Consider the following 52,500-nt stretch of genomic DNA (forward strand, 5'->3'; position numbering starts at 1 on the left):
CCTCCATTGAACGGAAAGTCCTATCTATTCCATTCAAAGTTTTTTAGCCTTCCCCCTTTCCACTGGTAATAAGGAATTGGCAAGAATAGATCGATATAAATAGATCAACATAATGCAGCACTATCATGCACAGATCAGCCTTAAAACATGTAACGTTAGATATATAACGGAGCGATGTATTTCTACGGAAAGGCTGACTGGCGCGGGGCTCATACAATCTCCGCGTTTGTTATAGATACGAGTGCTCCGGTGTCTTGCTGGTAGTCAAATATATTTATTTATATATACAGCATATGGATGTTATGTGCCTGTTACCTGCCGCTTTCAGTTCTAGTAGTTTAGATCTCGCAACCAGGGAAACGCCGACATGTGTTAAAGGGAGCAAGACGCGAATCTACCGGCATTTGACTCATGAGTGAACGGCGAAAATGGCTGGACGGCACAGCTTAGGATTCCATTGAAGTTACAGGGAACTATGTGTGAAAGAGGCTTAAATGATTTCAACATTTGAAGAGTCAGAAGTGTTCTCTTTGTTGTGTTAACAATAGTGATGTAAGTTAGATTTGGTGAGATCACTATGGAATATTAAATCATCAATCTTTGCTCACTACATAGCCTTTCTTACCTTCAGGTGTGCATGAACTACAGGTTATCAACTGTGAAATTATATCTGTTATCATTAGGGTTGGGTACCGAAAATCGGTACCGGTAGGTACCGGTTACTTTACATTCGGTATGTACCCGTACCGAATCGCAAAGGAGATTTCGGTGCCTCATTTCGGTACTTTTCTATCTCGCTCCGGTGTCAACTGGTGACTCGTGACGTCACATCGCCTGTTAAATTTCCACTCAGTGAAAGCAGCGAGTACGGAAGGATAACGAGAAGGTTGCTAATAGCAACTTCCGCTAGCGGGTTGGCATAACGCGACGCTCGACTTATGGGTGCGTTCCGTAAACTCGTTCTGGAATTCTGATCACCACTCGTGGAATGCCTTCTGTCCAATCAAATGACTTGCTCCCCTTATGACGTCGGGCCCAGTGTGCGCTGCGACGCTCTCAGAGCGAGTTTAGAACGATAGGGTTTAGAACGATAGGCACCCCAAAGCTCAGGAGTTTTATTTTCATTTATTTTAATTTGAGTGTATATTTAACTAATATATATTGTGCCTCAGCAATAAAAAAGTGAAAAGCTGTTTAATGTTGTCGACCGTGTTATTATTATAATATATATATATATATATATATATATATATATGTCATTTAAAAAAATCAAAAGTACCGAATTAAGTACCGTTTTGGTACCGGTACCGTTTTTAAAGTATCGGTTAGGTACCGGTACCGGATAAAACCCAAACGGTACCCAACCCTAGTTATCATATCGGTTATCATATCGGTTATCGGCCACGATAACATCGGTTATCGGTATCGGTTGGAAAAAATGCATATCGTGCATCCCTAATGTAAATAGATGGATAGAGATATGTAGATATGTAAATAGATGGATAGAGATATGTAGATATGTAAATGGGTGGATAGAGATATGTAGATATGTAAATAGATGGATAGATAGGCAAGCAGATAGATAGATAGATACTAACTATCTAGACCAGGGGTCGGCAATAGGCGGCCCGTGGGCCATTGCTGGCCCGTCACCAATAATATTTGGCCCAGCAGATTATTTTGAGAATCCACTTTTTATTTTTTTATAATAATATCGGACCGACAGTCCCACATATAGCGCCTATAATGTCCGAATAGAGAATCGAACTCCACCTGAATAATGCTTATTGTACTTTTATCCATGTTGAGAGTGAATGACACAGGGACAGACAATCAGGCAGCAAGGTGCACCGAAGCGCACTGACGCTGAACCCCTCAGAGCGAATCATAAGCAGGTGGACAACGCGTCACGGTGCTGAAATAGCCGACATACCGTGTGTGGTTTGAACAAAATAACACGAGCTCAGTAAGCCATTCAAACGTAATGTTTACGTATATGTGACTGCAACACACATATGAACAGTAACAACGCAAATTCTGTTTAATTTTCTGAAAAACATTGAAAACAAAATCGGCGCAAACAAAAAGCATCTCCCATCGGTCAGTATTTGCTTGATATCTGGTGATATTGACGTCACTTTAATCCACAGGCAGTTCTCAAGGTTTTTATGCATCCATCGATTCCTCTCGTGCGTCTTTATCGCATTCATTGACGAAAAGGACGACTCGCGTATAGAAAGGGAACATTGTGAGCACGGAAAATGTCTCTCACAACGGCTTTGCATTGATGAAACCAGGTAGGATGAACGTATAGTTCGCTGTCCATTCCTCTTTAAATGCCCTGTTTCCACCGTCAACTTTCCTCTTTAGACCTTTGGAGAGTGACATTATGTTTCTCTTGCTAGCAGGTTAAATGTTTGGCTCACTTCACCCGGCACGCAAACAACCAATCCAATAATAATAATGTGACCTTGTCTGGGAGGAGGGGGGAATAATTATCAGAATGAAACTATGTTACATAATTATTAGAATAAGTTAGGCTACGCTACATCGTCAGTCCACACATTTATTATTCAAAAATATGGAAAAGTGTGAAACTACGTTTCAACGTTGTTGAGAATCACAACACAAACTCGCTAATCAAGCCAAAATACTGCAACATAATGGATTGGACAGCTACCTAGTTAACTAGAACACTACTTTACATTGTTAGCAGGTTCACAAAACAAGCTGTGTTAGTTGACTAGCGATGTGTACAGTCGAAAGAAAAGTCAAAGCATTAGAACGTGTCACATTTTTAAACAATCAATTACTTAAATTAGCCTTTGATTATGTTCGGGCCCGCCATCTAGTGGCTCAAAAAAAAATTGGCCCGAGGCCAAACCTAATTGCCGACCCCTGATCTAGACCATCGTTTCTCAACGGGGGCGTTCAGACAACATCGGGGGGCGCTGGAACAGATAGTTTTGTTCTTGGGGGGCGTTCGCGCATTAAGTATTTTTCTCATGAAAAACAGCTGTGTTATTACGGGCACATTCGTAAATGCACGATAGCTGAATGTCGATACACGATGAACGGTCAGTTCGCTCGGACAAACCGTGTTTCGGTCGACTGTTCGACCCTGCTGGCTGCCTGTCCCGCCCTAATGCGAGCCACGGCCGCTGCTATTGGTTGATAGAACGACATGTAGAAATGTGATTGGCTGAGCGGGAAGCCTTTTCTAAAAAGCTGCTAGTTTGGTTGCAGTGCGCCGTAGAGCTTTAATTAAAATAGAATTAAAAGTAGAGCTTTAATGAAGTTGCTTGGAGTGTTTTTGCCAGAAACTCCGAAACGGTTAAACAAAATCAGTCTTGCAGTTGTGTTGTGTTGCTGTGACTGCTGCTGTGTCACGGTGCCGCCGTAGAGAGAGAAACTGCCGCGTTGCAGATTCAAAGGAATGAGAGAGAGAGAGGGAGAGAGGGAGAGGGAGAGGGAGGGAGAATTAGAGGTGGGGAGAAAAAAAAACACGAAGGGGGTAGGATTGAACCTGCGCTCGACGTTTGCTTCGTCTCATCTGAGTTTCGTGATGCATTGCGATGTGTTTGCAAACTAAAATACGATCGCTTTTTTGTGATATGTTGCTCCTCTTGTGATGTCCTGGAAACGAACGCATCAGCTGCAGCGTCTTTTGTATTGATCAGCTGTCAGCAGTGTTATTACGGGTACGTTCGTAAATGCACAAACGGTCAGTTCGCTCGGACAAAACCATGTTTTCAGTCAAAGGGCCCATCTCTGAGCGCTCCCAGAGCGCAGAGCTCTGAACTTTGGAACTTTGTTATGTTTTGATATGTGTTGATATGAGAAATTCGAAGTGGTCAGTTTATGAAAATAATACCATAGAATACTAAATAAAATATTAAAATAATAGCCCCCTAGCGTTTGCCGCCATATTGTGACACTACCCCCCCCCCCCCCCAAGTCCAATCAAAAATGAATAAATATTAGCATCATAAAACAGCAATTTGGAGAAATGCAACACCAGCACACAAAAACGAACAATGTTAGTTGTAATGTACAGTTCTGCAGCCTACTGTTTGTTCTGCATCGGACATGTGTGAAATTGCTGCTGTTCCGTAGCAGTCTGTTTGTATTCTCTGATGTTGTCTGAGTTTGTTTAACACTCAGAAACAGCATTTTTATTCACATTCACATGGCTTTTCTGCTCTCTGGTAAACTAATGATAATGATATTCCAACTGCCCAGTTAAATCCAATCTATTATTTGGCATTCAGTGACATGCTTTTTAAATTATATAACACAGAATATTAGTCAACATTAATATTTAGGGAAGAAAATAAGCCTACTTTTTTTGATGGGGGGCGGTAAGAGGCCTGGATAATGGACAGGGGGGCGCTGGCCCAAAAAAGGTTGAGAACCACTGATCTAGACAGATAGATAGATAGAAAGATATGTAGATAGATAGATAGAAAGATAGAAAGATATGTAGAGACAGACAGACAGATAATGATGTTCCTCTCCCCCCCCCCCCCTCCCCCCCAGACGGCCATTGTGAGGATCATGAAGATGAGGAAGGTCCTGAAGCACCAGCAGCTCCTAGCCGAGGTCCTCAACCAGCTGTCCTCCCGCTTCAAACCCCGCGTCCCCGTCATCAAGGTACTGTCCTCCCTCACACCCCCCCGCGTCCCCGTCATCAAGGTACTGTCCTCCCTCACACCCCCCCGCGTCCCCGTCATCAAGGTACTGTCCTCCCTCACACCCCCCCGCGTCCCCGTCATCAAGGTACTGTCCTCCCTCACACCCCCCCGCGTCCCCGTCATCAAGGTACTGTCCTCCCTCACACCCCCCCGCGTCCCCGTCATCAAGGTACTGTCCTCCCTCACACCCCCCCGCGTCCCCGTCATCAAGGTACTGCCCCCCCTCACACCCCCCCGCGTCCCCGTCATCAAGGTACTGTCCCCCCTCACACCCCCCCGCGTCCCCGTCACCAAGGTACTGTCCTCCCTCACACCCCCCCGCGTCCCCGTCATCAAGGTACTGTCCTCCCTCACACCCCCCCGCGTCCCCGTCATCAAGGTACTGTCCCCCCTCACACCCCCCCGCGTCCCCGTCATCAAGGTACCTGCAGGGCCGCCCTCCCTACAGGATAAAATACTAAAATAACAATGCATCTGGAGCAGCTTCATACATACATCATTTCAGTTCTAAAACTATCAACTATCGGGAGGCTGGCGGAGGTAGGATTCGGAGGACGGGCTTGTTGTAATGCATGTAATGGTACGAGGAACAGTGTTTGATAGCATTCACTATTCCGTGCCATGCATTACAATGAGCCTGTCCTCCGATTTCTACCTCCACCAGCCTCCCTTCTCAGAGCGCATTGGAGTAGGAGATCTGAGGCTCCACCCCCTTGGGTGTTCTCCTCCAATGCCTTTAGAGAAGGAAGCGAGGGAAGAGGATTGGGAGGAGCTAGAGTTACTTCCTGTTCCTCTGTCACGGGTTGTTTCATCTTTGTTTTGTTTGTTCTTCCAGAAATGTATCGACATCCTGATCGATAAGGAGTACCTGGAGCGCGTGGACGGAGAGAAGGACACGTACAGCTACCTGGCTTAACAACAACAACAACAACAACAAACAAACGTTTCCATTCTTCTCCTCCACCTTCCCCCTCTTTTTCTTTCTTCTTCATCATCAGTTCTCAATCAGTTCATCATCAGTTCTCGAGTAATAAACAAAACAAAAACAGAAACACACAGTTCGTTTCTCCGCCTGACACCCTGCTGGAGAGGAGAGGAGAGGAGAGGAGAGGAGAGGAGAGGAGAGGTGGAGACCTGTACATAACACACACAGACCTTTGACCTTTATCTGACTACGTTAATAACATCACCCAACCCCCCCCCTCCTCCCTGTCCCCTGGCTCCCCCAATCAGAAAACAAACCAACCCCCCCTCCCTCCCCCTCTCCCCAAAACATAAATAAATCAGAAAACCAACCCCCCTTCCTCCTAGGAGCTCAGGCTGCATGCTGCTGTCTCTCTCTCTCTCTCTCTCTCTCTCTCTCTCTCTCTCTCTCTCTCTCTCTCTCTCTCTCTCTCTCTCTGCATTTAAAAAGCAAAAACAAACAACGTCGGAGATATCAGAGGGGGGCTGTCTGTGTGTTTGGACCGGGCCTGTTAGACCTGTAATCAGCCTCCCTACCCCCCTCCTCCCCCCCACCCCCCCCCGCCACCAGTACCAGAACAACCATTTGTATAGTGTGGTTCACTTTTTTAAAATGTGTGTTAAATAAAAATTAAAGGTTTCTGTATGCCCTCGGATCAGCTTCATTACTGATGATGATGATGATGGGGGGAGGAGGAGGAGATGAAGAAGTAGCAGCTAAGAGGAGTTTTGAGATGTTCTAAGGTGATTGATTGGTCTAGGCTGACTGGTGGGTGGGGCTAGATAGGAGGGCAGTGATTGGTCTAGGCTGACTGGTGGGTTGGGCTAGGTAGGAGGGCAGTGATTGGTCTAGGCTGACTGGTGGGTGGGGCTAGGTAGGATGTGGTCAACCTGGATTAAACATCCTGATAAACTCCTGAGTCCTATCTCTGTCACGATCTACTACAGTATGTGACATACATGCTCCTATCATTTTATTATTATCATCATGCCCTTGAAGTTGTAATCAATCTTGATTATTAATAATTTTTTTAATGATAAATGTGACATGACAAAAGAAAACATTGATGACTGCCAGGTGATTGAACTCGAGGTTATGTTCCTGGTCTAACCTGCCTCTGAAACACTCTTTACCTCAGAAACAACTCATTGACTGCGAAAGACGCCAATTGGCGTCTTATAGAATAGTAACGTAGACTGCCAAAGACGCCAATTGGCGTCTTATAGAAAGAAAAAAAAAATCGCGGGGATCGCGTTATTGACATGTTCTACACCTGGTGTGTGAATTTCAGACTTGGGTGTAATGTATTTCGGTCCCAGATGAGGGCAGTAGTTCGATTTAGCTCAGCTATAAAAAGCCTGGACAAGGAAGTGGCTTGTTGTGGGTTGTAGTAATGGCGAAGAGGAGAGCGAAGACGAGAGGTTCAGGCGACAAGCATTATAAGCAGTTGACACTGGCACAGAGCTTGTCTGGCAGTGGATCTGCAAGGAGTGTGGTGCAGATCAGGTCAAGCAGATCTGGTATAGGAGATGTGCCAAACGCGGCGAGATCTGGTATAGGAGATGTGCCAAACGCGGCGCAGAGCAGCGCAGCCATCGCGCGACTCTTCAAACAGTTCAGAGTCGGACGATTCTGAACCAGACCCCGATTCAGACGAGTGGTTGCCTTCCCGATCGGATAGTAGCAGGGGCTCCTCTCCAGATCAGCGCGGATCCCCGCGGGTGGAGAGCAAAAACTGTAAAACTGTTGAATGAATGAATGAATGAATGAATTTGTTTTTCTTTTTGTATTCTTTACAGACCGTGTGTGTGTATGTGTGAGTGTGTGTGTGTGTGTGTGTGTGTGTGTGTGTGTGTGTGCCTGTGTGTGTGTGTGTGTGTGTGTGTGCCTGTATGCCTGTATGTGTGTGTGTGTGTGTGTGTGTGTGTGTGTGTGTGTGTGTGTGTGCCTGTATGTGTGAGTGTGTGTGAGTGTGTGTGTGTGTGTGTGTGCAGATATGAGGGAGATGAAGAGGGGATGTTTATGGGTAATGTGATGTAAGGCTCATATTAGTTATGAGGTAGTTATGGGTAACCTTGGGTCTACATGTATGTGCTACACAAATAAATTTGCCTTGCCTCAGGTCAGAGAGGCTCTGTTTCACGCGCGTGTGTGTGTGTGTGTGTGCGTGCGATGTCTACCTGTGTTGATGTCTACCTCTGTGTTGATGTTTACCTGTGTCTTTGAAGTATACCTCTGTGTGTTGATGTGTGTGTTGATGACCTGTGTGTGACCTGTGTCTTTGAAGTCTCCCTCTGTGTGTTGATGTCTGTGTTGATGACCTGTGTGTGACCTGTGTCTTTGAAGTCTCCCTCTGTGTGTTGATGTGTGTGTTGATGACCTGTGTGTGACCTCTCTGTGTTGATGTCTACCTGTGTGTGTTGTGCTGAAACTTTAACCATCACTAGAGCAGTATAACACTATTACTATTACTATTACACTATTACACTACATCATTACAAAGCAATAAAACATGCCTTTTGTATATATATATTTTGTATAAAATGGTATATATTTCAATATTTTACAGTTCCTGAATCGAGCAGAGGACGTGCCTCAACCAGTGGGTTTGCTGCAAGGAGACGGCTGTCTTCAGAGAAAGCTGCTGGTTGGGGTGACGGTGACTGGCAACCCACAAAGGTTCCATTCACGGCAACCCCTGGACCCCAGAATGCTGCTGCAGAGCTGAAATCTGACCGGCCGGTTGATTTCCTGGAGCTGCTCATTCCTGATGAGCTGGTGCAGCACATTGCAGATCAAACCAACCTGTATGCCAAGCAGTTTTTACAGGCACATCCCGACACATCCCGACACTCCAGAGGGAGGTCATGGAAACCGGTGACAGTCCCAGAACTGAAACGATTCTTTGGACTCACTTTCATCACCGGTTACATAAAAAAGCCAAAAATAGAAATGTATTGGAGTGTGGATCCACAGGACGCCACTCCATACTTCAATAAAACCATGTCCAGGAACAGGTATCAGCTCATCTGGAAGTTCCTCCACTACAACAATAATGCATCACAGGACGCCACAGATAAAATGTATAAAGTGCGTCCTATTTTAGATCATGTTGTAGCCAAATTCAAAGAGCTGTATCAGCCCTTTGAAAGTATCTGCATTGATGAAGGAATGATGCAGTGGCGTGGCCGCCTATCATTCAAAGTGTATAACCCTCAGAAGCCGGTGAAGTATGGAATTAAATCCTACATACTGTGTGACTCTTATACTGGGTATTGTTTTAACATTAAGCCTTATGTTGGCCAGCATAACACACTCCCAGACACAGTGTTCTCCCTCCTTGACCGTCTCACAGGACACGGATACACACTTTACATGGACAACTTCTACAACTCTGTTCAACTTTGTGAGCAGTTGATCAAAGCCAACACCAACGTCTGCGGAACACTGCGAAAAAACAGGGGGGAACCGCAGATCATAAGGGAGCCGACAAAGAACGACTTGGGTGTGGAGGGGAGGGTGGTGCGGCACAATGGCAGGGTGCTGGTTATGGCATGGCAGGACAAGCGTCTGGTGAGGATGGTGACAACCTGCCACCATGACAGCATGCAGAGGGTGGAGGTGTGGCAGAAAGGGAAGAAGGAGAAGGTGGGTCAGCTCAAACCGCAGTGTGTTGTGGCATACAATGCCTGCATGAATGGGGTGGACAAACTTGACCAGAACATTGCATATTACCCATTCATACGGAAAACACTCAACTGGTCAAAGAAGTTTGTGGCATACTTATTTCAGCTGTGTGTGTTCAATGCATATGTGCTGTACAAGGCCAGGAACCCGGGGAAGTGCAAAACACACTTGGAGTTCATGAGGAGGGTGGCGAGGTCGTGGACTGAAAAAACCTATGTAGAGGAGGAGGAGGAGGAGGAGAGAGGAGGAGGAGGGGGAGGAGAGAGGAGGAGGAGGGGGAGGAAGAGGAGGAGAGAGGAGGAGGGGGAGAGAGGAGGAGGGGGGGGAGGAGGAGGAGGAAGAGGAGGAAGAGGAGGTCCGACAAACCAGGGCCGCAAGACAGAGAGACCCAGACAGCAGGCTGGATGGCCGGATGGCCAGGCATGAGTTGGAAAAATTAAGGCCCACCAGCAATAACACAAAGCCAGCAAGAAAATGTAGGGTCTGCGTTCAAAGGGGTAAAAGGAGAGAGACCAGAATGTGGTGCAGGTCCTGCCATGTACCCCTGCACTCAGGAGAGTGCTTCACAGCCTACCACACAGAAAAAAAATATGATTGTGTGCATAGAGACACACACACACACACACACACACACACATATCTGTAAATAAGTTTACACACACACACACACACATCTGTAAATACGTTTACACACACACATACACACACATCTGTAAATAAGTTTACACACACGTACACACCTGTAAATAGTTCACACACATGTAAATAGATTATTTTGTTATGTTTTGTATTATGTTCTAAATGTTCTAAATCTGTGAATAAATGTAGTTATTTTGTCATCAAAAGCCTTTTTTCCTGTGTTGTTTTTATTGTTTCATAGAAGTAAACAACTTTTCAGATGTTTGAGGTGTCACTAAAACTAAAATATGTGGACGTCAGTCACCGTTTTGCTTGAATTTGCTTCTCTGCAGAAGAAAACAAAAAAAAAAAAAGTTCTGCAGAAAAAGCTCGTTTTCTCTGTTTATTGGTCAAAATCAGGTGTTTTTGCTGAAACCACCCTATGTTCTACGGCCGATTTCTAAACACTCAAAGAGGCTAGAAACAAACTTTCTTTTTCTGATGAAAGAAGAGAGTCTAAAGTTTTGGTAGATATGTTCAATGTTTATGTAGTCCGAAAAGTCAATATTTGGTGGGTCTTCAAAGTTCAGCGAAAATGCCCCAAAAGTCTGGCAGTGTGGAGCTCTCCGCTCTGAACATGGCTGGCAGTCAAAGAGTTAATATGAATTCATCACACTGCAAACACTCCTTTCATCAGGCACTGGGTTTGAGTTTAGAACCTGCGATGTCTGCCAGTCTTCCACTAAAATAAAGACGTTTGTGCCACACAAATGAGGCCATTATATGAAATACACATTATATTTAGGTATTATATGAAGGAATGACATTATATGGAGAGGCTTCACGTTTCATACTCTGGAATATGGGCGGAGTCAGGTGCCAATCAGCCTAGTGGGTCACACCTGAGCTCATCAGGACACTCAGGTCAGTCTGGTCCACAGCTTCTCAGGTCAGTTTGGTCCAGAGCTGCTGTACCGTCTGTGGTTCCACCGTTACCCTTACCGTCTGAATGGATCCTGCTACCGAGACCGGCGCCGGGGGAGTGACCGTGAAGGATGAGCTGTCGGAAAAATGTCAGAAGTTGTTTCTGGAGTTCCTGGAGGAGTGAGTGGGTTTGGTTGTTCCTGGAGGAGTGAGTAGGTTTGGTTGTTCCTGGAGGAGTGAGTGGGTTTGGTTGTTCCTGGAGGAGTGAGTAGGTTTGGTTGTTCCTGGAGGAGTGAGTAGGTTTGGTTGTTCCTGGAGGAGTGAGTAGGTTTGGTTGTTCCTGGAGGAGTGAGTAGGTTTGGTTGTTCCTGGAGGAGTGAGTAGGTTTGGTTGTTCCTGGAGGAGTGAGTAGGTTTGGTTGTTCCTGGAGGAGTGAGTGGGTTTGGTTGTTCCTGGAGGAGTGAGTAGGTTTGGTTGTTCCTGGAGGAGTGAGTAGGTTTGGTTGTTCCTGGAGGAGTGAGTAGGTTTGGTTGTTCCTGGAGGAGTGAGTAGGTTTGGTTGTTCCTGGAGGAGTGAGTAGGTTTGGTTGCTTCTGGACCGAAAGCGAACGGTGATCCCAGATCATCTCTGGACAGAGGGAGTCGGAGACTTTCAACAGGGTGGTTTGTTCCCTTTTGACGGCCGTCAAACTTGTCGAATTTCTCTCGCAAAGTCATTTAACAGCAAGTTAAAAGGGAGTTAGGTCAACTTAGCACAAAGCCAACTTTGACCAAATCACGAGTTGGAGGTCAAATGAGCTCTCTTATCTCCCTTCGTAGTTCACCTCTTCACTGCGTCCTGGAAAGTGCGTTTGTGTATATTATTGTTGAAGGTGACAGCTTTCTACCCGCCAGACAGAGGGACAGAGAAGGAAGGGTTGTGTTAGGCTCCAAACTGGCTTGGCGAGGTCATGTTTTATTTCTATAGGATACATGACGTCATTTGTCCATATGACTACAGCCTCGTCTACTGAATCCCCTAATTGACTAATTAATTACCGCCTAAAACCCCCAAACTAAACGCCTTCTAACATCCCAGGATCAGATGCAGAAGCAGGATGCTGTTTGATAGGTTGTGACGTTAGAATTAGAAGGTTCTATCTCCATTTTTGTCAAAATTGAGTTTTTTATTTTTTACATAATCTGATCCATTAGGTGTTTATTAATGCCTGTGTGGTGTTATTTTTAAAATTGAGTTAGTAATTCATAAAATACAAAGGTTCCATCACACAAAACATAATGGAATGTAAAAACGTTGACGCTCAATATCTCTGAACTGCCTTAAACGGAGATAGAACCTTCTCATTCTGTACGGAGATAGAACCTTATCATTCTGTACGGAGATAGAACCTTATCATTCTAAACGGAGATAGAACCTTATCATTCTAAACGGAGATAGAACCTTATCATTCTAAACGGAGATAGAACCTTATCATTCTGTACGGAGATAGAACCTTATCATTCTATACAGAGATAGAACCTTATCATTCTAAACGGAGATAGAACCTTATCATTCTAAACGGAGATAGAACCTTATCATTCTAAACGGAGATGGAACTTTATCATTCTAAGCTCACGAGGTAACACCTTGTTTTAGTGTGTGGAGGTTTTGTCTGGATAAACTCGGGATATAGTTCAGAATAACAGCCTAGGACCGGATGAGCAGATGAATTCATCACTAATCAGATTAAAGCACAATCTGGGACCAATTAAGAGGGTAGAGGATGATGAAAAATAGCTAAATAGACCTGATCACAACGTGGGTCATCCCTATGTTCCCACATTTCTAAGTTATCATACTATCAAGGCAGGAATCTCTGTAGGGCTAGGGTTGAACTGAGGGAACATAGGGCTGAGGGAACATGGGACACCTGACGCTAAAGGATAAAGTAGAAGCCGCACACTCCTTCCAGATGCAAGAAGTGTATATTTATTGACAAGTTTCGGCCAGAAGCCTTTGTCAAGTCTTACAAACAAACTAGTGCATGTCAGACAGGTGTAGGCTAGATTGAATTGGCAACACCTACGTGAGATTACACATTACGTCATACACAGTCGGTGTTACATATAAGTTATCAAAAGGCAAAAAAAGACTGTGGCCTCAGTATTCTGGTCCGTCACCAGCACCTCGCCCAAGTTCTCTGCGGTGTGCGTTCTCTTCTTTTTCAATGAAACTAGACACGCTCCCATGACAGCTCCATGCGCATCACGCATTCTCACCTCAGCTTCACGGTCAGGTTCCAGAACCCAGAGGGGGGGCTGCTGTACCTGCACCTCACCTGTACACCCTCACCCCAGGTTCCAGAACCCAGAGGGGGGGCTGCTGTACCTGCCTGATGCAGAGGAGCTGATCCGGCCGGAGAGGAACACCCTGACCGTCAGCTTCACCAACATAGAGCACTTCAACCAGCAGCTGGCCACCGCCATCCAGGAGGACTTCTACAGGTAGATACCGCTGGTTTAATCTGTAGCCTAGTCTGGTTTAATATGTAGCCTAGTCTGGTTTAATCTGTAGCCTAGTCTGGTTTAATCTGTAGCCTAGTCTGGTTTAATCTGTAGTCTAGTCTGGTTTAATCTGTGGCCTAGTCTGGTTTAATCTGTGGCCTAGTCTGGTTTAATCTGTAGCCTAGTCTGGTTTAATATGTAGCCTAGTCTGGTTTAATCTGTAGCCTAGTCTGGTTTAATCTGTGGCCTAGTCTGGTTTAATCTGTAGCCTAGTCTGGTTTAATCTGTAGCCTAGTCTGGTTTAATCTGTAGCCTAGTCTGGTTTAATCTGTAGCCTAGTCTGGTTTAATCTGTAGCCTAGTCTGGTTTAATCTGTAGCCTAGTCTGGTTTAATCTGTAGCCTAGTCTGGTTTAATCTGTAGCCTAGTCTGGTTTAATCTGTAGCCTAGTCTGGTTTAATCTGTGGCCTAGTCTGGTTTAATCTGTGGCCTAGTCTGGTTTAATCTGTAGCCTAGTCTGGTTTAATCTGTAGCCTAGTCTGGTTTAATCTGTAGCCTAGTCTGGTTTAATCTGTAGCCTAGTCTGGTTTAATCTGTAGCCTAGTCTGGTTTAATCTGTAGCCTAGTCTGGTTTAATCTGTGGCCTAGTCTGGTTTAATCTGTAGCCTAGTCTGGTTTAATCTGTAGCCTAGTCTGGTTTAATCTGTGGCCTAGTCTGGTTTAATCTGTAGCCTAGTCTGGTTTAATCTGTAGTCTAGTCTGGTTTAATCTGTAGCCTAGTCTGGTTTAATCTGTAGCCTAGTCTGGTTTAATCTGTAGCCTAGTCTGGTTTAATCTGTAGCCTAGTCTGGTTTAATCTGTAGCCTAGTCTGGTTTAATCTGTAGCCTAGTCTGGTTTAATCTGTAGCCTAGTCTGGTTTAATCTGTAGCCTAGTCTGGTAGGACAATGTGGTTTAATCTGTAGTCTAGTCTGGTAGGACAATGTGCTGTGTTCATGTTTAACACTAGAACAGCTGTGCCTTTTTTTACCTACTATAAGAGCCGCCTCGGGGGTCAAATGACCATATTCTTTACAATGGGAAGCTGCTACTTACACACAACGACCTTTAGTTGGCGCCGTCTTGTAAATTAGCCTGCCTCCTACAGGAAAAACTGCAAGATAGCTTCATGCTAGCTTATCCTGATGTGATGTTGAAAATGTAAGGATACTGGGTGGTAGAACGCACATATCTAGGAAAGGAATAAATGTTAACGCTTTCCCCCCCTCAGGGTTTATCCGTACCTGTGCAGAGCGGTGCGCTCCTTTGCAAGGGATCATGGGAAGATCCCAGCCAACAAGGAGTTCTATGTGGCCTTCTCTGAGTTTCCCACAAGAATAAAGTAACTATTACTGTTATCACACCAACGCTACCTTCACTACCATGCTAGATAGTTAACTATTACTGTTATCACACCAACGCTACCTTCACTACCATGCTAGATAGTTAACTATTACTGTTATCACACCAACGCTACCTTCACTACCATGCTAGATAGTTAACTATTACTGTTATCACACCAACGCTACCTTCACTACCATGCTAGATAGTTAACTATTACTGTTATCACACCAACGCTACCTTCACTACCATGCTAGATAGTTAACTATTACTGTTATCACACCAACGCTACCTTCACTACCATGCTAGATAGTTAACTATTACTGTTATCACACCAACGCTACCTTCACTACCATGCTAGATAGTTAACTATTACTGTTATCACACCAACGCTACCTTCACTACCATGCTAGATAGTTAACTATTACTGTTATCACACCAACGCTGCCTTCACTACCATGCTAGATAGTTAACTATTACTGTTATCACACCAACGCTACCTTCACTACCATGCTAGATAGTTAACTATTACTGTTATCACACCAACGCTGCCTTCACTACCATGCTAGATAGTTAACTATTACTGTTATCACACCAACGCTACCTTCACTACCATGCTAGATAGTTAACTATTACTGTTATCACACCAACGCTACCTTCACTACCATGCTAGATAGTTAACTATTACTGTTATCACACCAACGCTACCTTCACTACCATGCTAGATAGTTAACTATTACTGTTATCACACCAACGCTACCTTCACTACCATGCTAGATAGTTAACTATTACTGTTATCACACCAACGCTACCTTCACTACCATGCTAGATAGTTAACTATTACTGTTATCACACCAACGCTACCTTCACTACCATGCTAGATAGTTAACTATTACTGTTATCACACCAACGCTACCTTCACTACCATGCTAGATAGTTAACTATTACTGTTATCACACCAACGCTACCTTCACTACCATGCTAGATAGTTAACTATTACTGTTATCACACCAACGCTACCTTCACTACCATGCTAGATAGTTAACTATTACTGTTATCACACCAACGCTACCTTCACTACCATGCTAGATAGTTAACTATTACTGTTATCACACCAACGCTACCTTCACTACCATGCTAGATAGTTAACTATTACTGTTATCACACCAACGCTACCTTCACTACCATGCTAGATAGTTAACTATTACTGTTATCACACCAACGCTACCTTCACTACCATGCTAGATAGTTAACTATTACTGTTATCACACCAACGCTACCTTCACTACCATGCTAGATAGTTAACTATTACTGTTATCACACCAACGCTACCTTCACTACCATGCTAGATAGTTAACTATTACTGTTATCACACCAACGCTACCTTCACTACCATGCTAGATAGTTAACTATTACTGTTATCACACCAACGCTACCTTCACTACCATGCTAGATAGTTAACTATTACTGTTATCACACCAACGCTACCTTCACTACCATGCTAGATAGTTAACTATTACTGTTATCACACCAACGCTACCTTCACTACCATGCTAGATAGTTAACTATTACTGTTATCACACCAACGCTACCTTCACTACCATGCTAGATAGTTAACTATTACTGTTATCACACCAACGCTACCTTCACTACCATGCTAGATAGTTAACTATTACTGTTATCACACCAACGCTACCTTCACTACCATGCTAGATAGTTAACTATTACTGTTATCACACCAACGCTACCTTCACTACCATGCTAGATAGTTAACTATTACTGTTATCACACCAACGCTGCCTTCACTACCATGCTAGATAGTTAACTATTACTGTTATCACACCAACGCTACCTTCACTACCATGCTAGATAGTTAACTATTACTGTTATCACACCAACGCTACCTTCACTACCATGCTAGATAGTTAACTATTACTGTTATCACACCAACGCTACCTTCACTACCATGCTAGATAGTTAACTATTACTGTTATCACACCAACGCTACCTTCACTACCATGCTAGATAGTTAACTATTACTGTTATCACACCAACGCTACCTTCACTACCATGCTAGATAGTTAACTATTACTGTTATCACACCAACGCTACCTTCACTACCATGCTAGATAGTTAACTATTACTGTTATCACACCAACGCTACCTTCACTACCATGCTAGATAGTTAACTATTACTGTTATCACACCAACGCTACCTTCACTACCATGCTAGATAGTTAACTATTACTGTTATCACACCAACGCTACCTTCACTACCATGCTAGATAGTTAACTATTACTGTTATCACACCAACGCTACCTTCACTACCATGCTAGATAGTTAACTATTACTGTTATCACACCAACGCTACCTTCACTACCATGCTAGATAGTTAACTATTACTGTTATCACACCAACGCTACCTTCACTACCATGCTAGATAGTTAACTATTACTGTTATCACACCAACGCTACCTTCACTACCATGCTAGATAGTTAACTATTACTGTTATCACACCAACGCTACCTTCACTACCATGCTAGATAGTTAACTATTACTGTTATCACACCAACGCTACCTTCACTACCATGCTAGATAGTTAACTATTACTGTTATCACACCAACGCTACCTTCACTACCATGCTAGATAGTTAACTATTACTGTTATCACACCAACGCTACCTTCACTACCATGCTAGATAGTTAACTATTACTGTTATCACACCAACGCTACCTTCACTACCATGCTAGATAGTTAACTATTACTGTTATCACACCAACGCTACCTTCACTACCATGCTAGATAGTTAACTATTACTGTTATCACACCAACGCTACCTTCACTACCATGCTAGATAGTTAACTATTACTGTTATCACACCAACGCTACCTTCACTACCATGCTAGATAGTTAACTATTACTGTTATCACACCAACGCTACCTTCACTACCATGCTAGATAGTTAACTATTACTGTTATCACACCAACGCTACCTTCACTACCATGCTAGATAGTTAACTATTACTGTTATCACACCAACGCTACCTTCACTACCATGCTAGATAGTTAACTATTACTGTTATCACACCAACGCTACCTTCACTACCATGCTAGATAGTTAACTATTACTGTTATCACACCAACGCTACCTTCACTACCATGCTAGATAGTTAACTATTACTGTTATCACACCAACGCTACCTTCACTACCATGCTAGATAGTTAACTATTACTGTTATCACACCAACGCTACCTTCACTACCATGCTAGATAGTTAACTATTACTGTTATCTCACCAACGCTACCTTCACTACCATGCTAGATAGTTAACTATTACTGTTATCACACCAACGCTACCTTCACTACCATGCTAGATAGTTAACTATTACTGTTATCACACCAACGCTACCTTCACTACCATGCTAGATAGTTAACTATTACTGTTATCACACCAACGCTACCTTCACTACCATGCTAGATAGTTAACTATTCATCATCCTCCCCCTGCCTCACCCACCTTGTCCCCTCCACCCTCCTTCCCCCCCCATCCTTCCATCCCCTCCCCCATCTCACTGCAATCTCCCTCCCTCCTTCCCTCCACCATCATCCTCCCCCTTGCCTCCCTCCTTCCCTCCACCCTTCTCCCTCCCTCCCTCCCTCCTTCCCTCCATCATCCTCCCCCTGCCTCACCCCCCTTGTCCCCTCCACCCTCCTTCCCTCCCTGCCTCCCTCCTTCCCTCCCTCATCCCTCCCCCATCCTCCCCCCTGCCTCACCCCCCTTGTCCCCTCCACCCACCTCTCCCTCTCTCCCTCTCTCTCTCCCTCCCTCCCTCCCTCCCTCCCTCTCTCCCTCTCTCCCTCTCTCCCTCTCTCCCTCTCTCTCTCCCTCCCTCCCTCCCTCCCTCCCTCCCTCCCTCCCTCTCTCCCTCCCCTCCTCCAGGATCAGGGAGATGGCGTCGGCCCGTATCGGCTCCCTGCTGAGGATCAGCGGCCAGGTGGTCCGGACCCACCCCGTCCACCCGGAGCTGGTGAGCGGCTGCTTCCTGTGTCTGGACTGCCAGGCGGTGGTGAAGGAGGTGGCCCAGCAGTTCCGCTACACCCAGCCCAGCGTCTGCAACAACCCCGTCTGCGCCAACCGCAGACGCTTCCTGCTGGACCCCAACAAGTCACGCTTCGTCGACTTCCAGAAGGTTAGAGGGGAGGGGAGGAGGGGAGGGGAGGGGGGAGGAGGAAGGGAAGGGAGGGAAGGGAGGAGAGGAGAGAGGAGAGGAGGAGGGGAGGGGAGGGGAGGGGAGGGGAGAGAGGGGGGAGGAGGAAGGGAAGGGAGGGGAGGGGGGAGGAGGAAGGGAGGGGAGGGGGGAGGAGGAAGGGAGGGGAGGGGGGAGGAGGAAGGGAGGGGAGGGAGAGGAGGAGGGGGAGGAGAGAGGAGAGGAGTGGGTGTGTGTGTGTGAGAAATTGTCCATGTGAAATTGTGTGTGTGTGCGTGTAGGACTAACAATTCCACATTTTGTTGTACAATTGTCTCAGAAATAATTGCGATTAACAATATAATTGTTTCACTGTTATGTGACCCAGATAATGTAATAATAATACAGCAACCTATGAAGTAAACCACGCCTCTTTATTATCATGAAACATATTTTTGAACAAACAATTGAGCATGTATCCTCATCAATAAAAAAGTGAGTGCTCATCAATAAAAAAGGGACTGCGTGTCATCTAGTTGTGTAGTTATGTGTTTTTAGCTTGTTCATGTTCTGTCAGCATGTTGTGATTTATGTGTTTAGAGGAGCTGGGGGCCGTTCCACTATGCGAGATTAACTCTGATCCAAGCAATTAACTCTGATCCAGGTTTAAATAAGCTTGCGGTCGGTTCCATCAATGTGGCTCAAATAATTCGCTGCTTGGTTGCTATGCAACATATCCTTCTGAGTCAGATATAATTAGCCTGGTCCCGAGCAGACTTACAGGCTGGCTAACGTAATGCGTGCGTCAAAACAGCTCACAGGCGGAAACTACATCCCGAACGACAGTTCCTCAAGTGTCTTTTAGGAAATATTAGTTCCCACTTCACACGAGATAGATAGATTAGATAGTTTGACTGTGTGATAGATAGATAATTTGATAATTTGAAAGTGTGATCGATCGATAGATAGATAACCTGATATTTTGAAAGTGTGATAGATAGATAGATCGATAGATAAATAAATTAAAAAGTGTAAAAAATTAAATTAAATAAATAGGTATGTCTATCAACTTGCATTGCTTTTGTCACAGCGGTCTGGCTGGTGCAGTGGTTAAGGCAACCAGCTAGAGTTCCGATTTATTTTTAATTTTTTTAATTTTATTTTTTACATTTAACCGAAGCCTTCATGCAAATCGATTTACAACATATATATATCTGTCTAAGTGAATCATCTATCCATCAGTAATCGTAAGAAAAAATAATCTATGCCAAATCCAGGGTCTAGTTTAAGAACATAATTTACTCAGAAAGGCTTCAAACACCATTGTAATCGTGTCAGTTCTTGTAAATTAGCCTGCACCATCATTTTATAGCCTATATACTTACTATTACTATATTTTAGATGAGATTTTAGATTAGATTCAGACAACGAAATGCAATAAAAAAGTGTGTCTGAAGAGGGATTCGAACCACCGTCTTAAAAAGACGAATAAATACCACGGCAGCGGTAAATACCACTAGGCCATCGTGACGATAAGACGATTTTAGCCTGCTGCTGATATCACCACTGTAGTAAATATTCATTTATTAAAATATGAACATATAACAATAACTAGGGCTAGTATGACCTACGCATTTAATCGGTCAGCAATTTCTTGCCAAACCATTTCCCTCGCCTTGTTAATTGCGGGAGTATTGCACTATTTTACATCTTGTTTTTCCGTCTTCATAAAGATCAATAATTCGGAATGCTGCGCAAATGTAGGACCCCTGCAGAGTGGAGTATCTTCATTTCGACAGATCGACTCTTTGGGGCTCTTTATGTCTGCGTGCACGCGCCCATATCGAGGATTTGTAAGCCGGTGTTCTGTGAACAGTCTGAACGCTCATGACACAAGCCTGATCCTCGTTCGAGGAATCACCTGAGGCTTGAATTCCAATCCCGAGTAGCCTGATCGCCTGATTTATTTCAATCGCCGATATACTAATCCACTTTAGTGGAACGGCCCCCTGATGTTGTTAGCTAGCTAGCTAACATGATGTTCTTTGTTGTTAGCCAGCTAGCTAGCTAGCATGTTGGAGCACAGTCAACATTGCCATTAGACAATTATTTCATAATTGTTACAGGCCCACGCCTGTGTGTGTAGCCTTATTGTGTGTGTGTGTGTGTGTGTGTGTGTGTGTTTGCAAGCAGCAGCACAATCATCATCGTGTGTGTGTGTTCTACTTTGGCTTGTGTGCCTGCGTTTGTGTGTGTGTGTGTGTGTGTGTGTGCCTGCCCCCTCCCCCAGGTGCGTATCCAGGAGACCCAGGCGGAGCTGCCCCGGGGCTCCATCCCCCGCAGCGTGGAGGTGGTGCTGCGGGCGGAGGCGGTGGAGTCGGCCCAGGCGGGCGACCGCTGTGACTTCACCGGGACGCTCATAGTCGTACCTGACGTGGCGGCGCTGGCTGTGGCTGGTAGGGGCAGCTAACCCTACTAACTAACCCTAACCCTACTAACTAACCCTACTAACTAACTAACCCTAACCCTACTAACTAACCCAACTAACTAACTAACCCTTACCCTACTAACTAACTAACTAACCCTACTAACTAACTAACCCTACTAACTAACAAACTAACCCTAACCCTACTAACTAACCCAACTAACTAACTAACCCTAACCCTACTAACTAACTAACTAACCCTACTAACAAACTAACCCTACTAACTAACAAACTAACCCTAACCCTACTAACTAACCCTACTAACTAACTAAATAACCCTAACCCTACTAACTAACCCAACTAACTAACTAACCCTAACCCTACTAACTAACTAACTAACCCTACTAACTAACCCTACTAACTAACAAACTAACCCTAATACTACTAACTAACCCTACTAACTAACAAACTAACCCTAACCCTACTAACTAACCCTACTAACTAACTAACCCTAACCCTACTAACTAACCCAACTAACTAACTAACACTTACCCTAACCCTACTAACTAACCCTACTAACTAACAAACTAACCCTAACCCTACTAACTAACCCTACTAACTAACTAACCCTACTAACTAACCCTACTAACTAACTAACCCTACTAACTAACCCTAACCCTACTAACTAACTAACTAACTAACCCTACTAACTAACTAACCCTACTAACTAACTAACCCTAACCCTACTAACTAACCCTACTAACTAACCCTAACCCTACTAACTAACTAACTAACCCTACTAACTAACTAACTAACCCTAACCCTACTAACTAACCCTACTAACTAACTAACCCTAACCCTACTAACTAACCCTACTAACTAACTAACCCTCACCCTACTAACTAACTGGCTGTGGCTGGTAGGGGCAGCTAACCCTATGACCCTACCAGACATAAACCCCTAGCCCCTAGTCCCTAGCTCCTAGCTGCTAGCCCCCAGCCCTTAGCCCCTAACTCCGTCTGCTGTCAGGCCTGCAGAGTCACTCCCCATCTTCTGCCGTAGACTAAAGACCTCCATCTCTTCAGGCTGCACCTTAACTGTCCCTCCTGAACAGATATCTCTCTGGTCTGCTTCCTCCCTCTCCCTCCCCCTCCCCCCTCTCTCCCTCCCCCCCCTCCCCTCCCCTCCCCCCCCTCTCCCTCCCTCCAGGGACCAGGTCAGAGACCAGCACCAAGGTGACGGGGGGGCGGGAGGGCTTCGAGGCGGACGGCATCGCGGGGCTGAAGGCCCTGGGGGTCCGGGACCTCTCCTACAGGACGGCCTTCCTGGCCTGCTACGTGGCCCCCACCAACCCCCGGGTACCTACACACTACACCATACACACTACACCCTACACACTACACACTACACCCTACACACTACACCATACACACTACACACTACACACTACACCCTACACACTACACCCTACACACTACACACTAGACCCTACACCCTACATACTACACACTACACCCTACACCCTAGACACTACACCCTACACCCTACACCCTACACACTACACACTACACACTACACACTACACCCTACACCCTACACACTACACCTTCCTGGCCTGCTACGTAGCCCCTACCAACCCCCGGGTACCTACACACTACACCCTACACACTACACCCTACACACTACACACTACACCTTCCTGGCCTGCTACGTGGCCCCCACCAACCCCCGGGTACGCCCTACACCCTAGACACTACACACTACAGCACCGCTGGACTGGCCATACAATCTTTCTGCCCGCTGGCAGATGGGCCGCGCTAGTTTTGGGCAGGTCGGGCCGCCTGACACCCCCCCCCCCCCCCCCAAAAAAAAAAAAAAAAAAAACTAGCGCGGCCCAAAATAGCACGGCATCAACTAGCGCTGAATCAAGCGGCGGCCCCCATTTATACTAACACATGGGCTGGCCCAATCACATGCTTAGGCCCTGCTGTCCATCGGCCTCCTCCCCCACTCTGATCCCTCGGCCGACAACCCAAGTACAGTGTCATGTTAGTAGATAAGATAGTGAAAGGGGGTGCCCAGAAAATTAGGGAGAAAAAAAGTAAGAAGCTAGCAGAGGATGCCTCAAAATGTCAGAAACTGACAGATATGTTCTCTGCATCGACTGTGGGGGCTAGGCCTACTACAGCTGCGGCTGCCACAGCAAAATATTTACCGCTAACTAACGTTAGCACTGATGTGCCGTTAGCAATTGAGGAGGAGACAGGACACAGCTAGAGAGGTAAGCAATGTTGTTACTTGGTTTTACAAAAGCAAAGTTATGTTAGTCGCTTGCATTGGCCAGATTAAGGGAGCAGCAGCAGAGAATGTCTTATGACTTATGCTAACCCGTACAGGCAGCATGATTGCATTGCGCTTCACCAGGACTTGGCTGGAATTCATGCACACACAGTGATCTCTCTCGTGGTGTAACGTTAGTGCTGCTTGGCTGTGGACTCTATAGCTAACGTTAGATGGGGGTGTTCTGCATTTTGTGACTTTCTATTTTGTTGCTAGCTAGCAAGTTGAGGTATCACTGTCACTGACATAAATGCAATACCAACAATGGGTGTTAATAATACTTTTTATTTGAAAATATATATATAAAAAAAAAAATATCTACACTAGCCTAGTTCAGAACTAATGAATGCTTTTTATTGCATGGAGAAATAAAACTCATGCAGTCTGCAACCCAATAATGTTGTCTTGCAACCTTCCATTTGAAATGACTGGGCTTCTGGTGTAACATAATGCAATCATGCAGCCTGTGTGTACATGTACCGTATTTTCCGCACTATAAGGCGCACTTAAAAGCCTTTATTTATTTTTTAAAACGACAGTGCGCCTTATAACCCGGAGCGCCTTATATATGGATCAATTTGTTAATTGGTTGATCCATACTGGTTGTACACGGCGCTCAAGGCGCTCTGTCAAAATGTTTCAGTACGACTGGTAAACTACAAAGCCGCACCGCTTGCAGCATTACGGTAATCAGTAAACACCGGTGTTGTGCCTACTCACAGTCCCACACCACAAGACCCCAAGTAAAGAAGACTAAACAGAGTTTCCGAGGGAACAAAGCGAGATGGCCACAGTTAGACACAGTTAGACACAGTTAGAGGACAAACACAGTTAGAGGACAAACTCGAACAGTGGGTTGTTGAACAGAGAGCCGCAAGTAGAAGCGTCTCTACAGTCACTATTCGAATGAAGGCAACAGCGCGAGCACGGGACATGAACATCGATGAATTTCGAGGCGGTCCTTCTTGGTGCTTTCAACTTGAAGTTGAATATATCGATATAATAAACAACAGTTTAACGATCACTAAACACTTATAATGTGTGTATTGGATTCATTATTCTCGTTTGCCGGAGGCTACCGGTAAGGGAGGGTTGAAACATACTTTCGTTTTAGCTCGTGTTCAAAAGTAAGAACTGTGTGTTCATCTTGTTATGTGTAGTTATGTGTTTTTAGTATGTCGATGTTGTCATGTATGTTGTCATGTTATTAAAATACAGTTTGGACCTTCGTAGCGATGTGTTTTGTTAGCAGCGTTCGTAGCTGTGGCTGCGTTCAGATTCAGAGTCACTTTTCTCCCATTCAGTGTTTGAGGTGAACCAACATTCAAATACGCCTGTCGTGTTCAATCTTTCTCTGATTTGAATGTATGACACATCATTTGAAAGCTTACAATCTGTAGTTTAAGCATGTGTACAAACTGAAAAATGACGTTACACATTTCACCAGGAGCTGTCACATATTGGTTGTTGGTTATAATTGTATAGCCTATTGGTTGTTTTCTGGTGTTTTATTGTTTTGCTCTGTTTGTAGTCTACTTGATGTATTTTTATCAGCTGTTGAATCACCACAGCGGTTAATCCACTAATAGAGATAATACCAGATTGAAAATGCTTGTAGCTAACTACTCTATAGCTCGTGGTCGCAGCTATTGCGAATTGCTATTCACGCGAGTCAGCTGTGAATCACCGCAGGTCCTTGACGCTTGTTGCAAAAATGGATGACGAACGGCTGATACTTGAGGTGGAAAAAAAAAAAAAATTTTGACAGTGGAGCAGGTAGAACATTGACGGTGAGAACGCTCAGGTGGAGCATGGACCACGGGAAGTTGACACAACACCGATGGAGAGGTGACGCAACGCAGTAGGTGGAGCTTGGGCGTAACGCAACCCCAGTCAAACGTTTGACTGCAGTATTTTCTATTCTATGCGCCTTATAATCCGGTGCGCCCTGTATATGAAAACAGTTCTAAAATAGGCCATTCATTGAAGGTGCGCCTTATAATCCGGTGCGGATTATAGGGTTTTTTACAAATGGTACATTCAACAGACTGCCAGCATGTTGATCGGCGGTGTCGGACCGATTGTGTTGGGCCGGTCTGAGCCACATGGCAGGGCCTAATTTTTGTCCCAGTCCAGCCCTGCACTACACACTACACCCTAGACCCTAGACCTTCCTGGCCTGCTACGTAGCCCCCACCAACCCCCGGGTACGCCCAGACATAGCCCTGATGGACCCCTCCACCCTAGACACTACATCCTAGACCCTACTCCCGATACCTTAGACACTAGCCCCTCGACGCTCAATGGGGCAAGGAGTTTTTGAAAAGGCGGCAAACTGTCTATCCTGAGGTGTGTGTGTGTCCGTGTCTGTGTGTCCGTGTATGTGCATCCGTCCAGTTTGGTGGTAAGGAGCTGCGTGTGGAGGACCAGTCAGCGGAGAGTGTGAAGAGCCAGATGACGGTGCAGGAGTGGGAGAAGGTGTTTGAGATGAGCCAAGACAAGAACCTCTACCACAACCTCTGTTCCAGCCTGTTCCCCACTATACATGGTACTGACTAACCTTAACTACCCCTAACTAACCTTAACTACCCCTAACTAACCTTAACTAACCCTCTACCACAACCTCTGTTCCAGCCTGTTCCCCACTATACATGGTACTAACTACCCCTGACTAACCTTAACTAACCCTGACTAACCCTGACTAACCCTAACTACCCTTAACTACCCCTGACTAACCCTAACCCTCTACCACAACCTCTGTTCCAGCCTGTTCCCCACTATACATGGTACTAACTACCCCTGACTAACCCTGACTAACCCTGATTTTTATTAATTTAATTTTGCCATTAGCAGACGCTTTTAATCCAAAGCGATTTAGAATCAGAATCAGAAGACTTTATTGCCATGACATGTAAACATGTTAGGAATTTGGTTTGAGACAATGGAGCACGGTTTACAGCAGGACAGGTGCAAGACAGGACAAGACAGTGCAAACCAACATCAAAGTGCAAGAGTCATAATTAATATAAATATAAAGTGCAGAGATCAAGTGTTCAAGTGTTCATATCCAGACAGTCCAAAGCTCTCTGGGTGGGGGTGGAGGGAGGGTAGATAGATAGGGGTCAGTTCAGGGGGGGGGCCAGCGGCATTTAGGAGCCGGATGGCTGTGGGGAAAAAGCTGTGTGCATGTCAAGCCTTCACAGTTTTTAGGGACCGCACCCTCCTGCCTGAGGGGAGCGGGGCGAAGAGACCGTGTCCTGGGTGTGCGGGGTCAGCTATGATCTTCCTGGCCCTCCCCAAAGCCCTACTTTTAAACAGGGCCTCAAGGGGGGGCAAAGGGCAGCCAATCACCCTCTCCGCCGAGCGTATCACCCGCTGCAGCTTGGCCTTGTCCTTGGCCGCTGCAGCGGGGAACCAGATGATGATGGCGGAGGTGACGATGGACTCAATGATGGCCGTGTAGAAGTTCACCAGCGTGGTCTTTGGAAGGTGGAATTTCCTGAGCTGCCTCAGGAAAAACAGTCACTTCTGGGCCTTTTTTGTGAGGGCGTCGATGTTGGGCCCCCACTTCAAGTCCCGAGAGACTGTCACCCCAAGGAAGCGGCATGACTCTACTGTGGTGACTGGAGTGCCTCCCAGTATGATTGGAGAGGGAGGGGGTGGGTTCCTCCTGAAGTCCACTATCAGCTCCACTGTCTTAAGAGCATTCAGCTCTAGGTTGTTCCGGGTGCACCAGGAGACTATGACTATGGCTATGGCTGAATTACAGGGACATTCCTGGAGTAATTGAGGGCAAAGTGCCTTACTCAAGGGCACACTAGTAGTGGTGTGGTTTCAGGCGGGATTTGAACTCACAACCTTCCGATCACGTCCAACTCACTATCCACTAGACCACCACTACCCCAGTGCCCAGTACACACACACACACACACACACACACACTACACACCCTGACTAACCTTAACTACCCCTAACTAACCTTAACTAACCCTCTACCACAACCTCTGTTCCAGCCTGTTCCCCACTATACATGGTACTGACAGGGTTAACCCTGACTAACCCTAACTAACCCTGACCATATCTGGTACTGAGTTTATGTAATTATAATTAATAACAGTTTATTTACAATGCAATCAACTTGTCAATCAATTGCGGGAATGTGGTATTTTCTGCTCTAGACACGGGGTCAGCCATAGTCACCCCTGGAGCAATTAGGGGGTTAAGTGCCTTGCTCAAGGGCACATGCAGCTCCCTTCTGAGGCGTGGATCGAACCAGCGACCTTCGGGTTGCTATCCGGCGTCTAACCTCTAGGCTACCTCCCTTGCCCCTTGTTATTAGCACACATGTTGTTATGCTGAATGTGGGATGTTGAAGTTGTGTGTAAACAATGTTTTGGCTTCAAGTATGAAAACGTGTGAATGAAACACGTTTAAAAACCCCTCCCTCTGTTGCCAGGCAACGACGAGATCAAGAGGGGCATCCTCCTGATGCTGTTTGGGGGCGTTGCCAAGACGACCATGGAGGGCACGTCACTGAGGGGCGATGTGAACGTCTGCATCGTAGGAGACCCCAGCACCTCCAAGAGCCAGTTCCTCAAGTACACACACACATACACACACACACACTACACACAGACGCACACTACACACACACACACTACACACACACACATACACTCATAGGGCTTTCACACCGGCAAAGAACCGTGCCGGTTCACGTTCGCGAACCAAGTCTGGAACCGGCCGGCGCGTTCAGACCGAAGCTCAATTGGTTCGGAACCTGAAAAGTTGGTTCGCAGCGGGCACCAAAAAATAGTGGTTCTCAAGCGCGAACCAAAACGTAGAACAGTCACGTCGTCAGTGGGTGTGTCATATTCTAGGCTGCAGAGACCAGCAAGGAGGAAGTAGACAAAATGTAATCTAATCTAAATCTAATCATTAGTGATCAAAAACAATATCAAAAGTGTCATTATTCTCTCTATCTTCCTCACATGCTCAGCAAACACACACGCGCGCGGACATGCGCGAACGCGAATTTCGTAAGCCATTTCTATTCCAGTAACGGAGCAGCTGATTAGTAAAAGAACGCATATAGAAAGTGTATTTTGTTTTGTTTCACAGAAAATTGAGTTTATTTCAGATACTGTGGTGGAAGATATTATCCTCTTTTCCAGTGAAGTAGCTGCCATCTAGTTGTGACATTTTTGTTTATCCCGCCCCTTCATCACCCAGCGTTGATGACGCGGATGGTTCAGGTTACACTGGTATGAACGCGGGCTCGTTCGCCAGACAGCACCAAGGTTCGGAGGTTTCCGAACGCGAACGCGAACCGGCACGGTTCTTTGCCGGTGTGAAAGCCCCCTGACAGACGCACACACACACACACAGACGCACACATACACACAGACGCACACTACACACTACACTACACACACTCTACACACACACTACACACACTACAGACACACACACACACCACACACACTCTACAGACAAACACACACACCTCTACAGGGAGGTATTCAATCAACGTCACTAAAGGAAAAACTAGGCTTGTTTGATCTTGTGTGTGTGATGTTAACCTGTGTGTGTGTGATGTTAACCTGTGTGTGTGTGTGTGTGATGTTAACCTGTGTGTGTGTGATGTTAACCTGTGTGTGTGTGTGTGTGATGTTAACCTGTGTGTGTGTGATGTTAACCTGTGTGTGTGTGTGTGTGATGTTAACCTGTGTGTGTGTGATGTTAACCTGTGTGTGTGTGTGTGTGATGTTAACCTGTGTGTGTGTGATGTTAACCTGTGTGTGTGATGTTATCGTGTGTGTGTGTGTGTGTGTGTGTGTGTGATGTTAACCTGTGTGTGTGTGTGTGTGTGTGTGTGTGCAGACACGTGGAGGACTTCGCCCCCAGGGCGGTGTACACCAGTGGGAAGGCCAGCAGCGCCGCCGGCCTGACAGCAGCCGTGGTCAGAGACGAGGAGTCTCACGAGTTCGTCATCGAGGCCGGAGCCCTCATGCTGGCTGACAACGTAGGCATCGCCACGGCAACAGCTTTTATCTACCGTGTGTGTGTGTGTGTGTGTGTGTGTGTGTGTGTGTCAGGGGAGGCTGGTGGAGGTAGAAATCGGAGGTCAGGCCAGCCTCCCTTGCTGTGTTGCTACAGGACAGAAGCTACTGTGTCTCCATTGGCTAGTTTGTGTCTGACCAAATTAAAATGACATGTGGGGTTCCACAAGGATCAATCCTTGGCCCCCTCCTATTCAATCTCATTTCAGTCGTGTGTGTGTGTGTGTGTGTGTCTCTCTCTCTCTCTCTCCAGGGAGTGTGTTGCATCGATGAGTTTGACAAGATGGACATAAAGGATCAGGTGGCCATCCACGAGGCCATGGAGCAGCAGACCATCTCCATCACCAAGGCTGGCGTCAAGGTACACACACACACACACACACACATACATACATACACACACAGTCAGATGGTTAGGTTATGATGCCTCTTCACAACTCTCTGCCTCTTCATTACTTCTTGCACTTGTTCTTATTGACGATGACTGATGTATAGTTGTTTCACTTACTTCTGTGTGTGTGTGTGTGTGTGTGTGCGCATGCGCCCGGAGTAGGTTGGCCGCAGGTACACCTCGGGAAGCTGTTTGTTTGCTTTTGCGATATAAAAACATAAACAGGCTTGTATGAACATCTAGACGCATGCACACCCGTTGTAATTGCCACCGTTAATGCAATAGGCGCAGATTAGAGATGCAGTGGCAACTTATATGGACAATGTGCTTGATCGCGTGTATCAAGCTAGCCTACAAGGAAGCTCTGCTCACCGGGAGAGTTCACCAGCTGATGAGTCCTCGGGACCCCTCTCGCGAAGAACCGGGGGGTGAGGCGTCAGACCCGGCGACCTTTCTGCAGTATGTCCGCCCGCTGTCAGAGCAGCAATGGATGGCTTTTCAGGCCCTTGAGAAGAGCTACCGGCACCGATTGAACATCAAGCGGCTGCACGAGAGGATTTATGTTTCCTCGGGGGATCCGGGGAAGTGGATGCGGCTCGCGGCTCTGCTGAATGGAATATTTTTTAAGAACAGAGTTTTTACATCGCAAAGCCATGGGGGTAAACCATTCAGCTTGCAACTCCTGAAATACTCTGCAAGAGTACTGAAGAAATTCCCTCCAGTGCGCCCGTGTCCTGACGTTTTAACGTCGGTCTCTACATCTGACTGGATACGCGACCAGCTATGTTTCATGCGCGACACCGTTCTGCCCTCGCTACAGAGAGAGAGGACCGCGAGCCGGAGTCGCGGTGGGAACCGCGGGGTGAGCAGGAATAAACTGGCCTATCTCTGGTCGCACAGGAGATCAAAGGCGATCCAAGTCATTTTAAACAACAGTATGTATCCCGATCCCCCTCCCTGCCCGAGTGACATTACAGCCATACAGAATTACTACGATACAAAGTGTCAAAACAACCGGTCAGGTGACGACCTCCCACCACCGCCTTGGCATGGGGAGGTGACATTACCCAATCCACCTTTCCTCCCTGACACCTCACACTTCACCGTCCAGGAGGTGGAGTGTGTTTTGCACAGCCTTCCCAACAACAAGGCCAGTGGCTCAGATGGGGTGACATACGAGGCACTGAAATCCACACAGTCTTGTCAGACATTAACAACTGTTTTTAATGTCTGTTTGGAGAATAAGCGAGTTCCAGATTCATGGAAAGGAGCATTGATACATCGCATCCCAAAGAAAGGCAATATCCCTGAAGATCCAACAACATGGAGGGACATCTCTCTTCTCCCTACCATCTATAAGGTGTTCATGAAGTGCATACTGGCCCGAGTCCTGCCCTGGTTGGTGGATGCTAACATCTTGTCCACCAAACAGAAGGCTTACATCAGCAGGATGGGTATGGATGAGCATGTGTTCTGCCTTAAGACAGGGATAGATGACTTTAAACATCAGTCATGTAAACTCTTTACAGTCTTTCTTGATTTTAGAGATGCTTTTGGGACATTAGCTCACAATATAATGATTAGATCACTGGAAGAGATACAGCTACCCCAGCTATTCATTGACATTGTGAGAGATGTGTACCGAAGCTCCACCATCCAAGTAATCTGTGGGAAGCAGCTCACTCGCCCAACACCACTTCAGACAGGCATTAAAACTGGCTGTCCATGGAGCGCGGTTAATTTCATAATTGCCATCAACCAGTGGATTAAGTGGCTGTGTCAGTGTGCCCCTGAGGGTGTCATCTCCCCCAACCCAGTGCAGGGCTACGCAGATGATGTTGTCCTGGCCTCCAGGGAAGAGAGCGTCATCAAGAACATGCTCTGCAGGACGGATAGTTTTTTGGAATGGTCTGGCCTGGAGGTCAAAGCCAGCAAATGCGCTGTCCTGTATGAGAGGCGGAGTGGGGGGAACAGGTGGTACCACTCAAAAACAGACACACCCCCTGTGTTCTCTTTAGCAACACAGCCCATTCGTGTAAATTCTCTTCATGAGACACCCATATCTTGGACATAAAATTAACATCGCAGGAGAGTGGAAGGAGCAAGTCAATAACATCCTGACTGAGTTCACTTCCAGGCTGGACTTGATAGACAATTGTCCTCTGCCACTAACTATGAAGTTAGAAGCCATCAGGCAGGTGGCCCTGTCCAAAGTTCAGCACCTCTTCTCCAATGTCCACATCCCCCAGAAAGTGCTGTGTGAAATGAACAACAAGACTGTGAGCGTAGTGCGCAGGTGGCTTGGACTCAATTCACACAGCACCCGTGACATCATCTTTCATCCCCAGTGGGAGGGAGGGCTAGGGGTCCCCGATGTAGAATGGATCTACACCAGCATGAGAATTTCCGCTTAACAACGACGACAAGGACGTCAGGGAGCTGGCCCGCTCCTCCATGTTCCTGGACCTGAGGAGAAGGAAGGTCCCAGTTGCCAGGGGGGCGGAGCCCCACTTCCTTGGGTTCAAGAGGAAACCCAGCGGAAAATTGGACACTCATTCCGCTGGTTTTGGAGTTTGGTCTGATTGGCCAGACCTGAATGACCTCCGTGTCCGAGCCGGGGTGTACCTGGAGTGGGTGCGGTCTGACTCTGAGACTGTTCGGGTCTCAGAGAACTGTATATCTGACCCTCTCACACAGGTCAGGGCAACAGCCTCCTTTGCTGGACAGAGCCACCAGCTAACATCTAGAGGGGCCAGACGGACTCTCATGGACCTTCATCAACATCAACAACAACAACACTGGACTGGTCTGAAACTCCAGGGAAAACTGGCATGTCTTCCCACAGCTGATCACTCTGTTTCTCATTCTTTTCTAAAAAAAACACTGCACTCGATGAGGACTGTCATATTCACAACCAAGGCCAGATTACAAGTCCTTCCTACCAGACTCAACCTCTCTATTTGGTTTCCTTCCACTCAGGTTCCTCATTGCTTGCACCACACCACAGAACAGGTTACAGAAACACTATCACACATCTTGAATGGCTGTTATGTTTACAAAGGAATGTTTAGCACGTCATGACAGAATTGTGAGCCTTATAGTAAAGGACATATCACTCCACTTCCCAGTTACAGTGAAAATGTATACACATGCTTGTGTCAATGCATCTATGTTCAATTTCTGTAATGACCAATGTCACTTTTCACAGTTGTCTGCTAACACACCAGATGTTATTGTTGTTAATGAAGAGTCCAGAGAGGTGTCTGTATTAGAGGTAGCATGCACCTTTGATATAAGCCTAGAGGAAGCCTTCATGACTAAGGTCATGAAATACCAGCAGCTTGTAGATACCATCTCAGAGCTAGGCTATAGGTGTACGCTATTAGTCTTTATATTTGGCAGTCTTGGACATGTGCACAGATTGGTTGTCAGAGGACTACGTCTACTGGGAATGTCCAAGGGAGAAGCAAAAAGGCTCAGCAAGTATTGCTCTGTCTCTGCGATTATTGACAGCCGCCATATATGGCGGAGACGGTGTTACTTGTACCCGTGAGTCTTGTCCTGTTGTATGTGAAAGACATTGTCCATGTCTGTTTGTGAATGCATCCCATCTGTGCCTTCAGTATTTGTGTCCCTGTATACTTGTTTCTATGTGGACATAAATAAATGATTAAAATGTGATAACCTGTGTGTGTGTGTGTCAGGCCACCCTGAACGCGAGGACGTCCATCCTGGCAGCAGCCAACCCCATTGACGGCCGCTACAACCGCTCCAAGTCCCTGAAGCAGAACGTCAACATGTCAGCGCCCATCATGTCCCGCTTCGACCTCTTCTTCATCCTCATAGACGAGTGTAACGAGGTGGGAGGCCGGGGGAGGCTGGGGGAGGTAGAACACCAGGGGAGGCTGGGGGAGGTAGAACACCAGGGGAGGCTGGGAGAGGTAGAACACCAGGGGAGGCTGGGGGAGGTAGAACACCAGGGGAGGCTGGGGGAGGTAGAACACCAGGGGAGGCTGGGGGAGGTAGAACACCAGGGGAGGCTGGGGGAGGTAGAACACCAGGGGAGGCTGGGGGAGGTAGAACACCAGGGGAGGCTGGGGGAGGTAGAACACCAGGGGAGGCTGGGGGAGGTAGAACACCAGGGGAGGCTGAGGGAGGCCGGGGAACTGGGGAAATCACCTAGCTCGACCTGATCCTAGATCAGAGAAAACAATCTGGCCCCTGCATTTGAACAAAACTCCATCATCTCAATGTGTAAAAACCTCATTTTAGGTGAGGATGCTAAACTATTAGCTTCAGACTTGCAGCTGTTGTGTTTGATTCAGTGTGTTGTTATTGTAAACTACTACTAAGGCCTGTGTGATTTCAGTGTGTTTTAAGTTAGCATCGAAGCTAGCTGTGACATCGCTAGGGTTTTGCTGCTTTACGATAACCAAAAACAAAATGGCGGCCTGTCCTGATCCTGATTCAACCGGGTGACTGTGTCTGTCTGTCTCTGCTTCCGTGCACCTCCTCCTGGTTGCCTAGGTAACGGACTACGCCATCGCCCGGCGCATCGTGGACCTGCACTGCCGCGGCACGGAGTCCGTACAGCGCGTCTACGAGACGCAGGAGATCCAGAGGTACATCCTGTTCGCCAGGCAGTTCCAGCCCAAGGTAAGCCCCGCCCCTTAACCCCACCCCCAAGGTAAGCCCCGCCCCTTAACCCCACCCCCAAGGTAAGCCCTGCCCCTTAACCCCTCCCCCAAGGTAAGCCCTGCCCCTTAACCCCACCCCCAAGGTAAGCCCTGCCCCTTAACCCCACCACCAAGGTAAGCCCCGCCACTTATTATTATTATTATGTATTATTACACACACACACCCTCCCTCCCTCCCCAGATCACCCCCGAGGCCCAGGAGTTCGTAGTGGACCAGTACCACTAACACCCTCCCCCCTCCCTCCCTCCCTCCCCCCCCTCCTCCCTCCCCTCCCCCCCCTCCCCCCTCCCCTCCCCCCCCTCCCCCCCCTTCCCCAGATCACTCCAGAGGCCCAGGAGTTCGTAGTGGATCAGTACCACTAACACCCTCCCTCCCCTCCCCCCCCCCTCCCTCCCCTCCCCCCCCTTCCCCAGATCACTCCAGAGGCCCAGGAGTTCGTAGTGGATCAGTACCACTAACACCCTCCCCCTCCCTCCCCTCCCCCCCCTTCCCCAGATCACTCCAGAGGCCCAGGAGTTCGTAGTGGATCAGTACCACTAACACCCTCCCCCCCCCCTCCCTCCCCTCCCCCCCCTTCCCCAGATCACTCCAGAGGCCCAGGAGTTCGTAGTGGACCAGTACCACTAACACCCTCCCCCCTCCCTCCCTCCCCCCCCCCTTCCCCAGATCACCCCAGAGGCCCAGGAGTTCGTAGTGGATCAGTACCACTAACACCCTCCCCCCTCCCTCCCTCCCCCCCCCCCCCCTTCCCCAGATCACCCCAGAGGCCCAGGAGTTCGTAGTGGATCAGTACCACTAACACCCTCCCCCCTCCCTCCCCCCTCCCTCCCTCCCCTCCCCCCGCTTCCCCAGATCACCCCACAGGCCCAGGAGTTCGTAGTGGATCAGTACCACTAACACCCTCCCCCCACCCTCCCTCCCCCTCACTCCCCAGATCACCCCACAGGCCCAGGAGTTCGTAGTGGACCAGTACCACTAACACCCTCCCTCCCCCCTCCCTCCCTCCCTTCCCCCCTCCCTCCCCAGATCACCCCAGAGGCCCAGGAGTTCGTAGTGGACCAGTACCGGGCCCTGAGGCAGAGGGACGCGGGCGGCAACGGCAAGTCGGCCTGGAGGATCACCGTCCGCCAGCTGGAGAGCATGCTGCGTCTGTCTGAGGCCATGGCCCGCATGACCTGCTCTAACCTGGTATGACCCCTACATGACCCCTACACCCCCCCTGACCTGCTCTGACCTGGTATGACCCCTACATGACCCCTACACCCCCCTACACACCCCCCCTGACCTGCTCTGACCTGGTATGGCCCCTACACCCCCCCTGACCTGCTCTGACCTGGTATGACCCCTACACCCCCCCTGTCCTGCTCTGACCTGGTATGACCCTTACATGACCCCTACACCCCCCTACACACACCCTATGTGACCCTATGACCTGCTCTGACCTGGTATGACCCCTGTGTAAATAGTACCTACAGCAGGCTCGACTTATTAGAAGTTGGCACGCAAAACGAGAAGACAGTTACAGCGGAGTTCCTGAAGCAAAACAGGATATATCACGAGATCGCCCGTGTACCGGGAGAATCCTGGTACTCAGTCCCTTCCCTGAGGCGCAAACGCCGGCGTAAGGACCGTAAGCAACGACGGGGCTGCCGGGGAGGCCTGTTAGCTAGGCTAAGACGGAGCCCTGACAAACCTGCTTTGCCGAGTATTTTCCTTTCCAACGTCAGGTCCCTGACGAACAAGATGGATGAACTGAGACTACAAGTTGCCAAAAATAACATCGTAGGAGATAGCTGTGTGATTATTCTTACCGAAACCTGGCTAAATGACACTATCGTGGACTCAGCTATTAGCTTGGAGGGACGGACATTACACCGGGCGGACCGCACACAGCTCAGCGGCAAGTCAAGAGGGGGTGGGATCATAATATCGACGAAGGATAGCTGGTGCTTAAACACGAAAACTGTAAGTAGCCACTGCTCCCCAGACCTGGAATACTTGACTGTTAAATGCCGACCCACATACCTCCCGAGGGAGTTTAACGCGGTGTTCATTACATGTGTGTACATAGCGCCTAGCGCGGACGGTAGCCTAGCATTGGCGCGGCTATATGACGTCATCAGTGGTCAACAAAGCACTGATCCACAGGCTATTCACATCATAGCAGGAGATTTCAATCATGTCGACCTGAAGGCAGTACTACCCAAGTTCTATCAGCATGTGAAATGTGCAACAAGAGGAGAAAAAACACTGGACAAGGTATACACCAACATCAAACGTGCTTACAAGGCTAGTCCGCTAGCTCATCTAGGCATGTCTGACCATGTGTCAATCCTCCTGATCCCTGCATACACTACCATGGGGAAAAGTGCTCCCATCACCACTAAGACTGTCAGAACCTGGCCAGAAGGGTACGCTCCACTGCAGATCTGCCTAAATGACACCCTATGGCAGGAATATGAGCATGAGGACCTGGAACAGTACACGTCGTCGGTTCTGAACCACATAGTGAACTGCACCAACTCAGTCACCGTGGACAAACGGGTCCGGGTCTACCCCAACACGAAGCCATGGATGACTGGGAAGGTCAAAAAACTGATCAACGAGAGGGACAACGCCTTCTTCGCAGGGAAGAGCACACCGCTGTACAGCTCCACCAGGGCCAACCTAAAGCGCGGAATCAAAGCGGCCAAGGCAGACCACAGAGAGAAGATTGAGGAATGCCTCCTGAGCAACGACTCCAGGCGGATGTGGCAGGGGGTTCAGCAGATGACAAACTTCAGAGCCAACAGGCTCACAGCCGCAGAGGACGACCCCCTGCTGGCGGGAAAGCTGAACACCTTCTACGCCCGGTTCAACGAGGGGCGAACGGAGGTAACCGCAACACAAACACCACTCTCTCCAGCTCTCAGCAGCCTCACCCTCACAGAGCATGAAGTGAGACGCGTACTGAAGGCGGTGGACCCCAGGAAAGCCTCGGGGCCGGATGGCGTCCTGGGACGGGTGCTGAGAGATTGGCCGACCAGCTGGCCGGGGTTTTCACCAACATCTTTAACCAGTCCCTGTCCCAGGCCACCATCCCACCCTGCCTGAAAACCTCAACTATCATCCCAGTCCCGAAGAAAAGCACGGTGAGCTGCCTAAACGACTACCGCCCGGTGGCACTCACACCAATCATCATGAAGTGCTTCGAGAAACTAGTCCGGGCCCACATACTCACACGCCTCCCGCCCAACCTGGATCCATACCAGTTCGCCTACAGAGCCCACAGGTCCACAGAGGACGCCATCGCGACGACTCTCCACGCCACTCTATCCCACCTGGAGAGGGGAAACAGCTACGCGAGACTGCTCTTCGTGGACTTCAGCTCCGCCTTCAACACCATCCTTCCAGACAGGCTAGTGACCAAACTACTAGACCTGGGTCTATCACACTCTATATGTGCGTGGATCAAGGACTTCCTGACCGACCGCCCCCAGAGGGTGCGGGTGGGCCCCCACACCTCCTCAGCACTGGGTCCCCCCAGGGCTGCGTGCTAAGCCCCATCCTCTACAACCTCTACACCTACGACTTCACCCCCGTCCACCCCAGCAACTCCATCGTAAAGTTTGCAGACGACACCATCGTGGTGGGATGCATCTCGGGGGGGGACGAGGCGGCGTACAGGGATGAGGTAGAGCAACTGAGCAAGCTGTGCAAGGTTAACAACCTGCTGCTGAACAAGTCAAAGACCCAGGAAATCATCGTAGACTTCAGGAGGAAAAAGTCTGAGATCCAGCCCCTGCTCATCGACGGAGAGAGCGTGGAGAGAGTCTCAACCCTCCGATTCCTGGGGATGCACATGCGGGATGACCTGACCTGGAAGGACAACACAAAAGGCACCATCAAGAGGGCACAACAGCGGCTATACACCCTGAGAGTCCTCAGGAAGGAACACAGCAAGCAGGAGATACTGGTGACCTTCTACCGCGGCGCAGTGGAGAGCATCCTCACCTACGGCATCTGCAACTGGTTCTCCAGCTGCACAACAGCGGAGAGAAATGCGCTACAGAGAGTCGTGAGAACAGCACAGAAGATCACCGGCGCCCCCCTCCCCTCTCTGGAAGAGCTGTACAACACACGCTGTCTCAGGAAGGCCTCCAAGATATCCAGGGACCCGACCCACCCTGGGTACGTACACTTTACCAGGCTGCCCTCGAAAAGGCGGTTCAGGACCCTGGCCGCAAGGACAAACAGACTGAAGAACAGCTTCTACCACAGGGCCGTCCAGGCCCTGAACACAGCAAAGACCTAAGTTCTGGGCCCTGGACAGTCTGGACGGATTGATGGCAGCTGGACCCCTCCTAAATTTCGTTGTTTGGTACCTGTACTGTAGCAATGACAATAAAGTCCATTCATTCATTCATATGATTGTTAAGATATTAAAAAAGACTATTTTAATACGCCTAGACGTCCTTTAATTGGATAGACATGGAGGGGGGGGGGGGTCTTTTTGTGTGAAGGTTGGGGAGAAAAGTCAAACAAAAGGTTATTTTCTTTCTTTATTTTTTATCTAGAAATGGCTGGAACCAATATTTCAATGTTTAACCTTCCAAACACTTTATGGTGGGCAGTAGTAGAGCATCTCCAGAGAGTTTACAGTCTCAAGAGGGACATCTAGTGGTTTAATAGAGGTGGTGAGTTCTAAGTCTAATCAAGTGTAACTACCAGGTAATGCTGCTGCATAGGGCCCAGAATCATATTCATAATAAGATCTCAAACACTGAGTCTCTACAATATAAACTGATACTAATATATACTAATACCTCAATGTTACATTTCTAAATGTAATTTAACTAAGGATTAAAGCCGGGTGATTTGATGTTCAAAAATGTGACAAGACAGGCAGCACAGCAGGTAGGCTAGGCTAGACTAGCTAGCGAAGTGACACTGAGAGAACAATTATTATTATTTATTTGACTGTTGTGTTCAATGTGCGTGTGGTGCGTGTCACCGATGTTAGTGTGTGTGAAAGTGTTGGACCAGGTAATAATGTATCATATTATAATATTATATATTATTATCATTCTAAGGGGGGGGGAAAATGAAGTGAAAAAAAATGAAAAATTGTTATTTTTTTCTTTTTTTTCCACTTTATTCTTTAAAAAAAATAATGTATCATTCTATGATCATTCTATAGTATAATATGATATATTATTATCATTCTAAGGGGGGAAAAAAAATAAAAAATAACATTTTTGTCACTTTATTATTATTTCTTTTTTTATCATTCTATGATAATGATAATGACCAGTCTCTCTCTCTCACGGAAAGCGCACATTTACTAGCCTATTACTTATGTTGGCTAATGAACAACACAGCAGCCACCATCAAGAAGGCACAACAGCGGCTCTACTTCCTGAGAGTCCTCAGGAAGGAACACAACAAGCAGGAGATACTGGTGGCCTTCTCCCGCGGCGGAGTGGAGAGCATCCTCACCTACGGCATCTGCAACTGGTTCTCCAGCTGCACAACCGCGGAGAGAAATGCGCTACAGAGAGTCGTGAGAACAGCCCAGAAGATCACCGGCGCCCCCCTCCCCTCTCTGGAAGAGCTGTACAACACACGCTGTCTCAGGAAGGCCTCCAAGATCTCCAGAGACCCAACCCACCCTGGGTACGAACACTTTGCCCGGCTGCCCTCGAAAAGGCGGTACAGGACCATGGCCGCAAGGACAAACAGACTGAAGCACAGCTTCTACCCCAGGGCCATCCAGGCCCTGAACACAGCAAAGACCTAGGTTCTGGGCCCTGGACAGTCTGGACGGATTGATGGCAGCTGCTGGATTGAAAAAACCAGGTGTAGTGCTGAGGCACAAATATGTACATTTCAAGCCTGCAAACTGCGACACTTTAAATGAATGTGCAATAACACTATGTGCAATATGACAACCCTAGTCATCTATCTGTACAGTACAGTATAGTGGATAGTGTACATAGCCTTTATTTATGTAAACCAGCTCCTTTCCCTTCTTGTTTTTTTAGTTTTTTTTCTTTCCTAGCACCAGGGGAGCCACCCCTCCTAAATTTCGTTGTTTGGTACCTGTACTATAGCAATGACAATAAAGACCATTCATTCATTCATTCATAATGAAAACTTGTTGTGAATGTAACACGGTTCATCTGGGGTGTTGATTGGTTGGCAGGGTTGCCAGATGGGGCGGGTTACCGCCGAATGGGCTACTGTATCTAGTGCTTATAGACTGGTTAGTTAGGCTGTAAACTGTCAATCACATCTGGCAACCCTGTTGGTCGGTGTGGCTCGCGACCTGTGTGCGAGGTGACGTCACATCTATCTGTCTGTCTGAGCCCAACGGTAAGTGAAGAAATACGCTCCTCAATGTCAATGAAGTGTTTAATGACAAAGATGAAAACGCCCTGCAAATATACAAACAATAGAAGCATGAATTGAGATAAAGTATAAGCAGGGTAAATGTAATATATATAACTTAACCAGAAACATTCGAATAACCAACTTACAGGAATTAGGTGGACAGCTCAATAGACGGCCACCGTAACATGAACGTCTGACACTAAACAAATAATAACATGGCCGACTCCTGACTGAGCCGGACAGCATAGCAAACGAGATACTGCCACCTAGTGGACAGGCGGTATACCCTTCATCCCCCCCAGTCCGGAAAGCTATAAACTGAAATAGGTAACCGGACTCAGTCCCGCGTCCAACGGCCTGTTTCGGGCTCGTAGTGCTTGGGTGGCTCCCTTGTACGGCTAGGCCGCGTAGGACGGGGCAGCGACAGTGGCGACTGCGACACTAGAAGCGAAGCGTTCGGGGTGGCATCAGTGGGTACAGGGTCGCCCTGGGACCCGAGGCCAGGGGCCGCCTCACCAGCAGACGCCGGCAAGGAGGAACCCAGGGCCGCGCCACAGGGTCCATCCGCCAGCTGCTGGACGATCCCCTGGGGCACCACCGGGCACGGTTGGACAGGTAGGGAGCGGTGTACCAAGGGCGCAGGTGGAGGGGACATAGCAGCTGGCTGCTGAGGAGCATAGGGGGTGTAGCCACGGAGGAACCGCCGGTTGCGTAAAGTCAGGCGTCCAGACCCATCAACCTTAACCCGATACTGATCGTGATCACGTGACTCCACCACCACCCCTGACCTGTCCCACTTGTTAGGGCTAGGGCCCTGCTGGTTCTGGAGGAACACCCTCTCACCAAGTGCCAATGGGCGAAGTGGCTTCGAGTGAGCCTGCAGGGACTCAGTGGTACGGGACATCCGGGTCCGAAGGGCATCCTCCTTTGCCGCCCATGCTTGGCGCCAGAGCGGTCGGATATGTGGGTTCGAGAACTTCTCAAGCCTGTTGACGAAGGAAAGCGAACCTCGAAGGGGGTGACCGAAGATAATCTGCGCCGGTGAGAGGTTGCAGTCGGGGTCAGGCGTGTTGCGTAACTGTATCATGGCACGCAGAAAGCGGTCCTGATCGAGACTGCCAGTCGGGCCAGTGTTGGACATCAGGAGGCGCTTCGCAGACTTCACTGCAACTTCCGCTCTTCCGTTTGACTGTGGGAAAGCAACAGAGGACACACGGTGTCTGACGCCCCACAAACGGAGGAAGTCCTGTGTCTGGCCTGCTGTGAACTCCGGACCACCGTCGCTCGAAAGTTCCTCCGGCACGCCAAAGGAGCCAAAGAACGCACGGAGGTGGCGAACCAGCCCAGCTGAGCCTCCCATATCAGTGCCTGCTGTGGAGCATAGGACCTCCACCCAGCCCGATAGTCGATCTCCGATAACTAGGAAGTGACGACCTCCATAGTCAAAGAAGTCAGCAAACACCGCCTCGAATGGGGTGGACGGTGGCGAGGATGGTAGGGGGGGCGTGGCTGCTTGTGACGGAGCGTTCCGGTTACAGTCCGCACATCCGTACCTGGCGGCTCGGATGTCCTCTGACATCCCTGGCCAGTAGACTATGGCACGGGCCTGTTGCCCCATCGCCGAGATCCCTTGGTTGGTGGGCGGCATGGAGGTGTCGAAGGACGCTGTCGCGGAGGGATGGAGGGACCACGACGCGGTCATGATATAGCAGGACGCCGTCCTGTGCGTAAATGGACTCACAGACTGGTGATAGACTCGCCAGGGCGGGGTCGTTCATATCAACCCTGTCCCCATGTTCGATCAGGTGCAGAAGGTGGCTGAGGCATGCATCACTTGCTGTTTCTCGTGCAAGGACGGTCCAAGAGACGGCTCTTGTGCATCGGCGCGGATGGAAGCCATAAGTGCTGACTCCACGGCGTCAGGCACGCCCGGCAATCCCAGTGAGAGGCCGTTCGCTGAGCCTGATGGAGACGGATGTCTTGAGGTTGCGTCAGCGGCATAGTTGCTCTTTCCAGGCAGGTGCACAATGTCGAAGCGCCATGGGAGGGTACGCTGCTTGAGTCTAAACAGGCGTGAGTTCGTTATCTCATCTAGCGTACGGTCGCCAAAGATCTTCACCAGGGGCTTATGGTCTGTAACTACGACGAGGTTGTCGCTCCCCTGCGTGAAGTACCGTGCTTGCTCCAGACCCCAGGCCACGGCTAGGGCCTCTCCTTCGATGGCCGCATAGCGCTGTTCGGCCGGGGACAGGAAGCGTGAACCAGCGAGGGTGATCCTCCATCCTCCCGGGCAGCAGTCTGGTATGCCCGAGGCGCAGCTACAATGTTGTTGGAGCAGGAAGTAACCAATACCGCGCTTGGACCAGTCAGGGCGGAGGCAGGTGCGCTTCTGCATGTCGTAGATCTCCACGCCCTCACGGATAGCCCCGACAATAGCACCTTTGGACGTTTGGAAGGCTTCCTCCAGTTCGGGTGACCATGAGAATTTACAGCGTGGGCTGAGGAATGGCTTGAATGGAGCCATCGTGTCGCGCAGCTGGGCATAGTTCGACACCTGGTTGACAAGGCCGAACCAGCTCCTGACATCCGTCGTGGAGTCCGGGGTGGGGAAGTCTCGGATAGCGTCCAAGTACTTGGGGAGTGGCTCGATAGTAGTGTCCGACACCCTGAAGCCAGCGAACTCGACGTTCCTCTCCGCAAACTGGAACTTGTCCGGGTTCAACACGATGCCTGCCCGGCCGACACGAGTAAGGAAGTCGATGGTCCTCCACCAGTGCTGCTCCAGGTCGGTGTCATAGTGGATGGTGTCATCCACACAACGTTCCTTACGCTCATAGTCCGAGAGGACCGCATCGAAACGGCGGTTGTAGCCATCCCCCGACGATAGGAAACCTTGTGGCGCCCTGGTGTAACGCCAGCGGCCAAAGGGCGTGATGAATGTGGTCAGATGACGATCCGATTCACGCAGGGGCACACTGTGGTAGCCATTCCAGGCGTCCGTGACAGTCTTCCAGGTGTCCTTTGGGATACGACGTGCGAGGTGGAATGGGGACTCGGTGGCGAAAGTCTCACGTAGGCAGAACTTGTTGAGAGGTGAGAGGTCCACGGTCCTGCGGGGGGAGCCATTGTGCTTCCGAGTGACCACCATACGATGGCACCATGTCACTGGTTCGCCGTATGGCACACGTTCAATGACACCGAGGGCCTCATCCCGGAGAAGGTCATCGTGGACTCTCTGCTGCCAGTGTAGAGGCACAACGGCCGCGGTGTGGCATGCTCTCGGCGTGGCTGCGGGGTCCACATGCATTTCAATGGGTGGCCCTTCCATGCACGGCAGCGCCCGATGAGGGCAAGTGTTGAATGTGGATGAGGCGTATCTCCCGAATAGCCAATCCTTCATCCGGCTGTTGTTCTCTGGTGTGACAGGGAAAGGTAGCGCCGTAGGGCGTTCCGGAGGGACCGTACGCTGGGGACATGAGCACTGGGCGCTGTGGGGGTTACTCGGGTCGCCGCAGCCGCCGTTGGTGGACCTCATAGCATTGACGGACAGGGGCTGGTTTGGCGTGTAAGACCCACGCTCGTCGTTGGGCCCCCCTACGATGTCACCTGATGGGAAGTCCATAGACAAGAGGCCGAGGTTGAGCAGCGACTCGTAGGATAGGTACATGGCCCGGACTGAGCTGCTCACGTACACCATGGAGCGGCAGGACGCCACTCCACCGCTGCGGGAGGCTGTCGAGAGTCTAGCGAAGAATGTGCCTTCGACAGCTATGGGGGAGCGGTTGGCGGCCGACATGCTGAGATGGACGGGACGCAGGTCGTCACGTGAGAATCCGCAGGCAATGAACTCCTCTAGGGACCAAAGGTCCGACTGTGCACCAGTGTCCGCGATGGCGGATACCCTCGCCCCGTTGACCGAGCCACGGTCGCCGGTAGGGATGCTCCGATTTATCGGCCACCGATTTAAATCGGCCGATTTCACTCCAAATGACTCGATCGGTGATCGGCAAAAATGGCCGATCGCAAAAACCGAATTTTTAAAAAAAAAAATCCTGGGGAAGACAGATAACTGAACAGAAAACATAGGAGGACGTAACAGTATGTAAACCATGAAGGCCACGTTTATGATGTCTTTTATACAGCCATATCGACTGACTTGGGCTTCAGGCCCTAACTGGTTGATAGGCCAGACCTTTACTATGCCATACAAATGGGTCTGCGTTTGCTTGGTGCCTAATGGATCAAAACTTTTGTCTAAAAAGCAAAAAATATTTAGGCTATCCAGTCAGTTATGTATTAAAAAAAAAAACGGTATCGTTATCGGTTGATCTTGAGGAAACAAATCGGTGATCGGTATCCGCCCCAAAAATCCAGATCGGAGCATCCCTAGTCGCCGGTGCCTGCACTCGGTCCGACAGGCATGTCAACCGAGATAGTGATCAGCGCTCGGGGATGGTCTCTCAGCCTGGCCCTTCTCCATTCGCCCTTGGAGAAAATGTGGTGCTCAAGTCTGATGGGCGTGGGGGCGTGGCTTTGGTGGTGACTCCCACGACGTTGGCCAGGGCGGGCATCAGACTGAACCGACGAGATCTGGGAGATCGGTTCTGACTCCACGGCGGCCTGTTGACTGCTGGCAGATGGCTGCGGTCGCCCCTTGCGTCGGCGGGCCCTATAACAGTCGATACAAAGCTGGTGGGGCTTGGTATTCCATTCGCGGGATCCCTCTGTGAAGACATTAAAGGTTCTCTTACACTCTGGGCACGGGGCTCGTTTAGCCACGTCCGCTTGGCCTGGGGTCGGGGTGGGGCTCGCCTGTGGACTCTTTGTCAAGCGCTGGAGTGACGACATGGCCGAAAGGGCGGATGACGGGAGAGCGTTGCGGGCCATCTCTTTATTTTCGACGAGTGCAACCACGTCATTCACTGGCATTTTAAGGATGTCTGGCGTCCCTAGTACCTCTCGGCGAATGTCCGAATCAGAGATGCCATTGACTAGAACGTCGCGGATGATGTGGTCGGTATAGTCCACATCCTCGCCACACCCACATACTGTAACATAGGCGCATGTCTCCGCTTTCCCCCGTACTCTGGCAGTGAAGGCGCGGAATGTCTCATCACGCTCCTGGCGTAGCTGGAGCAGCTCGGTGCGCAGGACACATGTGGCGACTGGGATGACTGCTAGTGAACGTAAGGCGGCAATTAGGTGTAGCAAGGGTTCGGAAGCGGCGTTGGGGTTGACTTTCAACAGGCTGTCACCAAGTTCAGGCCCAGCGCACTGAAACAACTGGAAAGGGGCCTCGGCGGCTCCTATGCCTGAGCCAGTGCAGAAGACGTCCCAACGACGGATGAACACGTTCCATTCCTCAATCGATATGCCTATGTCGACTTTAGGCCGATCCAGTTTCGGGCCTCGGGGGGTCGGCGCGGCTGTGACAGGCGATGTGCGTTGATGGGCAAATCCATGATTAGTCAACAGGGCAATGGCGAGTGCTTCGGACACGTTTTCAGTTCCGAAAGCGCAGCCAGGGACAGAGCATGCAACGACGACCATGGCTTCCTGGCGTTTTCATGAAGAAATACGCTCCTCAATGTCAATGAAGTGTTTAATGACAAAGATGAAAACGCCCTGCAAATATACAAACAATAGAAGCATGAATTGAGATAAAGTATAAGCAGGGTAAATGTAATATATATAACTTAACCAGAAACATTCGAATAACCAACTTACAGGAATTAGGTGGACAGCTCAATAGACGGCCACCGTAACATGAACGTCTGACACTAAACAAATAATAACATGGCCGACTCCTGACTGAGCCGGACAGCATAGCAAACGAGATACTGCCACCTAGTGGACAGGCGGTATACCCTTCAGTAAGGTAAGCACTCCCCTTAAAACTGATCTGTTAACTTAACAAGAACATACCAGTTATATTATATTATATTATATTGTTCTAGAAAAGTAATTCGGAAACTGTCAGAGATGTTAGAGAACTTTAGATATTATATATTTTATGTCAATCGTCGAATTTAGCAACAGTTAGCTAGCAGCAGTACGTTAGCCAGCTAGCTCAGACCTGTTTACCTCAGACAACACACCTCTTCATGAGTTTAGAATGATAAGGTTCTATCTCCGTTTAGAATGATAAGGTTCTATCTCCGTTTAGAATGATAAGGTTCTATCTCCGTTTAGAATGATACGGTTCTATCTCCGTTTAGAATGAGAAGGTTCTATCTCCGTTTAGAATGATAAGGTTCTATCTCCGTTTAGAATGATAAGGTTCTATCTCCGTTTAGAATGATAAGGTTCTATCTCCGTTTAGAATGATAAGGTTCTATCTCCGTTTAGGGCAGTTCAGAGATATTGAGCGTCGACGTTTTTACATTCCATTATGTTTTGTGTGATGGAACCTTTGTATTTTATGAATTACAAAAATGGAGATAGAACCTGGAATCTGGAAATAGAATGATAAGGTTCTAAAGTTCAGGACCAGGGATCAGTTGTGTTCAGTTCCTCTGTCCTCCGTGTGCACGCTAACAGTTACCCTAACCCTAACCCTAACCGACCTTAACACGGGACACAACACCTAGGCTGCGTTCGTCAATTCTCTCTGAGAGCGCCGGAGCGCACACTATAGGGACCACGTCATTTGATTGGACAAGAGGCATTCCGTGAGTGCTGATCAGATTCCCAAAGCGAATTGACGAACGCAGCCGTTACCGTTTATTCAAATGTTGAGAAGCATTTTCCTCTTGAACTGCTCCGGACTCACTGACCTGTAATGAAAGTGTCGTTATTATTTAACATAGTTTCTGGCTTGATTGTTTCAGCAATAATAGAGTTCTTGTAAGAGAATGTGAAACAGTTGGGCTGTTCAAACAACAACAAACAACGCTGCTAGCGGCTAACAGTGGAACATCGCTAGGAACGGGTCATCCCAACCTGCCTCCTGAGAGAACACGTGGACACGGTAAAAACACACTGTACCTACACAGAACTGGATCAACACACACTCCTTGCTTTTGAACACGTCCTAAAACCAGAGGACGTATTTAGTGATCGTTAAACTGTTGTATATGATATCGACTGGGTATTTTAAAACTTTAAAAAAACGAAAACCAGATATTGTTGTTGTCCTATAATTGATTTGCCATTTGTAAGAGAAGATAAATAGAATAACAACCTGAAGGCACTACAACTAGAAATCTGACAGTAACTCTTTTTTTTCTACAATGCTGAATGCTGCTGTTTAAATTGTTTTAACTGTAAACCAGTTGGTCACTGAGTACTGCAGAGTACTGTTTTTGTTAATGAATAAAGGCTGGCAGTCTTTAATAGCCAACTGTTGTTGTGGACTATATACTGGGGAAGTATTTGTTATTATTCAGGAGTAAAACAATAAATACTAATATCGGATTGATATCGGTATCGCAGATACCTGAAGCCCAGGTATCGGTATCGGTAGTGAAAAAATGGAATCGGGACATCCCTATTTTCAACCCTTGTTGAGTCAACGCTTTGTGGGGATGTTTCTATTTGTGTTAGTTTTCTAACTGGGTTTTTCTAACTGTGTGTGTGTGTGTGTGTGTGTGTGTGTGTGTCGGTTGTGTGTGTGTGTGTGTGTGTCTGTGTGTGTGTGTATCTGTCATGTGTGTGTATGTCTGTGTGTGTGTGTATCTGTCGTGTGTGTGTATATCTGTCGTGTGTGTGTGTGTCTGTCGTGTGTGTGTGTGTCCGTGTGTCGTTCCTGTATGTGTCCGTGTGTCTCACAGGTCTCAAATGGAGGACTAAAAACCTTTCACAGTTTCAACGCTACACACATCTGAACCGGCCCCCAGCCCCCTGGGTGACAGAGAGAGACCCCCCCTCCCCAGCACAGAGAGACAGACGGACCCCCCCTCCCCAGAGAGACGATGTCGTCCAACAAGAACCCCTACGAGCTGAGCGGCCTGGTCCAGATCCGGAACCTGAACCAGATCCAGATCCAGAACCTGAACCAGATCCGGCACGACCTGCGCTCTGGCATCCAGCAGGTGTACACCCGGCAGAGCATGTCCAAGGCCCGCTACATGGAGCTCTACACGTATCCTCCTCTGTGTGTGGGTGGGTGTGTAGTGTGTGTGTGTGTGTGTGTGTGTGTGTAGTGTGTGTGGGTGTGGGTGTGTGTGTAGTCGGTAGGAGATGGCCATGATGCCTGGTTGCACAAAAAAAGAAAATAGCAGCGATGGTGAAAAGATGAATGCATGTTGGTTTATATCAGGTGGGCACCAGCATTTCCTGTGTGTGTGGGTAGGGAGGGAGGGAGAGGGAGAGAGAGGGAGAGAGAGGGAGAGAGAGGGAGAGGGAGGGAGAGGGAGAGAGAGAGAGAGAGGTAGAGAGAGGGAGAGGGAGAGAGAGGGAGAGAGAGGGAGAGAGAGGGAGAGAGAGGGAGAGAGAGAGAGAGAGAGAGAGAGGGAGAGAGGGAGAGAGGGAGAGAGGGAGAGAGAGAGAGAGAGAGAGAGAGAGAGAGAGAGAGGGAGAGAGGGAGAGAGGGAGAGAGGGAGAGAGGGAGAGAGAGAGAGAGAGAGAGAGAGAGAGAGAGAGAGAGAGAGAGAGAGAGAGAGAGAGAGAGAGAGAGAGAGGGGACACACACACACACACAGATGTGTTTGTAGTCCATGCGTCCTGTTGTAACCTTAACCCCCCCCCCCTCCCCCAGACATGTTTATAACTACTGTTCCAGCGTCCACCAGTCCTGGATGGAGCTCTACAAGCGACTGAAGGAGTTCCTGAAGCACTACCTCACCAACCTGCTCAAGGTAACCCCCCTCACCTCAGAATTTCCCTGTAAATCGTGTTCACACATACCACCGTACCAGGTAAATTCCATGGAATCTAGTGGGAAAGGCTTGTATGTGTGAACGGGGTTTACCTCGCCACCCTGCTCAGGGTAACCAGCCCCTCCCAGACCTGCTCCTGTGGCCCTCTGGTGAACCACGGAATCAATGAACCAATGAATCTATTATTGAAGGGGAGGGAGGAAGGAAGGAAGGGATGAATAAATGAACGGAAGGAAGGAGGGGAGGGAGGGAGGGAGGGAGGGAGGGAGGGATGTAGGCTACCTATTGATTCCCCATCAGCAGGGTTAGTGTTGAGGGAATAGGAATGGCCTAGGGGTGGTGGATGTAGATATGATATATGATATCTATATGGAGGGTGGATGTAGATATGATATATGATATCTATAGGGAGGATGGATGTAGATATGATATATGATATCTATAGGGAGGATGGATGTAGATATGATATAAGATATCTATAGGGAGGGTGGATGTATATGATATATGATATCTCCAGTCCTGTCCCTTCTACTCTGTATAATTATTTAATTATGATTATGTTATGATATGGTTATGTTATGTTATGGTTATGTTATGTTATGGTTATGTTATGATTATGTTATGGTTATGTTATGATGATGTTATGGTTATGTTATGATTATGTTATGGTTATATTATGTTATGATGATGTTATGTGTTTCTGTCTGATGCTCTGCTGTACACAGCAGCTCTGTCTGAACCTCCACCACACTCCACATCTCTGATCAAACTAACTCTCCTCCCTCTCTCTTCTCCCTCCTCCCTCTCTCTCCTCCTCCCTCTCTCTCCTCCTCCCCATCCTCCACCTCCTCCTCCTCCCCGTTCTCCTCCTCTCCCTCCTCCTCCTCCTCCTCCACCTCCTCCTCCCCCTCCTCCTCCTCTCCCTCCTCCTCCTCCTCCTCCTCCCCATCCTCCTCCTCCTCCTCCTCCCCCTTCTCCTCCTCTCCCTCCTCCTCCTCCTCCTCCTCCCCATCCTCCTCCTCCTCCTCCCCCTCCTCCTCCTCCCCATCCTCCTCCTCCTCCCCATCCTCCTCCTCCTCCTCCTCCACCTCCTCCTCCTCCTCCACCTCCCCCCCCGACTCTCCTCCCCCCCCCTCCTCCAGGATGGAGAGGACCTGATGGATGAGAGTGTGTTGAAGTTCTACACCCAGCAGTGGGAGGACTACCGCTTCTCCAGCAAGGTGCTGAACGGCATCGGTGCCTACCTGAACCGCCACTGGGGGTCTATCTACTCTACTGGGATCTACGAGATCTACTCTGTAAGGAAGGAGGGGGGGAGGAGGAGGAGGGGGAGGAGGAGGAGGGAGGGGGGCATCTACGAGATCTACTCTGTAAGATCACCTCTATCTACGAGATCTACTCTGTAAGATAACCTCTATCTACGAAATCTACTCTGTAAGATAACCTCTATCTATACGGGGGAGGAGGGGAGGAGGAGGAGGAGGGGGAGGAGGGCAGGAATAGGGGGAGGAGGAGGAGGAGAAGGAGGTGGAGGGAAGATGCCTGTACTAGGTGTGTGACTCATGGTGTCCTCTGGTTGCAGCTTGCCCTGGTGATGTGGAGGAAATGCCTCTTTAGACCGCTGAATAAACAAGTAAGTACCGCCACCTAGTGGCCTGGCTCCACATCTCCATAATAATAATAATAATAATAATAATAATAATAATAATAATAATAATAACTAGAAAGGTACAATTTCTGAGGACATTGTGAAGTGTGCTTGCCCCTCACAGCCAGTAGGGGGCAGGTCAGGTGCTTTTGGTTCACCCCCCGGTGAAGACCGCATGTCTCGAGCTATCAAACAAACACTATTAATGTAAAAACTATTAATGTTATGGCTTAGATATTTAGATTTTGAGTGACAGAGTGAGTAGCTGAACGTTTAGATGTAAAATATGTGTATGTGGACTTAAAATTGTAGTCATAACGGAAGTTTACAAAATGTGTGAAAATGTTGAAAAAATTCTCACACATTCTGGCCACTCTGTTTGTGAACATTCCATCCATTCATTCCTATGGGGCAGAAGTCTCCACAAAAACTTTGGATTATTGGATAAACCGTTCTCTGGAACCTTCCACAAAGCAATAGCAACACGAGCGGGAACGAGCCGCACGTTTTGACACCTCTCATGTCTCCCTCGGGCCCAAACTGTGGGAGGAGTAGCCGGTGGCAAATTCGGCTATAATAATGAATTAATTAATTAATTAATCTTTATTTAGTTTCGAACATGATTTAAAATAATAATATAATAATACATATGAGCAATAACAATAGTGTTGCTTGCTACAGCAAGCACACTAATAATGCATTTATTTGATATAGGGCTTTTCATAGCAGTCAAAGACGCTTCATTCCATGGAGAGAATAGATGGATGAATAGAAAGTCAAACTAAAGCACAGTCAGTAAAATCAACA

The 52,500-nt window shown here is 48.2% G+C and overlaps 3 protein-coding genes across 3 annotated transcripts in view; all 3 read left to right on the forward strand.

Moving 5' to 3' along the window:
• The window catches only part of LOC308165417 (cullin-1-like), a gene marked incomplete at both ends in the record, with an annotated part of 27,409 nt that extends 21,799 nt beyond the window's left edge, over positions 1-5,610 (forward strand). Inside the window, 2 exons of the mRNA XM_080539573.1 lie at positions 4,540-4,653; positions 5,530-5,610. Of these exons, the coding sequence (XP_080395699.1) occupies positions 4,540-4,653; positions 5,530-5,610 (195 nt within the window). The remainder of the gene's footprint in view (positions 1-4,539; positions 4,654-5,529) is intronic.
• Positions 5,611-10,972: 5,362 nt separating this feature from the next.
• Positions 10,973-36,048, forward strand: LOC308165418 (maternal DNA replication licensing factor mcm6-like; the record flags this gene model as incomplete). Its single annotated transcript, XM_080539574.1, has 13 exons — positions 10,973-11,067; positions 13,224-13,370; positions 14,639-14,749; positions 18,692-18,941; positions 21,229-21,394; positions 22,573-22,721; positions 26,101-26,251; positions 28,160-28,301; positions 29,587-29,728; positions 30,019-30,126; positions 33,861-34,016; positions 34,684-34,812; positions 35,881-36,048. 13 exons carry the CDS (start codon positions 10,973-10,975, stop codon positions 36,046-36,048), a joined length of 1,914 nt encoding a protein of 637 aa, XP_080395700.1.
• A 13,091-nt stretch (positions 36,049-49,139) lies between these two features.
• LOC308165419 (cullin-1-like) overlaps positions 49,140-52,500 on the forward strand; it is a gene marked incomplete at both ends in the record, with an annotated part of 28,570 nt that continues 25,209 nt past the window's right edge. The window contains 4 exons of the mRNA XM_080539575.1: positions 49,140-49,309; positions 49,925-50,024; positions 51,188-51,415; positions 51,628-51,678. Of these exons, the coding sequence (XP_080395701.1) occupies positions 49,140-49,309; positions 49,925-50,024; positions 51,188-51,415; positions 51,628-51,678 (549 nt within the window). The remainder of the gene's footprint in view (positions 49,310-49,924; positions 50,025-51,187; positions 51,416-51,627; positions 51,679-52,500) is intronic.

Source organism: Nansenia antarctica (genome assembly GCF_963989245.1).
Source record: "Nansenia antarctica genome assembly, chromosome: 9".
In the NCBI taxonomy this organism is placed as follows: Eukaryota; Metazoa; Chordata; class Actinopteri; order Argentiniformes; family Microstomatidae; genus Nansenia; species Nansenia antarctica.